General features: G+C 43.7%; 3 protein-coding genes across 3 annotated transcripts in view; all 3 read left to right on the forward strand.

Annotated features, from left to right (window-relative positions):
* The window catches only part of LOC140371618 (lecithin retinol acyltransferase-like), a 6,225-nt gene extending 352 nt beyond the window's left edge, over window positions 1-5,873 (forward strand). Inside the window, exons 1-2 of the mRNA XM_072458787.1 lie at window positions 1-246; window positions 5,720-5,873. The exon at window positions 1-246 is cut by the window's left edge and continues 352 nt beyond it. Of these exons, the coding sequence (XP_072314888.1) occupies window positions 1-246; window positions 5,720-5,872 (399 nt within the window). The 3' untranslated portion in view covers window position 5,873. The remainder of the gene's footprint in view (window positions 247-5,719) is intronic.
* A 15,904-nt stretch (window positions 5,874-21,777) lies between these two features.
* LOC140371683 (lecithin retinol acyltransferase-like) lies at window positions 21,778-28,948 on the forward strand. Its single transcript, XM_072458865.1, has 5 exons — window positions 21,778-21,963; window positions 22,623-22,728; window positions 23,205-23,279; window positions 23,880-24,035; window positions 28,724-28,948. Exons 1-5 carry the CDS (start codon window positions 21,782-21,784, stop codon window positions 28,880-28,882), a joined length of 678 nt encoding a protein of 225 aa, XP_072314966.1. The 5' UTR covers window positions 21,778-21,781; the 3' UTR covers window positions 28,883-28,948.
* Window positions 28,949-30,148: 1,200 nt separating this feature from the next.
* rbm46 (RNA binding motif protein 46) lies at window positions 30,149-60,181 on the forward strand. The gene is made up of 11 exons (XM_072458715.1): window positions 30,149-30,167; window positions 31,817-32,026; window positions 32,582-32,762; window positions 33,003-33,159; window positions 34,168-34,297; window positions 37,231-37,328; window positions 39,756-39,944; window positions 41,305-41,542; window positions 48,922-49,115; window positions 53,608-53,710; window positions 59,976-60,181. Exons 1-11 carry the CDS (start codon window positions 30,149-30,151, stop codon window positions 60,179-60,181), a joined length of 1,725 nt encoding a protein of 574 aa, XP_072314816.1.
* Window positions 60,182-72,089: the final 11,908 nt, after the last annotated feature.

A 72,089-nucleotide genomic window follows, 5' to 3' on the forward strand; every position in this document is an offset into this window, starting at 1 on the left:
CTGCTCCTGGGCGTGCTGTCCAAGAGCGCGAGCGTGCGCGTGGACTCGGTGGAGGACTTTGCGTACGGCGCGCACATCCTCCTGAACCGCGGGGACGCGCAGTGCGCGCCGCTGCGCGGCGAAGAGTCTGCGCTGCGCGCGGAGCGGCTCCTGGGGCCCGTGTCCTACAGCCTCCTGTGGAACAACTGTGAGCACTTTGTCACGCACTGCCGCTACGGGCACGCGCGCAGCCTGCAGACCGAACAGGTGAGCGCGCACGAGCACGCGCCTTTGATTGGCTTTTTCAATTACTTTAAGTTCACGCGCATCAGCACCTCTGCCGCGCGGGGTTCAGACCTGGACCTGGTTTAGACCTGGACCTGGTTTAGACCTGGACCTGGACCTGGTTTAGACCTGGACCTGGTTTAGACCTGGACCTGGTTTAGACCTGGACCTGGTTTAGACCTGGACCTGGACCTGGTTTAGACCTGGACCTGGTTTAGACCTGGACCTGGACCTGGTTTAGACCTGGACCTGGACCTGGTTTAGACCTGGACCTGGTTTAGACCTGGACCTAGTTTAGACCTGGACCTGGACCTGGTTTAGACCTGGACCTGGTTTAGACCTGGACCTGGACCTGGTTTAGACCTGGACCTGGTTTAGACCTGGACCTGGTTTAGACCTGGACCTGGACCTGGTTTAGACCTGGACCTGGTTTAGACCTGGACCTGGTTTAGACCTGGACCTGGTTTAGACCTGGACCTGGACCTGGTTTAGACCTGGACCTGGTTTAGACCTGGACCTGGTTTAGACCTGGACCTGGTTTAGACCTGGACCTGGTTTAGACCTGGACCTGGTTTAGACCTGGACCTGGACCTGGTTTAGACCTGGACCTGGTTTAGACCTGGACCTGGTTTAGACCTGGACCTGGTTTAGACCTGCAGGTTTGGGCTGTAGCACAACTTTGTCCAAGTCTTTGACCAAGTTCTCAGTCCTGGTTCAGACCTGGTTCAGTCCTGGTTCAGTCCCGGTTTAGTCCCGGTTTAGTCTTGGTTCAGTCCCGGTTCAGTCCCTGTTTAGTCCTGGTTTAGTCCTGGTTTAGTCCTGGTTCAGCTCTCTCTCTTTCGGAGCCGGTAAAACTCTTGGATTGAGCCAAAAGGAAAAAGTGTCACTCGGAAAAACTCAAACAAGAGACGCTTTGACTCCTCAGAGTTTGGCCCAGAAACTAGGCCAAGACCAGAACCAAAACCCAGCCCAAGGACTAAACCGGGTCTAAACCAGGTCCAAACCGGGTCTAAACCAGGTCCAAACCGGGTCTAAACCAGGTCTAACTGGGGGATGGAGAATCTCTCAGGTTTCAGTTACTTCCTGTAATCAGTGCGAACCTGGATCATTAGGGGCCCGACGGACAACAGGACTCTGTTTGCAGGACCAGGACTAAACCGGGACTAAACTGAGACTAAACTGAGACTAAACCAGGACTAAACCAGGACTAAACTGAGACTAAACCGGGACTAAACCGGGACTGAACCAGAACCAAACCGGGACTAAACCAGGACTAAACTAGGACCGAAACTAAACCCAGAAATTGTCTAAACAAAGAAAGAAACAACTTTAATCTGAGTTTAACGTGGAATTAACTTTTTGAGAAATTGGTGAACAAATTCTTTCACTTTTGAATAAAAAAACAGGTTTAGAATCTGGAAAAAGGGAAAATATTCATTACAAAGTGTCAGTTCTGTCATGTTTGTCGAGGTCCAAACTGCAAAATGCAAGTTTTATACAGATCTCGTCCTGGTTTAGGTTTCATAGGGTTAAAATGATGAATATATCGATATGTTTTGGGCGATATTCAAACGATATTATGTCAAAAACGTGTTATTCTGAGGTTTGATCATCAGACAAATGTGAAAAGTGCAGAAATAACACCTTTGAAACAGATTCATTTTTAGATTTTGTTTAAATTCAGCTGTTTTTTGTGGCATTTTTAAGTCAAAGCGCCAAACTCCACATTCAGATTCTGCACAACATCTTCAAAAACACTCACAATATGAAGTACATTTGGATATTTAAACAGATTCACTCTCAAACTTTTGTCCAGTTGAAATAATTCCATTTTCTTTTGCCAAAACGATCAGAAAATGCTCAGAATATTAATATCAAGACTTTTTTCATTCAAAACGTTTAATTTCATGAACCAGACGGAATAATAATGTTTCTCCTCAATAATCCGAACACAAACGTTTGATTTTCTCACAATTTAAGTCAAAGGAGTCTCTAGTTCTGATGGTTTCAGACCCTTTAAAATAAGATGAGAAGAAATGAATGCAATTTATCTTGTTTTGAGTCTATTTGGACTAAAGTGAGATCGTCACGGGAACAAGCATAAAATATCTTGTTTTACTGGAAAAATAAGAAAAAGACATTTCTAACTTGAAATGAGGAAAAAATGCTGCTGCTTTTGAAATGTTTACTTGTTGTCATGACAACGCTTATATCCACTCCACTTGGACTTGACTCGACTCGACCTGGACTCCACTTGGACTAGACTTGGACTCGACTTGGACTCGACTTGGACTCGACCTGGACTCGACTTGGACTGGACCAGTGTTTTTAGTGCAGTTTTCGCTTCACAGTCGACGCTTGGCTCAGACGAGCCCTGGACTTATGAACCGTTCACAAAATGTTTTGCAATTTGAATTGCAAAACATTGTGACACATTGTGTGTTTGGAGGACTTGGACTTGGACTTGACTCAGACTCACTCAGTGTGTGATTTTTGACACTTTTGACAATCCCAGATCGAACACAAGCCCAACGTCCGAGGATCGAGCACCGCGTCCCTGCAGCTGTTCACCTTTATTATTATCATTAATATTATCATTATTATTATTATATCATTATTATTATTATTATTATTCTCATTATTGGCTCGAGCCATTCTATGGAATGGAACGAGTCTTTGTTCTTGCCATGGTTTCTTATTATTAGGCTCGAGCGCCACAAGCTGGCGAGAGGCCTATTAGTTCCGCAGGCACGGCTGCGAAAGTGCGCACGTAGTGCGCACGAAATCGAAGCGCTCGCCCACTTCCAAACACTCACTAACGCACTCCTTCACTCACGCACGCCCCGTGCATACTAATTAGTAGTAGGAAAATGGAACATTACCGTTGTAAACGGGCGAAGCCCGTGCAAAAGTGCGCACTAAACAAGCGCTTTGCGGTCTTCATCCGAAAATGTATAGTTTATGATATTTGAAAAATGGGAAACATTGTTTTCACACCGGAATATTATTCTTTCTTCTTTCTTCTCGGGACAAACCCCCCTATTTTTCACCCAGTGAACATTGACAAAAAGTCACAAAAATTTGCACACCTCTAAAAATCGTGCCTCTCTACATTCTGGCTATCTCCCTTTTCTAAAATTTAAAAAAATGGCGCGTCAGCGCCCCCAAATGTACCAAAAATGCATTGAGAGATAGGAAATTACCCCCAAAAAATCTGATCGTAGAATCATGAAATTTGGCGCAGAGGTAGATGGTGACAAGAGAAGTAAAAAATATTATTACGGCAACGCCGTCCACCCAACCAAATGTCGGCCATATTGGTTCAAAAATGGCTAATTATGACTCTGGAGTTTTTCTCGGGAGTAATAAAAGGACAATTGGGGCGCGTTAGCGCCCCCTCCTCTTGCAGCGTGGCGGCGGCGCGGCTATATTTATTCTTATTATTGTTCTTGCATGGTAATTTTATCACAACATTTTTGACCCCCTGAACATTGATGAATGTCACACATGGGGTCATAGGTCACACATGGGGACATAGGTCACACATAGGGTCATAGGTCACACATGGGGTCATAGGTCACACATGGGGTCATAGGTCACATGTGGTCATAGACGCGATCGGCTCGGCCCAAACTCCAATAAAATGGAGGTTGTGAGAACGCCCGTCGCAACAGTGCCGACTAGTTTAAAAAAGAAAAAACATGAAACGCTTCATCTTTGGCCTAGGCACATGAAACTTGGAACAGTGATAGAGCGACCTTTGACCTCTGACCTTAGAGGAGTAAAACGTACCTGTCAGCATCGCTCTATGATAAACAGGAAGTCAGCCATGTCGAATCAAAGAGGCACCGCCACGCTTGATTTTTTTTTTCAAAATCGTACTTGTCCTAGGTTTTCTGTTCGATCGAGCTCAAAACAACACCTTTTGCATCTAAAGACATTGAAATTTAATACATATCCAAAAGAATATTGATATTCTCTACGGTCTCTGCGTAACACGCCCTCAAAAAATACTTAATTTCCTGTTTTTTCAAGGACAAGTCACGTCTATTGGAAATGATCTGCGGAGCTCATATTTCACTCATCATCCCCGCTCCGCGGCTCTAATTATTGTTATTATCATTATTATTCTCATTATTATTACTATTATTATTCTGGTTATTATTATCATTATTATTATTCTCATTATTATTAGTGTCATTATTATTATACTGGTTATTATTATCATTATTATTATTATTGCTGTTGTTATTATTATTGCTGTGATTATTATTATTATTATCATTATTATTACTATTCTCATTATTATTTTCATTATCATAATGATTATTCTCATTATTGTTACTATTATCATTATTATTGCTGTTATTATTATTATTCTCATTATTATTACTATTCTCATTATTATTATTGCAGTTATTATTATTCTCATTATTATTACTATTATCCATCCATCCATCCATCCATTTTCTACCGCTTGTTCCCTTTTTTGGGGTCGCGGGTGACTGGAGCCTATCCCAGTAACTTCGGGCCTTAGGCGGGGTACATCCTGGACAGTGGCCAACTTGTCGCAGGGCCTAACAGAGACATAGACATTACAGACAGTTCACTCTCACATTCATTCACTAGGGCCAATTTAGAGTCACCAATTTTTGCCTAACACATGCATGTCTTGGACGGTGGGAGGAGCCGGAGAACCCGGAGAGAACCCACGGTAACACGGGGAGAACATGCAGACTCCACCCAGAGAGATCATGTGATTAATCTGGTCCGGGAATCCATGATCTCCTTCTTGGGAGGCAAGAGCGCTAACCGCCTTTGCCACCGTGCACCCAATTATTATTACTATTACTATTACTATTATCATTATTATTATTGCTGCTGTTATTATTATTATTGTCATTATTATCATTATTATTATCATTATTATTACTGTCGGTGTAATCCCTCATTCGTCCAGGCGTGTTCCATAGTAGAAAAAGCTTCAGTTGTTTCATCTGGACTCAGTTAGAAAAAATAGACGTTTCGACTTCATCCAAGAGTCATTGTCAATAAAAGAATTTAGGTCGAGAACTCCGATATTAATACTGTTCTGTGGTAAGACCCGCCCATTGGGAGGAGCCTTCCTGAAGTAGCAAGAGTTGTTTGTTTCAACAGAAACTCCCCCCTTGTATACTATACTATTATCATCATTATTATTGCTGCTGTTATTGTTATTATTGTCATTATTATTCTCATTATTATTACTATTATCATCATTATTATTATTATTGCAGTTATTATTATTCTCATTATTATTACTATTATCATTATTATTATTGCTGCTGTTATTATTATTATTGTCATTATTATCATTATTATTACTATTATCATCATTATTATTATTATTGCTGTTATTATTATTCTCATTATTATCATCATTTTGGCCGTCTCCTATTGTTCGTGTGTCTTCCAGTTCTGTTCTTGGCTGAAGTCCGTGGTCCGGGACCCGAGGACTCTGCTGGCCTCGCTCCTGCTCGCGGTCCTGGTTCTGGTGGTCTCCGGGTCCTCGTGCTCCACGGTAACGCCCGCTCTGCTGCTTCCCTTCACGCTGTGGATGGCCAGCTGAAGAACCCGCTTCTGTTCAAGTCACGCCACAACCGCAAAAAAAACCCCAAAAAAGACAACGAGAAAAAGCACCAAACGGCACCGGTCGGACTTTAGTGTGTTTGCATCCGTCTAAACTCTTTATCACGTGTTTTTAATGTTCACACGCAGTAGTTTCAAGTGTTTGTCACGGTTTTTAAAAAGAGCTTTTGTCAAACGGTGAAACTGGGATGGACCACCCCAGCGTGGCCAATCAGAGCGCTGCTTTCGCTTTGACGCAAAAAAAACAAAAACAAAAAAACCTCGAAATTGCGTGGATTTTTCGGAGCGTGCACATATTTCAACACTTTTCTTTCATGTATATATTTGTGTTTTTTTTTTTTTAGTTTAAAAGAAAAATAATAGAAATGTAAAACAACAGAAAACAACGAGAGAAAAAAACATAAATAATGAATAGTAATAAAGGCACAATGACAAAACAAGTACAATTACGACATAAAAAGGCCAACATTTAAGTTGTATTTGGTCCAAAGTTATTCAAATCTGTCCATTTTCAATACTTTTCAAATACTTTATTAAAAAAAAAAAAATTAAAAAAAAAAGACAAAGTGAAGGAAAACTAAATTTTGCAGAATTTTCAAGAAAAAAAGTACTTTAATTTCATTTTAATTAGTCCAACCTCGGCACGTTTCCCAAAGATTCTGCTCAGACTGTCACAAAAAACTATTTATATTTTATACGCCTTATTACACCTCATTTAAACTGAAAAAATGCATTTGTTTTAGGCCAAAATAAGATCAATAATCTCACTTACTTAGTGTTTTTACTTTTTAACTTCACTGTCAAGATTCGAGCGCATAAATCTTGGTTGGATTAAGGAATTTGCATCGTCTCTTTTATGAATGAGAAACGCCGCGCAACATAAAATCTGCAGATTAATAATGGACATTTTAACCTTTTATCTTAGTTAAACTACAGCGACATGAGGATGGGAGGGCATCTGACGGACAGGGCCCGCGTGGGAGTGAGTTATGTACGGGTAGGAATAATAAAGATAAAAATGAGAGAAAATAAAATAAAATGAAAATAATTAAAGATTAAAAATTAAAGAAGAAAAATAATATTAATAAAAAGAAGAATACAAATAAAAAGAAGAAAATTAATAATAATAATAATAAAAAGAAGAAAAATAATAAAAAAAAATAGAAAGAAGAAAAATAATATCATTTTTTATGTTATTATTATTTTTCTTGTTATTATTATTTTTCTTTTTTTTCTTCTTCCTTTTTCTTTTTACTCTTTCTTTTTATTAATATTATTTTTCTACTTTTATTTTTATAAGGATAAAAATAAAAAAGGAAGAATAATTAAAAAGAAAAGAAAATACAAATAAAAAAATAGAATACAAATAAAAATAAGAAAAAGAATAATACCTGTTGTACATATAAATGATAGTTTAAGAAAAGCTGAAAATATGTTATAAAAGACACGATGACGTTAAACTAAAGGTGTTTGTATTCGTCAAATCATAATTTCTGCCAAAAAATGTCCACATCGGATTTGTTTCGGCCCAGCGTGTGCTTAACATTGTTGCTAGGTTACGGAATGTCCATTACTTAGTCATTTACGATCAGGAAGTGGAATTCTGAACCTAAAAACGTTGCCAAACTTTTACATAATGTTATTTACTGCGTTTTAGTCACATGGGTGGTCCAACTTGACCTGGTTCATGTTTGTTATCTCTGTGGCCCATTCACATGAAACAAAAACCGTCTCAAAGCTCAATTAGATGCGGGAGATGAATCAGAAAATTAATCATGTCGAGTTTATCGTCTGTAATTGAAACGATTAGGATGAAAAAAAGTGTTTAATCTCTGAAAACAAGAAGATACAGCGACATTTCTGCAGTTTTGTGGTTCATTTTACGGTTCATTCACGTTTTCTGCGACATTTGAACCTTGACCGAGACATTCACGGGCACGTTTTAGCGCTTTCCTGATGCGTCGTTGAAATATCGACTGAATATCGACTGAATATCGACTGAATATCGTCTGAATATCGACTGAATATTGTTACCGAGATTGAGCTCGGCGCCTTTCAAACGGCGTCGTTCGTTCGCCCGCCGCTCGGCCTCGGGTTTCCCACCGTTTGGCACTAAACCTTTCGATGTCTCCACGGCAACACCACCGGGCCGAGTTACAGGTCGGATCTGTGCAGGGCCGCCGCCGCTCACAGCAGGAATTCACGCTTCTCGCGCCGTTTTCGAGCAGCAAAAAACCCCTGTCGCGGATCAAATGCGGGAATGACGAGTTTAATGCCACACTGCGGGACATTACGACCCGACGCGCCACCGGGAAAGTGGCGTAGCGCGGCTTTAAGATGAGGTCAGCGCACGTTTATGCCGACAAAGTGATCACAGGTTCAACATTTCTGTAAATAAATGGTGCCTTTCCCCCCCGATTTGTGATTCCGCTGAACGACACTGCCACCTGCTGGTTATTTTTACGAAGAGTTGGATTATGAAGAAAATGAATTGTTTGTTTTTTATTGCTGGAGTATGTTAAAAGTATGGAATATACGTTTTTTATCTGGTAAATGATGGAATGAATGCTTTGATTGGATTGTGTTGTGTCCCGACTGCGGCTCAAAGACTTTTGTACGGCTTTGCAATTAAAATGTAAATAAATCTGTTTAAATATTGCGCCTCCTCTTTGTCCTGCATCTTTTCCAACATGGCCGCCGTGCAGTGGCGGCAGAAGTACTCATATTTGGAAAGTAACAAAGTACAAAAGTAATAAAATATTGTACTGAACGTAAAATATTTAGCTTTCTACTTGCTAAATCAAAGTACTTTTCTTGACTAAGAAAAGGCAGAGGGTTATTTTTTTACATATTTAAAAAAACAGCTTGAAAATTTGGAAATCTATTCATTAAAAATAAATTAAATTAAAAAAAATCCAGATCATTACTTTTCACGCATTTATATTGCTCGAAATCAGTTAGAGAGACTGACATTTTCACTCTAAAAGTACATTTTCAAACAGGTACAGTGCTCCCAAACCTTGACTTAAGTGTATTTTTCCATCTGATACACGTTACACAGTACAGATGCATGCGGAAAAACGAATAACTGTAGTAAAAGTAAGACATTAAAAAAAGCACAAAAAGTGTCATTTTAAACTGAATTGGTTTTGTAAAGTGTGACAAAGATAAAATATAAACTTCTCTCCACATTAAAACTCTCCGAGACTCCAGTTTGTACTCCACACAGGAGCGTGAATCAATCAAACCTAAAGTAAAACGGGCTCCGGAGTCACCGAATCTACAGAGTCTCGTCTCCACAAAGAGTCCGGCCGCTTGTTTGTGCTCCAAAGTGTTCAGGAACAGCTTCAGTTTTAGTCTGGAGCTTAAATCAAGTAGATTTGTCAGGGGTAATTAACAGCACTCTAATGCAGTCGTCCCACATTCCTCATTGCGCTCTCACATTGCGGCGCGGCACAGCGGCATTTCGCGTGTACTTTCAGCTGTTCAGATTCACTTGAGTTAAAACAAACGCATCATAATAAAGACATGTATGGAAAAAATTAGATGTAGAGATAAATAAAAGCACCATCAGACACAGAAATGACACGTTTCATTGGCTAAAGAGAGAGGGAGTGGCTGAAGTTTGTTGTTGTAGTTCGTCGCCCTCTTCTGGACACAAGCGAAAACTATAACTACAACAGTGATAGAAAGGTACAATTCCGGTGTCATCCAGTGGTAAGAAGTCCACATTTTGAAGAAGAAAAACAGCTACTTTCAACCTAAATCGGAGAGAGACTGTGTCCTTCCCAAAATTGTCTCGAGACCGGAAAGACCAGGCTGTATCTTGGAACAAACTCGGTGCAAAGCCTAAACGATACAAAGATAATGTAAAGTCACCTAAAATACAGCTTACAAACTGATTTTGACCACTTTCAGAGACCGAAGTGAATGAAAAAAGACATGATGTGGCCAAAAGGCAGCAGACAGAGAGAATCTGTGTCAAACGTCAAGGTCACCGATAGGGCTTGTCCTGATTGGTGACTCTGCAATACGTCATGTGACACACGTAAATATCAACACACTTTTGCCAGCTCCACTGTGTCTGAGATAACGTCACTCCTTCCTAATGTTTTGGCCAAACATCGAGGAGTTAAACAGCTGATTGTGCACGTGGGTGCCCCGCACAAGCCGACTCCTGATACACCAACAAAAGTCGCTCCACCCATCCCCCCTCGCCTTTCACCTGGTATCTCCCATAGATAGGATTAGTGATCAAAATAACACCAAACCGGGGGCCTGTGCGAAAATAGCCCCCCCTAGTGCTATTTCTGTTGTCACATCACACAGATGGGAAAACAAAATGCGAGACAGGCGGCCCAATCTGAGAAATGTGATTCATATTCTCTGTGAAAAGATAAGGCCCAGTCTCACTTAAACTAGTCTGAAACTTGCTGTGATAAATGTCAGATCCTTATATAACAAATCACTCTTAATTAATAATTTTCTTTCTTGTCCGTGTAATCCCTCATTTGTCCAGGAATGTTCCATTACAGAAAAAGGTTCAGTTGTAGTCATCTGGACTCGTTTCGACTCTCATCCAAGAGTTGCAGATTGAGATGACTCCTGGATGAGAGTCGAAACTTAACGTTTTTTCTAAAACCGAGTCCAGATGACGACAACTGAACCTTTTTCTAAAATGTTCTTTCTTCTTATGATCTTGATTTGATGTTTTTAACTGAAACATGGCTTGACAAAAACACAGGAAATGTAGTTCTAATAGAATCTGCTCCACCCAACTTTAAGTCTGAATCTGAAACACGAGAAAACAAAAAGGGGGTGGAGTTTGTCGGACCTTTAGTGATGAAATAATTACCCACAGGTTGTTCTTTTGGGGTGTTTTCATCATTTGAGTATGTATCCTTTAAAATGGAGCTAAAACATTCTCCATCCATTCTCTTCATTGTTTTATACAAGCCTCCCCAGCACTGCCAAAGTTTTATTGATGTATGCACAGACTTTGATGGTTTGGTCATTACAGGTGATTTCAATGTGCATGTTGATAATATTTGAGAAACACTGAAGAGCTTGATGCTGTCCTTGAAACCTTCAGTCTTACCCAGCACGTGATTTGCCCCACCCACAGCAGAGTGGCCCCACCCACAGCAGAGTGGCCCCACCCACAGCAGAGTGGCCCCACCCACAGCAGAGGACAGACTCTAGATCTCATAATTACAAAGGGGGTAAATATTTCAAATGTTAATGTGATCGATGTTGCTCTGTCTGATCATTTCTGTGTCTTCTTTGACCTGTCTGTTTCTCCCAAACCTCCGGTTGGTCCTGCAGCTGTTCAGAGGAGACACATAAGTGATGGCACAGGTGCACTGTTTATGGAAATGATAAACTTTGAAAATGTCTTGTGTTCTAATGTAAATGATTTGTTGAACTCTGTTACATCTAGTGTTTTGAATGTTCTGGACACCATCGCCCCTTTGAGAATTATTTTAAAATAAGCAGAAGTTGCCATGGAGAAATGATGATTCGGTCAGGGCACAGAAAAGGAACCGGGCCGAACGGAAATGGCGCAAGTCAAAGCTCCAGGTTCAAAAAGAGATTTACAAAGAAAAGCTGAACATGTACAACCTAATCTTATGTAGAACTAGGGAAAGTCCACTCCTGCTGGTGCCAGAGTCAGGACTAAACATGGACCGGCCTCCTGCTGGTGCCAGAGTCAGGACTAAACATGGACTGGCCTCCTGCTGGTGCCAGAGTCAGGACTAAACATGGACCGGCCTCCTGCTGGTGCCAGAGTCAGGACTAAACATGGACCGGCCTCCTGCTGGTGCCCAGAGTCAGGACTAAACATGGACCGGCCTCCTGCTGGTGCCAGAGTCAGGACTAAACATGGACCGGCCTCCTGCTGGTGCCCAGAGTCAGGACTAAACATGGACCGGCCTCCTGCTGGTGCCAGAGTCAGGACTAAACATGGACCGGCCTCCTGCTGGTGCCCAGAGTCAGGACTAAACATGGACCGGCCTCCTGCTGGTGCCAGAGTCAGGACTAAACATGGACCGGCCTCCTGCTGGTGCCAGAGTCAGGACTAAACATGGACCGGCCTCCTGCTGGTGCCAGAGTCAGGACTAAACATGGACCGGCCTCCTGCTGGTGCCAGAGTCAGGACTAAACATGGACCGGCCTCCTGCTGGTGCCACAGTCAGGACTAAACATGGACCGGCCTCCTGCTAGTGCCAGAGTCAGGACTAAACATGGACCGGCCTCCTGCTGGTGCCAGAGTCAGGACTAAACATGGACCGGCCTCCTGCTGGTGCCAGAGTCAGGACTGAACATGGACCGGCCTCCTGCTGGTGCCAGAGTCAGGACTAAACATGGACCGGCCTCCTGCTGGTGCCAGAGTCAGGACTAAACATGGACCGGCCTCCTGCTGGTGCCAGAGTCAGGACTAAACATGGACCAGCCTCCTGCTGGTGCCAGAGTCAGGACTAAACATGGACCGACCTCCTGCTGGTGCCCAGAGTCAGGACTAAACATGGACCGGCATCCTGCTGGTGCCAGAGTCAGGACTAAACATGGACCGGCCTCCTGCTGGTGCCAGAGTCAGGACTAAACATGGACCGGCCTCCTGCTGGTGCCAGAGTCAGGACTAAACATGGACCGGCCTCCTGCTGGTGCCAGAGTCAGGACTAAACATGGACCGGCCTCCTGCTGGTGCCACAGTCAGGACTAAACATGGACCGGCCTCCTGCTGGTGCCAGAGTCAGGACTAAACATGGACCGGCCTCCTGCTGGTGCCAGAGTCAGGTCTAAACATGGACCGGCCTCCTGCTGGTGCCAGAGTCAGGACTAAACATGGACCGGCCTCCTGCTGGTGCCAGAGTCAGGACTAAACATGGACCGGCCTCCTGCTGGTGCCAGAGTCAGGACTAAACATGGGCCGGCCTCCTGCTGGTGCCAGAGTCAGGACTAAACATGGACCGGCCTCCTGCTGGTGCCAGAGTCAGGACTAAACATGGACCGGCCTCCTGCTGGTGCCAGAGTCAGGACTGAACATGGACCGGCCTCCTGCTGGTGCCAGAGTCAGGACTAAACATGGACCGGCCTCCTGCTGGTGCCAGAGTCAGGACTAAACATGGACCGGCCTCCTGCTGGTGCCAGAGTCAGGACTAAACATGGACCAGCCTCCTGCTGGTGCCAGAGTCAGGACTAAACATGGACCGACCTCCTGCTGGTGCCCAGAGTCAGGACTAAACATGGACCGGCCTCCTGCTGGTGCCAGAGTCAGGACTAAACATGGACCGGCCTCCTGCTGGTGCCAGAGTCAGGACTAAACATGGACCGGCCTCCTGCTGGTGCCAGAGTCAGGACTAAACATGGACCGGCCTCCTGCTGGTGCCAGAGTCAGGACTAAACATGGACCGGCCTCCTGCTGGTGCCACAGTCAGGACTAAACATGGACCGGCCTCCTGCTGGTGCCAGAGTCAGGACTAAACATGGACCGGCCTCCTGCTGGTGCCAGAGTCAGGTCTAAACATGGACCGGCCTCCTGCTGGTGCCAGAGTCAGGACTAAACATGGACCGGCCTCCTGCTGGTGCCAGAGTCAGGACTAAACATGGACCGGCCTCCTGCTGGTGCCAGAGTCAGGACTAAACATGGGCCGGCCTCCTGCTGGTGCCAGAGTCAGGACTAAACATGGACCGGCCTCCTGCTGGTGCCAGAGTCAGGACTAAACATGGACCGGCCTCCTGCTGGTGCCAGAGTCAGGACTAAACATGGACCGGCCTCCTGCTGGTGCCAGATTCAGGACTAAACATGGAGCGGCCTCCTGCTGGTGCCAGAGTCAGGACTAAACATGGACCGGCCTCCTGCTGGTGCCAGAGTCAGGACTAAACATGGACCGGCCTCCTGCTGGTGCCAGAGTCAGGACATGTGACTGAAAGGATTTTCTTTGCACTTTTCTTTTTTATGTCTTAAACTGTTTTGTGATTTCTGTCATTTCTTTGTGATTTTGTTGCATTTTTTGCTGTTGTGAAACACTTTGAAACGTGCTCTACAAATAAACTTGCCTTTTCTAGTCATCAAAACAACTCATTAATGAATCAAAATGACACTTGTTTGAACAATCGTTAAATAATTGACTATAATAATCATTAAGTGCAGCTTTATGGGTTTATTTCATTAAACCTTAAGCCTGTCTTAAAACATGATCTTATTATTTATATTTTACCAAATAAAATGAGTGTTGGACAATTTAGTGTCCGGCTTAATACAAAGAATTTCACAATAATTACCAAGAATATGAAAAAATAGAAATTACAAGAAATGTTGCTCAATTGTGTCAGGAGCTGCTTTAAATAAGAATGATTTTGAGGAAGTGTTTGAAGGAAGAAGAGCAAGAAGAAGTGTTGCATGAAAACACATTATTTTATCTTGAGACGGAGCAGCAGCAGCAGCAGTGATGGTCTGGTCCAGGATGGTTCTGGTTCTCCTCATGGTTCTCCTCATGGTTCTCCTCCAGGTTCTCGCAGGTGAGTCTCGGCCCGTTTGGTAAATAATCGCTGGAACACCTTTATTTGGATTCAATTCAATTCAGGAGAAAATACTCTCTCTAAACTGGACAAAAGAGTTCAAAAGAGACTTTATGTTCATCTTTTAGTTGTACAATAAGATTTGAGTCGTATTAAAGTTGAATTAATCACTTTTGTGACTCATTGTCAGTGACATAAAGTTGTATTAAAATGATTGTCTATTGTAATATTTGTGTTGCAATACTGTAAATAAGACTTCAAATGTGTCTCTTAATAAGTCCAGGTGCTCTTTAAATGAGCTCAGCTCTGGTTTAAACTGGTTTATAAAACTGTTGCAGCTCAGTCTGGACCTGAAAGGTCAAAACAAGACAAAAATATCCACAAATGCCTGGGACGCGTACAATCAGACACAGATGCATTAATATGTCAGAGAAAAATATCTCTAGTTTCATAATAATGCAATAAACTTTGAACTGCATTTCAGAACGTGACAGAAGAAGGTTGAATGGGACAGTTCACACCTCATGGTTCAATGGTCGTGACTGTAAACTACTACTAACTACTCGTTAGTTCCTCCTGAGAGAGTTCCTTAAGGACAGAACACTTTGGGGCGCTTCTGTTAAAGGACATATTATGTTTTTAGAGCGTTTACACATGTTCTGACGTTGTTAAAACATTTCACTTCCTTCTCAGGAGTTTGAAAATCTTCTCTCCTCCGAGTGTCAAAAACACTACTTGAGCTAAGTACACACCGCGGCGTCAAATACGCCCCGGACTCACCTCCGTAAAATACACTCAGCAGCAGACGTGCGTCCGAGTCGTCCTGCACATGCTCAGTGGAGTCGAGTCGTCCTGCACATGCTCAGTGGAGTCGAGTCGTCCTGCACATGCTCAGTGGAGTCGAGTCGTCCTGCACATGCTCAGTGGAGTCGAGTCGTCCTGCACATGCTCAGTGGAGTCGAGTCGTCCTGCACATGCTCAGTGGAGTCGAGTCGTCCTGCACATGCTCAGTGGAGTCGAGTCGTCCTGCACATGCTCAGTGGAGTCGAGTCGTCCTGCACATGCTCAGTGGAGTCGAGTCGTCCTGCACATGCTCAGTGGAGTCGAGTCGTCCTGCACATGCTCAGTGGAGTCGAGTCGTCCTGCACATGCTCAGTGGAGTCGAGTCGTCCTGCACATGCTCAGTGGAGTCGAGTCGTCCTGCACATGCTCAGTGGAGGAGTTGTGCTGTGTTGCTTTTCTCGTGGTGTAAATGGAGTTTAATGTTGGACCATGTCTTTGGTTTATTAACTTTACAAAGTCCAAAAGTGGAGGCGATGGGCCCCGGGGCCCGTCTGGGACCCGCATATACTTCAGAGCTGAGCAGAGTTTAGTCAATATCATTATTTGCTCTTGCGGGTTTGTTTTGGGTCTTTTTCCGGGTGAAGAACTTTAACTTATGGTTTCACCTCCTTTTATTGAAGCAGGAGTAAGAAAAAAAGAAGCAAAAAAAGAACCCCGTGCACAAAAAAGAAACAAAGTAACAACAGAAAGATGGACGTGGTGGGCCAGCCAAACAGAACAAACAGGAGCCACACCGGCCACGTACAGGGCCGTAGGAGCCGTAAGAGCCGTAGGAGCCGGTGTCGACGCCTCTAGTTGAAAAAGTACAAAAAAAACAGCTAAAGCCCAAAGGAAAAGGAAAATAGGATCCCCGGTTCCACCAGGCTAAACAAAAGCTAAAGCTAACAAAAAGCTACCAAAGCATGCGAGCCAGCAGGGGGCGGCAGAACGGAGCGAGGAACGTGCTCGCTCTGACGCAAAACCAAACCAGGAATATAAAGACTAATGTCAGAAACAAAATATGAAAAAGTATAGGGGAAAAATATGCACAAACCTAACAGTCTTGAAACAAACAAACAAAACCTTCTCGTCTCCATGGAGATGTTATTGTTTTTCCTGGAATGATCCACAGTGTGGCATTAAATCTATCTGTATCCATGGAGACACACAGGCAGCGCCACATGGCCAAGTTTTTCTAGTGGTAAAAAATGTCAGTAATTGAATAAATGCAAGATGGTGTAAGTGTTTAATGCCATACTGCGGAACATTCTCTTATTACAGACAAAGGAGACGAGCAGGTGAGGGACCCTCCACCAGAAAACTAATAATGCACCTTTAATAATAAGGTTTATGTTTGTGTTTGACAACAGCGCCACCAACAGACAGAGACGGTCCATCAGAGGAGACGCCAACCACTGGAGCACCTGCAGGTACTCTCTACTGCCCCCCAATGAGCACCTGCAGGTACTCTCTACTGCCCCCCACTGAGTACCTGCAGGTACTCTCTATTGCCCCCCACTGAGTACCTGCAGGTACTCTCTACTGCCCCCCACTGAGAACCCGCAGGTACTCTCTACTGCCCCCCACTGAGTACCTGCAGGTACTCTCTACTGCCACCCACTGAACACCTGCAGGTACTCTCTACTGCCCCCCACTGTACATCTGCAGGTACTCTCTACTGCCCCCCACTGAGAACCTGCAGGTACTTTTTACTTCCCCCCACTGAGCACCTGCAGGTACTTTCTACTTCCCCCCACTGAACACCTGCAGGTACTCTCCACTATTTAAGTTGACTAAATCATTAATATGTTTTTGCTTTTTGATCCGCAGTGACATTTATATTTGTAAACTAAAACTAAAATGTATTTGACGTTTTCTGGTGAAGGGTCCAAAACCTCAATTTGGGAAATTCATCATGTCTTCTTTTTGGAGACGAGCAGGTGATGGACCCTCTAATAGTGCACCTTTAATGATAAAGTTTATGTTTAGGTTTGTCAACAGCGCCACCCAGAGACAGAGACGGTCCATCAGAGGAGACGCCAACCACTGGAGCACCTGCAGGTACTCTCTATTGCCCCCAACTAATCACCTGCAAGCACTTTCTACTGCCCCCCACTGACACCTGCAGGTACTCTCTACTGCCCCCCACTGAGCACCTGCAGCGTGAGAACAGTCGTCTTACCCGGAGATCGTCACGTTATCCCGTCGCAATACTGACCTAACCTAATACTGATGTGCAATTCTGTCGTATGTGCAATTACTGTGAAATTCATGTGCAATCTATGTGCTGTCGTGACACATATTCATGTGCAATTACTGTCGGGATCACATGCAATGGTATTTATTTATTTATTTGTCTATGGGAGTTTTTATTTATTTATAGGAGATCTTCTAGTGAAAGTGTTTTTCAGACTTCCTATAAGTGATCTGTTCTTCTGTATCTACCTCTGTATCTACCTGCGTTGCACCAATGAAATTTCCCCATGTGGGACAATAAAAGGAATATCTTACTACCCCCCACTGAGCACCCGCAGGTCCTTTCTACTTTCGCTCAATTAGCACCTGCAGGTACTTTCAACTGCCCCCAACTGAACACCCGCAGGTACTTTCTACTGCCCCTGCAGGTACTCTCTACTGCCCCCCACTTTTCACCTGCAGGTACTTTCTACTGCCCACCACTGGAACACCTGCAGGTACTTTCTGCTGCCCCTGCAGGTACTCTCTACTGCCCCCCATTGAGCACCTGCAGGTACTTTCTACTGCCCATACTGGAACACCTGCAGGTACTCTCTACTGCCCCCCACTGACCACCTGCAGGTACTCTACTGCCCCACTGAGTACCTGCAGGTACTCTCTACTGCCCTCCACTGAGCACCTGCAGGTACTCTCTACTGCCCTTCACTGTCTCCCTACAGGTACTCTCTACTGCCCTCCACTGAACACCTGCAGGTACTCTCTACTGCCCCTCAATGAGCACCTGCAGGTACTCTCTACTGCCCGCTACCGAGCACCTGCAAGCACTTTCTACTGCCCCCCACTGAGTACCTGCAGGTACTCTCTACTTCCCCCCACTTAGCACCTACAGGTACTCTCTACTGCCCCCCACTTATCACCTACAGGTACTCTCTACTGCCCTTCACTGTCTCCCTACAGGTACTCTCTACTGCCCCCCACTGAACACCTGCAGGTACTCTCTACTGCCCCTCAATGAGCACCTGCAGGTACTCTCTACTGCCCGCTACCGAGCACCTGCAAGCACTTTCTACTGCCCCCCACTGATCACCTGCAGGTGCTCTGTACTGCTCCCCTCCACTGAGAACCCGCAGGTACTCTCTACTGCCCCCAACTGTCCACCTGCAGGTACTCTCTACTGCCCCCCACTGTTCACCTGCAGGTACTTTCTACTGCCCACCACTGGTTCACCTGCAGGTACTCTCTACTGCCCCTGCAGGTACTCTCTACTGCCCCCTACTGAGCATCTGCAGGTATTTTCTACTGCCCCCCACTGAGAACCTGCAGGTACTTTCTATTGCCCCCACTGAACACCTGCAGGTACTCTCTACTGCCCCCTTCCAGCCGCACTGATACTTTAGTTGTAAAGTTTGTCTCCACAGTTTTAGCTCCTGCCGTTGTCGAGGATGAGATTCGTGTGTTTTACTTTGGGCAGTTCACGCTCTGCACTTTTGCTCTGGGACAATAACAAGTGTCTGATTTGATAAATATACATCACATCGTGGTGTTTCAGGCGTCTTTCTCCGAAACGTGCTTCTGTCCGTGGGTCTGTCGGTCCTGATCCTCTCTGTGGCTGCATTTGAGCTCTACACAAAGGTCAAAGGTCAGTCTGACTCTCGCAGGTTCTGCACTTCATAAATTGATTCCTAAAACACATTTATTTCAGTGTTTGTGTTTTTGCTGTTTGACGTCACAACTTTACTTCATTTAATACAGATGTGGGAAGTTCAAATTCATGTTATTCAAATGGAGTGGGTGTAGTTCCTCATTCGTCCAGGAGGGTTCCATCGTGGAAAAAGATTCAGTTGTTTTCATCTGGACACTTATCCAAGAGTCATTCTCAATCTGTGGCTCTGATCTGAGAACTCAGATATAGAGAAGAAAATAATAGACAAGAAAAAAAACATATAAGTCGCACTGGAGTTGAAGTCGTATTTTTTAGGGAAACAACAAATCTTCTTTGTTACCCCCAACAGCCTAGGGATGGGCCATATAAATCCTGCACCTGAAAGGCTTCTTTTTAACTCTCATCTTGCCCGGTCTTTTCCAGGGCGTGGCCGGTCCGAGAGGAGCCGCTACAACATCAACCAGAACATGAGACTCTCTGGGGCCTTTTCATCCCATTAGTGTAAATATGACAAACACCAAGTCCAAGCCACAATGAAAGCAGGTCTAAAGCATGAGAGAAAAGCAGGTCTGACCCAGGACTTAGACGTGACACTTTATCTCTTGTGTTTTGTCCACAGAGGAACAGATGGAGCTCAGTCGTCTATGAAAACACGGAGGAGCCTTCAGTCTCCATCAGATCCAGCCCACAATATGAAAACTAACACCACAAGAAACAGTTGCACTCAATATTACTCATGTGTTTGATTCAGGCAGAATCACATGTGGATCTTTGACCTGATGTTATGAAAAAACAAGATGCATTTTTCAATAGAAATTTTCAACATCTGTCCATAGTTTTTTATTGTTGCTGTGTTTTTGTTTTTTTTACAGATTTGCTCCAAATAAGACATAAAACAGGCACGTTTCAGACTTTGTGTGGCCTGACTTTCTGTGAGGCTTTGAAATGTCTCCACTTTGACCTTTAGGGGCTCGTTCTGACCAATCAGAGGAGAGCATTAGGAGCGGAGCGAACCAGAGCCAGCCACAGTTATGATTTAATTAGAAATATTAATAATAGTAATAATATTTTTTGAAAGTAAATATATGACCTACTAAAACACACTGAAAGTTTGTTTTTTTCTCTTTGGACCGTTTTTTTCCTTCTTCTGATGCATCAATGTTGTTTAGTTTCAGTTTTTGATTGAGTTGTTGTGTGTCAACTTTGTTAGTTTGTGACTTTATTGTTGTGTTCATTTTTGTAATATTTTTTATTGTCATGAAAAAAAAAACACATAAAGAAATAGAAAGACAAAAAAAAATGTTCTGTTTTTGAACCGTAAAGTCACAGTGAATGTCCCAAATAGACAAAAAACAACACAAAAAACACGACCTTTGTGAACGGCGTAGGGCCCTGTCTGTTTTTTACAGTGCGCTCTGGTCCTGGGCTGTGCAGGTTTGGCTGCAGTACCAATGGACTGGCCACCGGGGTGACTCGCGAGCCACGCCCTCTCCAGACCTTTAAATCGATCCAGAGAGACGAGCATTTTGATATTTCATTCAATTGTTTTACTATTTTTTGTACTTTGTTCATTCTCTGTTTAAATTTGCATTAAAAGTGATAAATGTTTGATGCGTGTTTGACAAATGTAAATCGTCTCGTGTGTGAGGGACAGGTTCGACTGACTCTTGACGAAGCAAAACCTTAAAGGCAAAAGAGAGAAAGTATAATTACATTTAAACAAAAGGTCCAAATCACCACTGCTATTTAAAAACACAATAGAATGAAACATCATACATAAAAAAAACAGTTTCTGAATGACTCAATGGCCCGTTTTTCTGTTTCCACGGTGAAGGGAAGTCGCGGAAAACTGTGGATTTAACGTGGGAGCAGAGGATTAGGGAGAGAAATTGAGAACGCATTATATCCAAACCGAGGCATTAAACGACGCAAGAGATCAAGAGTCTAAAGTGCAAAGTTGTTAGAGAGGCAGGAGAGAGGATAACCACTCTGCCACAGCCACACGGGGAGAACACGGAGCGTCAGGATCAGAAACAGGAACGCTTTATTGCCAGTGAACTTGCTTTGGTGATTCGGTGCAACATAAAACAATGAACAATAATGAAAACAAGAAATATAGAATGAAAAAGGGCATTGCATTGAAGAAAAAATATTTTAATTTACTATAAGATGGAATTAAAGAAAAATAGGCTTTCTAAGTACGCCTAACCTTAGGCCTGCTGTGTACATAGACCTTGCAGCTGTACAGACTCATGTCGTTTTTGAACATTTTAAAGTCAAAACTGATTGTTTCGTCCAGTTTATCATTTCAAGATCATGTATTTCACCCTGAAGGTCGGGTCAGGAATCACAACATTTGGAAAAAGTATTTAGGGTTGTGTGAAATTTAAAAAAAGTGGGTGAACATGGGAGCGAAGGATTGTATTGTATTGTATTTTTTATTTCATATTTATTTACTTTCTAACCCTAACCCTGCGTTTTAGAGTCTGTAAAGTCTAAATAATCATTACTATTATCAAAAGTACAAGTGTGAATACTTCTTACAGTCGACTAGTCACGATTAGTTGATGAATCGTTGAAGCAGCTGAAATCCTTTAATGCTCCTGAACTCCTCCCTCCGTCGCTGGTCATTCAAAACCTTTCAGCCGCTCAGTCACAGCGCAAACCTTTCGGGCGCTCGGCACCATGTTGACCCTGTGTCTCCTGCCGTTGTTCTGCGCCGCTTTGACCCCGACACAGAAGAAGAAGAGCGAACAGGAAGAGGAAGAGCCTGGGAGTGAACACGAGCTGCGGTTCAGGCGAGGGGATCTGCTGGAGGTGCCACGCACCCTCTTCACTCACTTTGGGATCTATCTGGGAGGAGGCAGGTGAGACGGGCTAAACCAGAGCTAAATCAGGGCTAAAATGGGACTAAAACAGGACTAAAGCAGGGCTAAAACAAGGCTAAAATGGGACTAAAACAGGACTAAACCAGGGCTAAAGCAGGACTAAAACAAGGCTAAAATGGGACTAAAACAGGGCTAAAACAGGACTAAACCAGGGCTAGACCAGGCCTAAAACAGGGGTAAACCAGGACTAAACCAGGGCTAAACCAGGGGTAAAACAGGACTAAACCAGGGCTAAAACAGGGCCAAAACAGGAATAAACCAGGGATACAACAGGGCTAAACCAAGACTAAACTAGGGCTAAAACAGGACCAAAACAGGACTAAACCAGGGCTAAATCAGGGCTAAACCGGGACTTAACCAGGGCTAAACCTCCTGTAGGTAGAGATGAGCCCGATGAAGGTGGTGTCGTCCGCAAACTTGATCAGTTTTACAGTCGTGGCTGGAGGTGCAGCAGTTTGTGTACAGGGAGAAGAGCAGCGGGGAAAGTACACACCCTGTGGTACTCCTGTGCTGATAGTCCGAGTGTCTGAGACATTCTTCCCCAGCCGCACGCACTGCCTCCGATCCGTCAGTCCTGGTTCAGTCCTGGTTCAATCCTGGTTCAGTCCTGGTTCAGTCCTGGTTCCTGTCTGTTTCAGAGTGGCTCACTTCATCCCTGACGTCATGCCGGTCATCAGCAGTGACCCGAGGCAGATCCAGAAGATGGTCACAAACACCAGGCTCCTCTTCGGAGTCATCCTCAAGGTTCCGTTTTATTTACTTTCATACGTTTAGAACCCAGAGAGCCCAGAGAGCCCAAAGAACCCAGAGAGCCCAGAGAACCCAGAGAAACCAGAGAAACCAGAGAGCCCAGAGAACCCAGAGAGCCCAAAGAACCCAAAGAACCGAGAGAACCCAGAGAGCCCAGAGAACCCAGCAGAGAACCTAGAGAACCCAGAGAACCCAAAGAGCCCAAAGAACCCAGAGAGCCCAAAGAACCCAGAAAACCCAGAGAGCCCAAAGAACCCAGAGAGCCCAAAGAACCCAGAGAGCCCAAAGAACCCAGAGAGCCCAAAGAACCCAGAGAGCCCAGAGAACCCAGATAAACCAGAGAACCCAGAGAACCCAGAGAGCCCAGAGAACCCAGATAAACCAGAGAACCCAGAGAACCCAGAGAACCCAGAGAGCCCAGAGAACCCAGAGAACCCCGCGGTCACTCTCTGTTGTCTGTCGTGTTTCAGCGCGGCAGTGTCAGGGTGGACTCTGTGGAGGACTTCGCCTACGGATCTGAAATCCTCATCAACCCCATGGACAAGGTACCAACACACTGAACCAGGACTGAACCAGGACTGAACCAGGACTGAACCAGGTCTGAACCAGGACTGAACCAGGACTGAACCAGGACTGAACCTGGGTCTAAACCAGGACTGAACCAGGACTGAACCAGGACTGAACCAGGTCTGAACCAGGACTGAACCAGGACTGAACCAGGACTGAACCTGGGTCTAAACCAGGACTGAACCAGGACTGAACCAGGACTAAAACAGGACTGAACCAGAACTGAACCTGGGTCTAAACCAGGACTGAACCAGAACTGAACCAGGACTGAACCAGGACTGAACCAGGACTGAACCAGGTCTGAACCAGGACTGAACCAGGACTGAACCAGGACTGAACCTGGGTCTAAACCAGGACTGAACCAGGACTGAACCAGGACTAAAACAGGACTGAACCAGAACTGAACCAGGACTGAACCTGGGTCTAAACCAGGACTGAACCAGAACTGAACCAGGACTGAACCAGGACTGAACCAGGACTGAACCAGGACTAAACCAGGACTAAATCAGGACTAAAAAAGGACTGAACCGGGACTGAACCGGGACTAAAACAGAACGTGTGTTTGGATGCTCCTCCAGGTCTGCAGCAGTCGTCCTCCTCTGGACCCAGAGACCGTGGCCCTCAGAGCGGAGAGACTCAGAGGACAAGTCCCTTACAGCCTGCTCTGGTTCAACTGTGAGCACTACGTCATGTACTGTCGCTACGGAACCAGCATGAGCTTCCAGACCTTCCAGGTACTAGACCGGGACGAGACCGGGACCAGACCAGGACCAGACCAGAACGAGACCAGGACTAAACCAGGACGAAACCAGGTACTAGACCAGGACTAGACCAGGACGAGACCGGGACGAGACCGGGACGAGACCAGGACGAGACCAGGACGAGACCAAGACCAGACCAGGACCAGACATGGAAGAGACCAGGTACTAGACCAGGTACTAGACCGGTACTAGACCGGTACTAGACCGGGACGAGACCGGGACCAGAACAGAACGAGACCAGGACCAAACCAGGACCAGACCAGGACGAGATAAGGACTAGACCAGGACCAGACCAGGTCTGATCCAGGTCTGATCCAGGACTTAAACTGGAGCACACTCAGAGCTGTGAGTGAAAGTGTGTCGGTTGTGAAAGCGTCACATTCCTCGTTTCACTGGAGCAGATTAAACTGTGGTTCAAATGTGCTGCACTCATCTGACCAGGGCAGTCGGTTCTGCTCTGGCTCTTTTATTTAGTCTTATTATTTTGACTAAAATGTTGTCCAAGCTCCTACAAAGTCAACTAAAACTACAATATATTTAGTCAAACGCATCAGTAACAACCAAAATGTAATTCACTTTTGCTTAAGTAAAAAAGACCGGCCATTTTCAGGTCAAATGCGCCCTCTAGTGGTCAAAGCGCCGACGTGGCTTTAAACACGAAACAAAACGTTTTTATTCTGTCAAATATAAGTATGTGTAGTATTTGTAGTAAGTATGTGCAGTATTTGTAGTAAGTATGTGCAGTATTTGTAGCAAGTATGTGTAGTATTTGTAGTAAGTATGTGCAGTATTTGTAGTAAGTATGTGCAGTATTTGTAGTAAGTATGTGTAGTATTTGTAGTAAGTATGTGAAGTATTTGTAGTATGTATGTGAAGTATTTGTAGTAAGTATGTGTAGTATTTGTACAGTATTTGTAGTAAGTATGTGTAGTATTTGTAGTAAGTATGTGCAGTATTTGTAGTAAGTATGTGCAGTATTTGTAGTAAGTATGTGTAGTAATTGTAGTAAGTATGTGTAGTATTTGTAGCAAGTATGTGTAGTATTTGTAATAAGTATGTGTAGTATTTGTAGCAAGTATGTGTAGTATTTGTAATAAGTATGTGTAGTATTTGTAGCAAGTATGTGTAGTATTTGTAGTAAGTATGTGCAGTATTTGTAGTAAGTATGTGAAGTATTTGTAGTAAGTATGTGAAGTATTTGTAGTAAGTATGTGTAGTATTTGTACAGTATTTGTAGTAAGTATGTGTAGTATTTGTAGTAAGTATGTGCAGTATTTGTAGTAAGTGCAGTATTTGTAGTAAGTATGTGAAGTATTTGTAGTAAGTATGTGTAGTATTTGTAGTAAGTATGAGCAGTATTTGTAGTAAGTATGTGCAGTATTTGTAGCAAGTATGTGTAGTATTTGTAGTAAGTATGTGTAGTATTTGTAGCAAGTATGTGTAGTATTTGTAGTAAGTATGTGCAGTATTTGTAGTAAGTATGTGCAGTATTTGTAGTAAGTATGTGAAGTATTTGTAGTAAGTATGTGTAGTATTTGTACAGTATTTGTAGTAAGTATGTGTAGTATTTGTAGTAAGTATGTGCAGTATTTGTAGTAAGTATGTGTAGTATTTGTAGTAAGTATGTGTAGCATTTGTAGTAAGTATGTGTAGTATTTGTAGCAAGTATGTGTAGTATTTGTAGTAAGTATGTGCAGTATTTGTAGTAAGTATGTGTAGTATTTGTAGTAATTATGTTTAGTATTTGTAGCAAGTATGTGTAGTATTTGTAATAAGTATGTGTAGTATTTGTAGCAAGTATGTGTAGTATTTGTAATAAGTATGTGTAGTATTTGTAGCAAGTATGTGTAGTATCTGTAGTAAGTATGTGTAGTATTTGTAGTAAGTATGTGCAGTATTTGTAGTAAGTATGTACAGTATTTGTAGTAAGTATGTGTAGTATTTGTAGTAAGTATGTGCAGTATTTGTAGTAAGTATGTGTAGTATTTGTAGTAAGTATGTGCAGTATCTGTAGCAGTATTTGTAGTAAGTATGTGTAGTATTTGTAGTAAGTATGTGCAGTATTTGTAGTAAGTATGTGTAGTATTTGTAGTAAGTATGTGAAGTATTTGTAGTAAGTATGTGTAGTATTTGTACTAAGTATGTGTAGTATTTGTAGTAAGTATGTGCAGTATCTGTAGCAGTATTTGTAGTAAGTATGTGCAGTATTTGTACTAAGTATGTGTAGTATTTGTAGTAAGTATGTGCAGTATTTGTAGTAAGTATGTGCAGTATTTGTAGTAAGTATGTGCAGTATTTGTAGTAAGTATGTGTAGTATTTGTAGTAAGCATGTGTAGTATTTGTAGTAAGCATGTGTAGTATTTGTAGTAAGTATGTGTAGTATTTCTAGTAAGTATGTGCAGTATTTGTAGTAAGTATGTGCAGTATTTGTAGTAAGTATGTGAAGTATTTGTAGTAAGTATGTGTAGTATTTGTAGTAAGCATGTGTAGTATTTGTAGTAAGTATGTGTAGTATTTGTAGTAAGTATTTGCAGTATTTGTAGTAAGTATGTGCAGTATTTGTAGTAAGTATGTGTAGTATTTGTAGTAAGTATGTGCAGTATTTGTTTTAAGTATTTGCAGTATTTGTAGTAAGTATGTGAAGTATTTGTAGTAAGTATGTGTAGTATTTGTAGTAAGTATGTGTAGTATTTGTTTTAAGTATTTGCAGTATTTGTAGTATGTGAAGTATTTGTAGTAAGTATGTGTAGTATTTGTAGTAAGTATGTGCAGTATTTGTTTTAAGTATTTGCAGTATTTGTAGTAAGTATGTGAAGTATTTGTAGTAAGTATGTGTAGTATTTGTAGTAAGTATGTGTAGTATTTGTTTTAAGTATGTGCAGTATTTGTAGTAAGTATGTGCAGTATTTGTAGTAAGTATGTGCAGTATTTGTAGTAAGTATGTGTAGCATTTGTAGTAAGTATGTGTAGTATTTGTAGCAAGTATGTGTAGTATTTGTAGTAAGTATGTGCAGTATTTGTAGTAAGTATGTGTAGTATTTGTAGTAATTATGTGTAGTATTTGTAGCAAGTATGTGTAGTATTTGTAATAAGTATGTGTAGTATTTGTAGCAAGTATGTGTAGTATTTGTAATAAGTATGTGTAGTATTTGTAGCAAGTATGTGTAGTATTTGTAGTAAGTATGTGTAGTATTTGTAGTAAGTATGTGCAGTATTTGTAGTAAGTATGTACAGTATTTGTAGTAAGTATGTGTAGTATTTGTAGTAAGTATGTGCAGTATTTGTAGTAAGTATGTGTAGTATTTGTAGTAAGTATGTGCAGTATCTGTAGCAGTATTTGTAGTAAGTATGTGTAGTATTTGTAGTAAGTATGTGCAGTATTTGTAGTAAGTATGTGTAGTATTTGTAGTAAGTATGTGTAGTATTTGTAGTAAGTATGTGCAGTATCTGTAGCAGTATTTGTAGTAAGTATGTGCAGTATTTGTACTAAGTATGTGTAGTATTTGTAGTAAGTATTTGCAGTATTTGTAGTAAGTATGTGCAGTATTTGTAGTAAGTATGTGTAGTATTTGTAGTAAGTATGTGCAGTATTTGTTTTAAGTATTTGCAGTATTTGTAGTAAGTATGTGAAGTATTTGTAGTAAGTATGTGTAGTATTTGTAGTAAGTATGTGTAGTATTTGTTTTAAGTATTTGCAGTATTTGTAGTAAGTATGTGAAGTATTTGTAGTAAGTATGTGTAGTATTTGTAGTAAGTATGTGCAGTATTTGTTTTAAGTATTTGCAGTATTTGTAGTAAGTATGTGAAGTATTTGTAGTAAGTATGTGTAGTATTTGTAGTAAGTATGTGTAGTATTTGTTTTAAGTATGTGCAGTAAAGAACTGTGACTCATTATTTTGGCAATGAACTGGACATTTTTCTGGATTATTTGACAAACTATTCATTTTATTTTGCTTTAGAGAATGTATTGCATTTAATTGTTTCAGTCCAATGCTAAACTAGATCTAAACTAATTCCAAACCAGGACTAAATTATTTTCCTCATGGCTTAAACTGGACTAAACCAGATCCAAACCAGGTCTAATCTGTTTACCTTTTCCACCACAGTTCCTTCTCTAAACTAGGCCCAAACCAGGACTAAACCAGGACTAAACCAGGACTAAACCATGTCTAAACCAGGACTAAAACAGGACTAAACTAGAAATAAACCAAAACTAAACCAGGCCCAAACCAGGACTAAACCAGGACTAAACTTGGACTAAACCAGGACTAAACCGGGACTAAACCATGTCTAAACCGGGACTAGAACAGGACTAAACTAGAAATAAACCAAAACTAAACTAGGCCCAAACCAGGACTAAACCAGGACTAAACCATGTCTAAACCAGGACTAAAACAGGACTAAACTAGAAATAAACCAAAACTAAACTAGGCCCAAACCAGGACTAAACTAGGACTAAACCAAGACAAAACAAGGCCCAAACCAGGACTAAACCAGTATTAATACATGTCTAAACTAGGTCTAATGTTTTACCTTTTCCAGCCTCAGTTCCAACTCTAAACTAGAGCTAAATCAGGTCAAAACCAGGAATAAACGAGGACTAAATCAGGACTAAATCAGGTCTAAACCAGGACTAATCTTTTACCTTTTCCATCCTCAGTTCTGTAAGACGGTCCGGAGGCTGGTCCTGAGTCGGGCCGTTGCCAAGGCGATGTGGCTGCTGGGGGCGGGTCTCGTGCTGTACGTGCACGCTGCTCTGAGCACGTGCACGCTCCTGCTTTCACTCCTGATGCCCTTCCTCGTCTGGATGGCCTCGTGACGCTTCCCCTGCAACACGGACACAAACGTCAAGAAGAATCAAATAAAAGTGATACTTTTGAACATCTTTGGAAGTCTGTTGTCAATCCAGATCTAATACAGGGCAAAACAGGTCTAAACTAGGTCCAAAACAGGTCTAAACTAGGTCTAAACTAGGTGTAAACAGGTCTAAACTAGGTCTAAACTAGGTCTAAACTAGGTGTAAACAGGTCTAAACTAGGTCTAAACTAGGTGTAAACAGGTCTAAACTAGGTCTAAACTAGGTCTAAACTAGGTGTAAACAGGTCTAAACTAGGTGTAAACAGGTCTAAACTAGGTCTAAACAAGGTCTAAACTAGGTGTAAACCAGGTCTAAACTAGGTCTAAATTAGGTGTAAACAGGTCTAAACTAGGTCAAAACTAGGTCTAAACTAGGTGTAAACAGGTCTAAACTAGGTCTAAAACAGGTCTAAACTAGGTCTAAAACAGGTCTAAACTAGGTCTAAACTAGGTGTAAACCAGGTCTAAACCAGGACTAAAACAGGTCTAAACTAGGTGTAAACAGGTCTAAACTAGGTCTAAACTATGTGTAAACCAGGTCTAAAACAGGTCTAAACTAGGTCTGAACCAGGATTAAACCAGGGCTAAACCAGGACTAAACCAGTACTAAACCAGGTCTAAATCAGGTCTAAACCAGATCTAAACCAGGTCAAAACCAGATCTAAACCAGGGCTAAACCAGGACTAAACCAGTACTAAACCAGGTCTAAATCAGGTCTAAACCAGATCTAAACCAGGTCAAAACCAGATCTAAACCAGGACTAAAGCAGGTCTAAACCAGGACTAAGCCAGGTGAAAACTAGTTCTAAACCAGGGCTAAACATGACCAAAACTAAGAAGACTAAACTAAGACTTCTAGACCACTAAACCAGGTGAAAACTAGTAATAAACCAGTACTAAACATTGTCCATTTCAAGTACAAACCAAGGCAAGAACGGAAATAAGACAAAAACAACTAACAAACAACTATAATGTACTCAAAGCAATTAAAAATAAATCCACCGACCTCACATCCCGTTGACCACCTTCCTCTCTGACTTCTGATTGGCCGAGCGGCACATCGCGCGCTCTCTGATTGGCTGTTCCGCTTCCTCACTTCCGTGACTCACGCGCTCATTGGCCATGACCGTCGGCTGGCTCCGTCCGTCTCTCAGTCAAGCGCAGCTCATGCCAATATCCCGCATACATTTAACTTTTTTCCCGATTCAAACTTCATCTCGCGCGGCATGATGATCGAAGATAAATCTGGTAAGACTTTAAACAGTTTTTTATACTTTTGTGCGTGAAAACAGTTACAAAACCGCTCACATTAGTTGTAGCTAACTGTTGGTAGCTGTTAGCTTAGTTCTCGGCGCGCGCGTTAGCTTCAATCTTGTCAAAATTAGTTTGTACTTTCTGACATTTTATCAGCAATATTTCACAGATTCGCCACTTTTTATTTTAATTTTCTTCAGTAAGATGATGTAAAAACATGTTGTTGGTGTTTGATCAATAGCTCACAGTTTGAAAAGTAAGCATTAATTGTTTTGTCGAGTCGTAAATAAATGCTAATGTCGTCATCTGTTTGTCATGACTGATCGTGTTTGTGTTTGGTGCATTTTGTATGATTGTTTTTGTTGTTTTGTTGTGATTCTGCAGTTTCACTGGTGTTTTTACATTTGCTGGTCTTCAGTTGAGACGTGTCCCGACGTGTTATTTCTGAATTTGCTTTTACTACTTCTGGAATAGCAGCGACGTAATGTGACTTTAGGCTGAAAATGTCACAAAAATGAAACGTCAACGTGTTTTTTGTCAAATGAAAAAACACTCAGACTCACGCGAGCGATATCACACGTTCACTATTGTATTTGACATGATTTGTAGATTTAACAAGAAATTATATTCGACAATTAGCATTTTTGATGAAGGCCAAATCCTGGTTGTGACATAATTAACCACAAATTATACTTTCTGTGAAGCTCGATTACAGTTTGGAGGCTGTCAGGACGTATGTGTTTGTAACAGTTTCTTCATAAAGACTTAAATTGATCAGCATTTAGGTCTGATGTCGATTTAGTTGTTAAAATTGGTTATATTTTATCTCCTTTGTATAATTTAGGCAGTAAATTGTAAATAAATGACAGTCGGAGCACTGGAGATGAGAATTATGAGCTCATAGTTTTGTGCCGTTTGTGAAAATGTATGAAAACATGGTTGTTATCTAAAAGACATGTATAACTTTATTTTAATCAATAATTGGTTTTGTGTTTATGTGTTATATGTGTGTTATTTCTTCAGCCCACGCAGGAATGTTTGGATTTAAACTGAATCAAGGTTAAAAAAAAGATCTCACCAGGGCTAAATTCAATTACATCTATACTAGGGCTAAATTAAATCAAGTTATGATTATTTATTAATGATGTATTACTAAATTGGACACAATAAAATTAATATGGTATTTTACGGATTATGAGTCGCTCCAGCCAAAAAATGCACAACAGAGAAGAAAAAAAACATATATAAGTCGCACTAGAGTATACGTTTGATAAAATCCAAGACCAAGAACAGACATTTCATCTTGAAATGCAATTCTAAAATAATAACAGATGAGAGAACATGGTGAATAGATGTACGTATGCTAACGTCGGTTTTCAGTGTGAAAATAACAAAAAATATCACATAAGTCGCTCCGGAGCATAGGTTGCACCCCGGCTAAACTATGGAAAAAGGTGCGACTTATAGTCTGGAAAATACGGTATTAACTGTTGCTTTGCACTTGTTTTTATCTTTTTTATCGTTGGTCTGTTCCACGATCATTTGCTCTCGATATGTCGCAGTTTACGTGACACGGTAAAGAAAGTGGTTATAATTAATTCATGCAAAAGTGATTTAAACAGTATTGTGTGCGTTGTTGTCAGATGGAGACGCAGACTTGGACCAGTCCTTGGACCAGAACCTGAATGGGGTCCTGGATCAGGTCCTGAGGCCAGCAGCCAGTCCTCTGTCCGGGGAGGACGAGGTGAGAGCGGCCTGTCTCAGGGAGATGGCTCTGGTCGCTCTGATGGAGAAAACTGGCTACAACATGATCCAAATAAACGGCCAGAGGATGTACGGAGGCCCCCCGCCAGGTAACACCGGGTTCGGACTGGGTTTGGACCGGGTTTGGACAGAGTTTGTACCGAGTTTGTACCGAGTTTGTACCGAGTTTGTACCGAGTTTAGACCGAGTTTGGACCGGGTTTGGACCGGGTTTGGACCGGGTTCGGACCGGGTTCGGACCGAGTTGGAGTTCGGACCGAGTTCGGACCTGGTTTAGGGTCAGGATAGTGAGTTTGTTCATTTGTTCATTCCTGGTTTAGAGCTGACTAATCCAGGACTGGTCTGTGGTAGAAACAGTTCCAAAGACAGTAATCTTTTCAAAAAACGGTGTCCAGATGTCCCAATGTTCCACTCCAGAGTGGAAAAGGTTTCAAAAGCTTCACCTTTTCCACTCTGGCGTGGAACATTGGGACGGCCATTGTCTATAAATGAAGATAAATGTAAGAATAAGGCCTTTTTAGTCTAGTCACATTTTAGAGTGCGTTCACATTTGCACAAACGCCACTCTAAAATTGGGACTAAACCTGGAACAAAACAAATTCTACTGGGTATGGTTTGGTCATAATGTGTGTGTGTGTGTTGCAGATTGGGAGGGGCCGGCCCCGCCCCGAGGCTGTGAGGTGTTTGTGGGGAAGATTCCCAGAGACATTTACGAGGACGAGCTGGTGCCGCTGTTCGAGCGAGCCGGACGCCTCTACGAGCTCAGACTCATGATGGAGTTTAGCGGAGACAACCGCGGCTACGCCTTCGTCAAGTACACAAACCGGTAACTGTTCAGCTGCAGGAACCAGCAAGTGTAATAATGATAAATCCAGATGAGAGGGTCGTTAAGTTGGATTAAAGGACGATTTAAACAAACATTTTGGAGAAGGGATTTTTAATATACAAATGGTATCTTAAAACTTATACACCTGAACACCTGCAGGTACCAACTGGTCAAATGCATTCACCTGAACACCTGCGGGTAACACTGATCTGATCACACCTGATTTGCCTTCTGTCTCAGAGAAGCGGCGCAGCGGGCGATTCAGATGTTTGATAACCACGAGATCAGACCGAGGAAGCACATCGGCGTCTGTGCGAGTCTGGACAACTGCAGGCTCTTCCTCGGCTCCATCCCCAAAGACAAGACCAAGGACGAGATCATGGACGAGATGAAGACGGTAACTTCAAACATCAAACTGGAGACACTTTGGGCGCGTTCACAATGACTCTTGTCGAGTCTCGGTTTGAGCCCAGTTTAGTCCAGATGTACACATAGTTTAGTCCTGGTCTAGTCTTGGTTTAGTCCAGATGTACACATGGTTTAGTCCTGGTCTAGTCTTGGTTTAGTCCAGATGTACACATGGTTTAGTCCTGGTCTAGTCTTGGTTTAGTCCAGATGTACACATGGTTTAGTCCTGGTCTAGTCTTGGTTTAGTCCAGATGTACACATGGTTTAGTCCTGGTCTAGTCTTGGTTTAGTCCAGATGTACACATGGTTTAGTCCTGGTCTAGTCTTGGTTTAGTCCAGATGTACACATGGTTTAGTCCTGGTCTAGTCTTGGTTTAGTCCAGATGTACACATGGTTTAGTCCTGGTCTAGTCTTGGTTTAGTCCAGATGTACACATGGTTTAGTCCTGGTCTAGTCTTGGTTTAGTCCAGATGTACACATGGTTTAGTCCTGTTCTAGTCTTGGTTTAGTCCAGATGTACACATGGTTTAGTCCTGGTCTAGTCTTGGTTTAGTCCAGATGTACACATGGTTTAGTCCTGGTCTAGTCTTGGTTTAGTCCAGATGTACACATGGTTTAGTCCTGGTCTAGTCTTGGTTTAGTCCAGATGTACACATGGTTTAGTCCTGGTCTAGTCTTGGTTTAGTCCAGATGTACACATGGTTTAGTCCTGGTCTAGTCTTGGTTTGGTCCTGTTCTAGTCTTGGTTTAGTCCTGTTCTAGTCTTGGTTTAGTCCTGTTCTAGTCTTGGTTTAGTCCTGTTCTAGTCTTGGTTTAGTCCTTTTCTAGTCCTGGTTTAGTCCTGATGCAGACTTGGTTTAGTCCTGTTCTAGACTTGGTTTAGTCCTGTTCTAGTCTTGGTTTGGTCCTGTTCTAGTCTTTGTTTAATCCTGATGCAGACTTGGTTTAGTGCTGTTCCAGTCCTGTTCTAGTCCTGATGCAGACTTAGCCCTGCAGGTCACAGACGGCGTGCTGGATGTCATCGTTTACCCGAGCACCTTTGACAAGACCAAAAACCGAGGCTTTGCGTTTGTGGAGTACGAGTCGCACAAAGCAGCTGCCATGGCCCGGAGGCAACTGGCCCCAGGTAACGACATATTAACTCGTACTTTACTTCACCCTCACATTTCTGTCAGACGATGTGCAAAGAAAAGACTCCGCTTTGGCTAAACTCTAATGCATTTATGATAGAAGTAGAAATCCAGCAGAGGGCGCTGTTGCACAGTGAAAACACTCTCAATGTCAGTGTTGTGTCCTTCTGGAGCTGCTCCAGGGACGGAAACATACACTTTTTGGTTTAGTCCTGGTTCAGTCACGGTTTTATTCTGGTTCATTCTGGTTCTGGCTCATTACATGTTCTGCTCTGGTTTAAGCTGGATCTTGCCCTGGTTAGGCCTTGGTTTAGTCCTGGTTTGGTCATAATTTGGGTTCAGTCAGGTATAGTTCCGGTTCAGTCCTAGTTCGCGCCCCGTTCAATTCCGGTTCAGTCCAGGTTCAGTACATATTTATTCCTGTCTTAGTCCCGTACTAGACATAGTTCAGTCCCGGCTCGGTCATAGTTCAGTTCCGGTTCAGACCTGGCTCGGCCCCGGCTCGGTCCCGGCTCAGACCCGGCTCAGACCCGGCTCGTCCCCGGCTCGTCCCCGGCTCGGGCCCGGCGGCTCAGTCCCGGTCCAGTCTGTTTGTGGGATGAGACCTTGTTCCAGTAAATTCCCTCTTGTTGGAGCTAATGGGCTCTCCATGTCGGACAGATCCGCTCGTGTTGTTCTCCAGCTCTGGGCCCTGCGGCCCCTGAGCTGTGGGAGGGCGGCTCCGCTCCGGCTTTGATGCCAGCTCCAAACTCGTGAAACGTAACGTGCGCACGGACAGCAGGGGGCAGGCTCCGGGCTGTGGACACCATGGAGACATCTAACAGCATCGGGTCAGTGCAATTCTGCGGGTTCAGTCCACGCTTCACGCAGAGAGAGCGAGTCAAGCATCGACGCAGGAAACATTTCTGAACCGCGAGGGAAATTACATGAACATATACGATGGGTCAAAAGAGCTGGACACACGTATACATCTGTGTGAGAGAGCGGTGCCATAATTCTAATATTCGATTCATTTGGATCTTTAATAATTGACAATGTGAAAAATGGCTGAATGGTTAAAGGAGATCACCTGCGTCTGGTGGTGGTTTGGACATGACCTGTGCTGAGTCCAGCCGCGCACAGGGAGGAACAAACATCAACGCTCTTCACACCTCTCCCTCATGACCGCTTACAAAGAAGGGAAAAACCAAAGCCCAGCAGATATTTAGCCAGTCTTTATGGCTTAATTGGAGCTGAAAGTTGCATCTTTGAGGGGCATTAAGTAGTTTATTTGTTCTTTGGAGGGCCCAGAGTGCGGGACATTGCAGTCGCTTTCAGCTCTACTCACAATTATTTCCAGGAAGAGTCCAGTTGTTCACTGCTCCAGCGTTTTTGAAGAGCGTTACTGCGTTTCAAGAGCTGCAGTATGTGCTTTATGTGTGAACAGTGAGGTTTTTCTCCTCTAAAGTCCCGGTTTGCATCTTGTCTTCACTGAGAAATGAAAAAGCAGCAGGTCCACTCCGGCTCCTCCCCTTTTCCTCTGGGTGTGAGTATCCACTGACGGTCAGAGCTCAGAGCCTGAGCTGGACAGAGACCAGAGTGAGGCCAATAAAGGAGGAAAAACATCTTGAATCCAGAGAAGTGCAAAGAGACTGAAGAAGCGCCCTGGCCTCTGGTAGAGCCCCCGAGCTTAGAGAAGGGGACGAGACCACCCGCGCCGGTAGTATTTATATATTTAGATGTAGTTGTGTGTGTGTCGTAGTCGATTACAGCCCTAAATCGTTTTTACGCTGCAGAGAAGCAGTTCATTTATCTTCTGAAATGCACTAGAATGCAGGAGAGTGCATTGATTTTCCCTCAAATGTTCCGGGGGTTGAATACTCCCCAGATCGCCCTTTGCCCCATATTATTATAATTTATACTGTATGAACTGTAACACGCTCTCGGGCAAGTGTTAGAAGAAATGTAAATCTATTGCAGTAAAGTGTAATAAATCAATAAAACCGGTACAATTTTGAACGTTTGATTTGGTGCCGTGGGTGGGCGGAGTTTGCAGGTCTGGTTTTAATCCGAGGTTAATGTTCAAAGTTACAAAAAATATTTAAATGTTACAAACTAATAACAGAATCACAGGTCTTTAAGAACATATTCATACAGATCCAAACTACTAAACTGAACAGCGAATATTAGAAAAAAAGAATCGAGTGAATCCACTAATTCGATTACTAAAAAGCTTTAACCTGTCGTTGCCTCGAGGATTTGTTGAATTTACACATTTAGTTAAAACCTCCATGAAAAGGGTTGTGTGAAAGAGCACAGAGGATGTCAAAGTCCACAAGGCCAAGACACAGAGCTAATACAGCAAAATGAAGAATCGTCTGCCGCGCTGCAGATCGAAACAGAACGAGGTAAACCATCACTGGCCCCACGCAACATCACGCTTTACAAACATGTCCATTCTTCTTATTGTAAGTACCGTGATGTAAAACGCACATGAAGTCATAGCTACTGTGACGGTTCACGATACAGTCCGATCCACACGTTCATTAGTCCTTTTATATAAATTCTAACATAACAACTAAATCAATGTTTGTCATGTTCTTTTCGAGCTGTGACGTTTCTGTGGCGGACGCACATGGAGCTCTTCTTCTGTGGCTCCAACATTCAATATCAGACGGACTGAAACGTGTTCTAATGTTTTGGAGACAAACGTGTGTGAAATTATGAATAAAACGTGTTATTTTAAGCAGAAAATCCTTGTTATCTGTTTATTACTATATTTATAATGTTTATTTCAAAACGATCCTGTTAAAGATAATCGACGGCTGCAGCCCTAGTTACCACGGTGACCTAAAACGACACATTCTACATTCGCCCGTTTGACCCGGTTTAAACGTTTGACCCGGTGGTTTGGTCAAATGTTGTGCATGTGCTGTGTCGTCTCTCGCAGGCACGTTCCAGCCGTGGGGCCACTCCATCCACGTGGACTGGGCCGAACCCGAGAAGGACGTGGACGGCGAGGTCATGCAGCAGGTCCGAGTGCTCTACGTACGTGCAGCACTTCGCCACTCGACAGGTTCTTTTGGAAAGCGGCAAAAACGGTCAAAATGCCGATGTTTTTACCCGCTTTTCCTGCTTTCTCTGCCTATTTCTGGGCCTATTGGCATGAAACGAACACTGCCATGAACTAAAAACGTCTTTTCCGGCAGAGAAAATCAACCACTGTGGATTTTTAAAACATTTTACTTTACACGTTAGTACCGTATTTTCCGGAGTATAAGTCGCACCAGCCAAAAAATGCATAATGGAGAAGAAAAAAAAGTATATAAGTCGCACTGGAGTATAAGTCGCACCAGCCAAAGAATGCATAATAGAGAAGAAAAAAACATGTATAAGTCGCACTGGAGTATGAAATGCGGTTGCAAGTGTGAAAATAACTAATAATATCACATAAGTCTCTCCGGAGTACAAGTATATAAGTATAAGTATAAGTCGCAACCCGGCCAAAACTATGAAACAAGGTGCGACTTTTAGTATGAAAAATACGGTATTCAAGCGATGATCTGATTTGGCTGTATCTTCTAATGTGCGTATGTTAATGTTTGTGGAGATATTTTCCTCCCCGCCTCCAAATCCGCCAATTTTCCCGTATGTTTGCTTCCCCTCTCTCTCTCCTAATGAGCTCCAGCACAAATAATGTGACGCTGAACAATTTTGCGCTTTTAACGGGGCCCCGATGTCCTCGCCGCAGCCATAACCGCGCCCATAAACCATGCATAAAGGCAAAATTGCGAGCGACAAAAATGAGCAGAAATTCCAAAGTCTCGGAGCATTAGGAGAAGTGAGAGGCGAGCGGGTGTTTCGTGAGCTTGTTGCTGTTGACGTGATGTTTGTTAAGAGAGAGTTTATTCTTCAAATACAAAGATAAGCTCGCAATTCAATGAAAAATCAAAGTCATTCTAAAGTTTATTTTAGCATATGATAAATACACTTGAAGCTGTTGTGCTGTAATTTACTCCTACAACTAAAAAAAATCTATTTTTTTTTAAATAAATATATATTTAAAAAAAAAAAGAGACCAGAAGGAAACAAATTAGGTACAATTTTAAATGGGAATTTATGAAGGTGAAGCATCCAAAGAAAAAAAAAAAAAGTTAAGGCACAAAGTCCAAACAAAAAGTCCCATTTACTTCAGATTTTGTCAATTTTGTCCATTTTTAGATTGAGTTAGTTTGTATTTTTTCTTTTTTTTTCTTTCCCTCCTTTTTTCTCTTTCCCCCTCTTTTTTCCTTCTCTTTCCCCCCTCTTTTTCCTCTTTTTTTCTTCTCTTTCCCCCCTCTTTTTCCTCTCTTTTTTTTTTCAATCCTTAATCGTCGGCGCAGTTTGTGTCATCCATTCTTATGTCATGGCTTTTTCCCAGCAGCTAGAGGTTTGTTCCAAATGTATCAATATATTGGGTTTGAGGCTCTGAGTCAAATATACAATGACATAGATTCAACAATAAGAAAGTATGTTAATGCAACCCGACAGTAGAGCTCTAATTGAACCAAACTGTGTTGCTTGCTAATTAGCACATGGCTGTACAGAGCTTACGATTTGTCAATTAAAAAGAAACAAATTGTCCCGAGGGCTGTTGTCAATCACGATTTTGATTCAATTTGATTTTGTCGTTATGGAATCAAATAAAAACAGCTTTTCATATATTGTATTTTCCGGAGTAGAAGTCGCACCAGCCAAAAAATGCATAATAGAGAAGAAGAAAAAAAAACGGTCGCTCTGGAGTATAAGTCGCACTTGAGTATAAGTCGCACTGGAGTATAAGTCGCACTGGAGTATGGAGTATAAGTCGCACCGGAGTATAAGTCGCACCGGAGTATAAGATAAGATAAGATAATCCTTTATTGTCCACACATGGGGAAATTTCATTGTTGCAACGCAGGTAGATACAGAGGTAGATACAGAGGAAAAGAACAGATAACTTATAGGAAGTTTGAAAAACACTCTCAATAGAAGATCTCTTATAAACAAACCTCCTATAGACAAAACCTCCCATTTCTCAACAAGGGATGGAGGGGAAAATTAATGTATGGAGTATAAGTCGCACTGGAGTATAAGTCGCACCAGCCAAAAAATGCATAATAGAGGAGAAAAAAACATATAAGTCGCACTGGAGTATGAAATGCGGTTGAAATGTGTGTGAAAATTACAAATAATATCACATAAGTCGCTCCAGAGTATAAGTATATAAGTATAAATATAAGTATAAGTCGCCCCCCGGCCAAAACTATGAAAAAAGGTGAGACTTATTGTGCGTAAAATACGGTAAATTTTCCTTAACATAAATAATTCAGTGACATTTAGCACAAAAAATAGTCTAAATTTCATCATCCAAGTTATTTCGTTGAGTTCTGGATGATGTAAAATAAAGTTCTTCTTCTGTTCTCTTGGCGCTCTGCCTCGTCCGGTGTTTTGCAGGTGCGTAACCTGCTGCTGAGCACGACGGAGCAGACGCTGCAGCAGGAGTTCTCTCGCTTCAAACCCGGCAGCGTCGAGCGCGTCAAGAAGCTCACCGACTACGCCTTTGTGCACTACCGTCACCGCGACGACGCCCTGACCGCCCTGGAGCTCATGAACGGGGAGCTCATCGACGGCTTCGCAGTCGAGGTGAGACTCCGGAGCAGACGCGACGGGCACGACCGTGACGCCGCCATCTCGTGTCATGTTGTGAACTGCGTGTGTGTCGATGTCTGATTCCTCGGCTAACTTTTATTCACTATTTTCACTGTTTACAGTCTCTGAAGGTCGTGCCGCTCACATGTTCAAGGAGCAGCCACAGTCGGTGCTGCAGGGGTCCACACCGTTCCCCCAAATAAACCTGTAGAATCATAACATAACAACGAATAAACATACAATAAGGAAATGACGACATGAACGTACTTTAACATGTGGCAGGCTAAATGAATGCAGGTCCAGCGTACAGTATATGAAACGTTACTCTACCTGATGGGCCATCGATATGAGATATTATTTATATTAAAAGGCAGGCATATATTGCAAAGTCATAATTTGTTTTTTATGGTATAATCTGGGCTCATTTAGACCTATAAACACAATGATAATACAATAAAAACTTTTACTCTCAAATTGAGGTTAATTTAACGTGTTGAGTTTCCTTTATCGGCAGCGAACGCGTATCAATTACAGGTCATCGATGTCGGTTCAAGATTCCATTATTGTGTATCCCTACTTTTGTTTTTGCAATAAGTTATTTTCTGTTTTGTGTACCGTATTTTCCGGACTATAAATCGCACCAGCCAAAAAATGCATAATAGAGACGAAAAAAACATAAATAAGTCGCACTGGAGTATGAAATGCGGTTGCAAGTGTGAAAATAACAAGTCGCTCCGGAGTATAAGTACATAAGTATAGATATAAGTCGCACCCCGGCCAAAACTATGAAAAAAGGTGCAACTTATAGTCCGGAAAATACGGTAATTGAACGTCAAAACTTTAAAAGCATTTGACATAGCATAGTGTCTAAGCTTTGATATTTAGAGCATATTTGAGCACAATTCTGATGGCGTGCAAAGAGTCTTGGTGAAAACTGTAAAAATCATACATTGTCATCGGCAGTGGAGCTAGTCAGGGGGCGTGTCACTCAATGTGCGGAAGAGCAGAGCTAGTCCGGGGTCATCAGGGGGCGTGTCACTCCATGTGCGGAAGAGCAGAGCTAGTCCGGGGTCGTCAGGGGGCGTGTCACTCCATGTGCGGAAGAGCAGAGCTAGTCCGGGGTCGTCAGGGGGCGTGTCACTCCATGTCCAGAAGAGCAGAGCTAGTCCGGGGTCGTCAGGGGGCGTGTCACTCCATGTGCAGAAGAGCAGAGCTAGTCCGGGGTCGTCAGGGGGCGTGTCACTCCATGTGCCGAAGAGCAGAGCTAGTCCGGGGTCGTCAGGGGGCGTGTCACTCCATGTGCCAAATATTCTATACAAACGACATCAAATCCACACGTGTGTTTGTATTGCAGGTGTCGCTCGCCAGACCTGCCAACCTGAACCGAGAGGGGGGGCCAACTCTGCGGGGGGCAGTTGGCAGGAAGTACCACGGCAGGGGCTACCTGGGCAATGGTAACCACGGTAACGTTACGAGCGGCGCCATGATGAATGCGGCAGAGTTTTTGATGTGCAGTGATGACGAGGCTGGACGTGATCCAATGAAAGACGTGTCCTTAAGGCTGACAGAGCTGCTCTACGCTGACTGCACGGGTGAGAGGACGGGAAGGGTCCTGGTTTTGACCTTGTTTAGACCTGGTTTAGACCTGGTTTAGACCTTGTTTAGACCTGGTTTAGACCTGGTTTAGACCTGGTTTAGACCTGGTTTAGTCCTGGTTTTATACCTGGTTTTATACCTGGTTTAGTTCCGGTTTAGTCCTGGTTTAGACCTTGTTTTTTATCTGATTTAATCCTGGTTGTGCCCTCTCTCTCTCGCTCTCGCTCTGTGTATTCAAAAGTCATTTAAAATCCACTTCAGTTTCTTTAATTTGCTGTTGCCACATTTACTTAACCGTCTTAATGAGTGCGGCTTTTTAATATTCATGACTTCGCTCCCTCTGATTCTCATCTCTCGACCGCCTTTCACTAATTTAAACAACAGCAGAATTGACCGTGCTCATCGATTTCCCATCCGCTGCAGCAGGTGTAACGAGGCGGCCTGTGCGCATGACTTAACACTAAATTAGAAAGTGAGTGTATGCGAATAACAACTCTGGACGCTCGGATTACAGCGGGTCAGGAATATTGAGGTCAGAACTGTGACTATACAGGTCTACTCGTTACCTGTTCTCCACGTGCCCCCTTGGCTCCACGGAGTTATTGCCCAGAATGTTCGTCGGGATGGCATTTAACGTATTTATTCCTGTGTTTATCCATTCACAGGTGTTTTTATTGCTCTTAAGTACAGTGCAAAACATGTAATTGGGCTTGGCTCTCCACAGATCTGACCTACAGTTTAACTTGGCCCCGTGGAGTCACCTGCTTGTCTCTGTGGAGATTGTATGTTAAGGCAGAATAAAAAAATATGTCTGCCGTAACCCGACCGCCCCGGTAAAAAACTATCACCGTTTTGTCTAAATTATGCCAAATATATTCTTTTGTCTTATATCTCGCCGACTCACCGACCGTTTGAAAAAAAAAGCGCCCTGTTGAATAATTTTGCATCACTGGAACTTGCTAGAAATATTTTAAAGCCGAAAATGTCGCGAAAACAAGTCCAGAAATGAAACTTAACACGAAGGAGAACGTCTCATTGACTGTTGAAGCCCGACCCCTGGCGGTAACTGCGGGTCACTGCGGGTCACTGGCAGAATCAAAAGTGATATTTAAGGATAGATATTTTTTTTTGCCTTCGAAGTAAAAAAAAAAAAAAAGAATTTACCTACCTACCGACCCACTTGAAAAATGTTGGGTCGGGTTACAGCAAACATGCAATTTATTTGGGGCAGCCTTATGGCCCGTTCAGACCGGTGCGGCAAAAGCGTTCAGTTTACATTCAAAGTCTATGTAAACGCGCGTCGAGCACCTCCTGCGTTTTTGCGGCGCGGCTTCCGCTTATTTGCGGCGCGATTCGCCGAGGAGCGCGGCGCGGCGGGCGTGCTTTTGCGTTTTCCGCTCGAGACGCTTTGACTTTGGTTCGCCGCAAATAAGTTCAGAATTTTGAGCTTTTCTGCGGCGCGGCGGTGCAGCAGCCAATCAGAGATGACTCTCAGGTGACGTACGTACACATTTCCCCCCCGAGAAGAACCGGCACCACAACAATGGCAGACGATTATTTATTTATTTATATATATATATATATATATATATATATATATATATATATATATATATATATATATATATATATATATATATATATATATATATATATATATATATATTAGATAGAGTTTAGTTATTTACTGTTCTAGTTTGTGGTAAATTCAGTGGCTATTTAAAGATGTACTTATTTAATTTACCACAATTTAAGATCATAAACAAAAACAAACAAGGACAAGATGAGATAATCCTTTATTAGTCCACACAGTGGGGAAATTTCAGTGTTACAACGCACAAGTAGGTGCAGAAGTAAAGAGAACAGAGAACTTAAGAGCTGAGAAGCTTCTCACTGTTTTATTCATTTAACTTTATCTCATTCTGTGTAAACAACCAGACATTTGGGCTCAATCTTGAGTGAGTATGTGGTCTTTGCTATAAATATGAAAATCCCTTTGTCAAAAACACTTCTGTGTTGTGGACCTCCAGTCCTCTGTTGTGGACATCCAGTCCTCTGTTGTGGACGTCCAGTCCTCTGTTGTGGACGTCCGTGTGGGCACAGTACATACACAGCACATACACAGCACATACACAGCACATACACAGCAGATACACAGCACACACACAGCACACACACAGCACATACACAGCACATACACAGCACATACACAGCACACACACAGCAGATACACAGCACATACACAGCACATACACAGCACATACACAGCAGATACACAGCACATACACAGCACATACACAGCACATACACAGCACATACACAGCACACACACAGCAGATACACAGCACATACACAGCACATACACAGCACATACACAGCAGATACACAGCACATACACAGCACATACACAGCAGATACACAGCACATACACAGCACATACACAGCAGATACACAGCACATACACAGCACATACACAGCACATACACAGCACATACACAGCACACACACAGCACACACACAGCACACACACAGCACATACACAGCACATACACAGCAGATACACAGCACACACACAGCACATACACAGCACATACACAGCAGATACACAGCACATACACAGCAGATACACAGCAGATACACAGCAGATAGTTTGACAAATCACGGTTAGAAAGTCCTCTCCCCTCCGTGCGTAAAAAACCCTCCGTTCTGAATCTCCTCGATATCTGTCGTTTTCTCCATCCTCTGAGAATCTTCTCTGCTGTTTTTCCAAGTCCATAAACCTTCTCCAGACTGTGAATCCCTCCCGTTTCACCATGCTGTGTGTGGTTCCCTCTGCAGCCAGTAGGTGGTGTCAAAACTCAGTTAGTCCCGTGGAAACAGCAGGGATCCAAATACCGCAATGTTTAATTTTTTTTCTAAATCGTGAGACGCCAGACTAAAGGTACTCAAGAGCATGTTTAAAGTCTAATAACAATAAGCGTAATATAAACTAATAGGTAATATTTGTCCTCCTTTAAAACTATGACGTCTTAATTTCTCCTTGTTTTATCATTACAATGACCTCAGACACAGGGAGAACATGCACAAATCAAACTTCCCTGCCAACACTAGTGCTTCCACTGCAGTTTTACCACCTCATTTGCGTGCCATTTTTTAAAAATCAGATCACGCGGTACTCTTTTAGCAGTGTTTTCTAAAGCCAAATGTGTTTGATTTCCTTGAGCAAAACCACTCCACTTTTATTTCATCGATAATAATTGCGATGTTGAAAACATGTTGACACATTTTCAATATCTCGTTTTTGCAAATATAGTCATGTGTATTGGTAATATTTTGTGATTTTTAATTTTTATTATTTTAATATATTTTTTTGGCTTAAGCGTCAGGATATTGACCAATAAAAACATGAGTAAATCTGCCCTTTAACAGCGTTTAATAGTACAATTTGTTGTTTTTGTGACATCAAAAGTGGAATTGAATTATTTTGAAAAAAATCTTACTATTTTTTATATCTGTAAATTCGTAGTTCTTGTGATGACTTATGTGAGCTTTTATTGTGCATTTTTCAACTCTTTCCCACAATGACTTCATGAGCGCAGCATTATCCACCTGCTGTCCCAGAGTGGTGCATCGTGGGTAATGTAGTGTGACTTACGAGCGCTTGTTGACACAGTTTTTATGATGATGGTTATGGGGGGCCGTAAATCTGTCCCGCGCCATAAAACACCAGCTGTGGCGCGTCCCCAACGCGCGACCAGTAGCGACATCCGAGTCAGCAGAACGTATAGAACTATAAGGATAAACTCTGATTAAACCTGGTCTGAACAAGGACTAAACCAGGTCTAAAGCAGGTCTAAAGTAGGTCTAAAGCAGCTCTAAAGCAGTTCTAAAGCAGGACTAAAGCAGCTCTAAACCAGGACTAAAGCAGGACTAAAGCAGGTCTAAACCAGGACTAAAGCAGGACTAAAGCAGGTCTAAAGCAGGACTAAAGCAGGTCTAAAGCAGGACTAAACCAGCTCTAAAGCAGGACTAAACCAGGACTAAAGCAGCTCTAAAACAGGACTAAACCAGCTCTAAAGCAGGACTAAACCAGGACTAAAGCAGCTCTAAAACAGGACTAAACCAGCTCTAAAGCAGGACTAAACCAGCTCTAAAGCAGGACTAAACCAGCTCTAAAGCAGGACTAAACAAGATCTAAAGCAGGACTAAACAAGGACTAATCTAGATCTAAAGCAGGACTAAACCAGATCTAAATCAGGACTAAACCAAATCTAAACAAGGACTAAAACAGATCCAAACAAGGACTAAACCAGATTTAAAGCAGGCCTGCCGAGACTGAAAATATAATCCAAACTAGGACTAAACCAGGTTAACCAGGGCTGAACCTTGTCCCAGAGTTTATGTTGGGGTTTTAGTGTGGAAAAAGTGTAAAAAGTAGGATTATGTGAGAAATGCTCTCTGTAATTCACATTTGAAAGAAGACCGATATATTAGCTGTTAAACTAATACAAGAAGAGTTTGAGACGATCTAAACTACTTGTACAACGAGAACTTTCCATTAAAAGACAGGGTTATCTTCTAAATAATTACAGTTTTTTGTGATAATTGCAACCGTTCGTTCGTTCCCTTCGGCAGCCTCGGGGCGTTCTGCTCGGTTTTGGTCCATAAAACACTGGCGAGCCGGCTCCGGGCACTGTAATGAGAACAGCTGTAGCGGACCCAAACCATAAATAACTACATTACGCAGAATGGCGCTCTCTGATTTACAGAGCGCTGCGTCTGCTGCGCACAGATTAAAAGCATTCAATCTGAGCGCCACCGACGTTTATCACTGAAGGACTGGAAATGCTACACGTGCTTCACTCTGCTCCTCTTCCACAACTGAAACCTTTGACTTCAGAGTCTCGAGTTGCGTTGAGTTGTAGTCGACGAAAGACATTCATGCTCGACTAAAAGAGAACCGTATTTTCCGGAGTATAAGTTGCACTGGAGTATAAGTCGCTTTTTTGGGAAGGACATTTCATCTTGAAATGCAGTTTAAAATAATAACAGATGAGAGAACATGGTGAATAGGTGTACGTATGCTAACGCTAACACCTTCAGCTACATGACGTATGCTAACGCTTACACCTTCAGCTACATGACGTATGCTAACGCTAACACCTTCAGCTACATGAGGCACAGACAGAACTGTGGTAAGTGTCTGGTATGTTAACGTAACATATGAACAGTTATTCAGATAACTATAGCATAAAGAACATGCTAACAAGTTTAGCAAAGCATCAGTTTTACCCCAAATCACTAAATCCATTGAATTCTTCTTCCTCTGTGTCACTTCTAAACAACTCCACAAACTCCAGAGGAAGAGGAAGTGCAGATTCTTCTTCTGCATCGCTTAGAGCCTAGAGCGCCCTCTTGTGGTTGCCTGTGTGAAAATAACAAATTATATCACATATAAGTCGCACCCCGGCCAAAACTATGAAAAAAGGTGCCGACTTATAGTCCGGAAAATACGGTTAAAGGAGGCGAATCATTGCCGTCAAACTGTTAATATCTGCGGTAGACTAGGATTTGAGGAGAGGAATAACTTGCATCTTACACCGATGTGTGTCTGAATCCTGGCCGCCTCCTTTAAATGGCCATTAAAAAACTATAACCGGCCTCATACATTTAAATGACACTTTGATAGTGTTTTGCCAACAAACCGACATGGGGAAATTGGACTGTTTTTGTCATTTAAAGTTTTGAAACTGCTGTATATCAGTCGAGTGGCTTTGTTCCAGGCTTTTAGACGCAGACGAGCAACAAATTCAAAAACAAACAGAATGAAAATGTTATACCAGGCGACGCTGTGTCTGATTGTAGAAGAACTAACTGTAATCAGCGTGATGAATTGCACAGCCCAGGACTGACTTGCATTTCAGCTTGAGATTAAACAAAAAAGGATTAATTTTTTTGGCCTGAAGATGAATTTTACCTTTAATACCCCACTGCGATACTATTATCTATCACAGATAAGCTCCGTGAATCCACATCTCTGCCTCCGTTTACAGAGCGCTGAGTGATGAGATTTTGGCGATAGGGCTGAAATATGAACATGGACCAGGAAAAGTTTGACATTTTCCACTCAAACTGAAGGTAAATTATTCATGACGAGATGGCCATCAAACATTTATTAACACGGTGGAGAGAGACGGGCTCAGATTCAAAAGAGAAATGGAGAGAATGGGCCGGGAAATGGATTTGGAAAGGATTTTTGGACAGATATTTTGGGCTTCGAGTACAGTTTGTTGCGGAGAGAGCTCTGCCTCGGTTCTCCCCTGAACCGGAAGAAGCGAATCATGTTTTCCCAACTTTATTTTGTATCTTTTTACTGTGCTTTGAACAATGATCGAGGAACGACTCTCAAACAGTTCCTTCCGGTGCCTTGAACATGGTTTTCATCCAACGAAATTCATAAGATACATAATTAGTGACTCAAGAGATGAAGGGCTAATGCCAGTCTATAATTAAAGACAATTTAGTCATCTTTACAGACAAACTTATTAGGTGGAAAGCATGAATAGTTTGGGCCCTCGTATTCATTTCAGCATTAAATGTTGAAACATAATACTGTATTTTCCGGACTATAAGTTGCACCTTCTTCTATAGTTTTGGCTGATGGTGCAACTTATGCTCCAGAGCGACTTATATATGATATTAGTTATTTTCACACTGGCAACCGCATTTCGCAAGAGGGCGCTCTAGGCTCTTAGGGACACAGAAGAAGAATCTGCACTTCCTCTTCCTCTGGAGTTTGTGGAGTTGTTTAGAAGTGACACAGAGGAAGAAGAATTCAATGGATTTAGTGATTTGGGGTAAAACTGATGCTTTGGTAAACTTGTTAGCATGTTCTTTATGCTATAGTTATCTGAATAACTGTTCATATGTTACGTTAACATACCAGACACTTACCACAGTTCTGTCTGTGCCTCATGTAGCTGAAGGTGTTAGCGTTAGCATACGTCATGTAGCTGAAGGTGTTAGCGTTAGCATACGTCATGTAGCTGAAGGTGTTAGCGTTAGCATACGTACACCTATTCACCATGTTCTCTCATCTGTTATTATTTTAAACTGCATTTATAGATGAAATGTCTGTTCTTGTCTTGGATTTTATCAAATAAATTTCCCCCAAAAATGCAACTTATACTCCAGTGCGACTTATATGTTTTTTTTTCTTCTCTATTATGCTTTTTTTTTTTTGCTGGTGCGACATAGATTTAGCGGTGGGCAATATGATAATTATATAAAACATGTCTTTAAATGAATTAGTTGTTGTTTAATATCAGTCTAATGTGTCTTAATGTTCCTTTCATTTGTTGTTGTTGTTGGTTAGACGAGCGGAGCATGTACCCCCGGTACCCCGGGGCCACCATGACCCCCACCAGCCTCCTGGCACTCAAACAGAGCCAGATCTGCTCAGCTCAGAGTCTCCTCGAGTACTTCTGCAGAAAGAACAACTGGTCCCTGCCCGAGTACCACCTCTTCTCCACACCCGGGCACGACGGCAAACTGCTGCTGCTGTACAAGGTAACGGAGCAGGCCGGAACCAGGACCCAAGCAGGCCGGAACCAGGACCCAAGCAGGCCAGAACCAGTACTAAAGCAGGCCAGAACCAGTACTAAAGCAGACCAGAACCAGGAATAAAGCAGGCCAGAACCAGGGAAGAACCAGGACTGAAACAGGCCAGAACCAGCACCAAACCAGGCGAGAACCAGCACCAAACCAGGCGAGAACCAGGACTAAACCAGGGAAGAACCAGGACTAAAACAGGCCAGAACCAGTACTAAAGCAGGCCAGAACCAGTACTAAAGCAGGCCAGAACCAGGACTAAAGCAGGCCAGAACCAGGAATAAAGCAGTCCAGAACCAGGAATAAAGCAGGCCAGAACCAGCACCAAACCAGGCCAGACACAGGCCAGGACCAGGCCAGGAACAGGACAGGACCAGGACAGGACCAGGACAGGACAGGAACAGGACAGGACCAGGACAGGACCAGGGCAGGACCAGAAACCAACCACAAACCAACCAAACCAAAAAAATATATATTCAACAATAACTAGCCGTGTTCACACTGATCCACAAGCTGCATGAAAAGTGAGTTTCATTTTCAAACTAAATCCAAACTAGACTAAGACCAAATCAGGACTAGAACAGGACCAGACCTCCTGATGTAAGCTCTTATCATTGAGTTCTGCTACTGTGACTTACATGTTTTCTTAATTATTAACATCTAAATTGTACCTGAATTATACTTTTGAAGGTTATATATATATATATATATATATATATATTTATATATATATATATAAAGGCTGTTCTGAGCGATTCACAAAAGGATGTTTTCAATTCCAATTTTGTGTGGCTGTGAGACGTGGCTGAAGCCAACTAAACACATTTCCTGTTTATCCTCACTTCTCTTCTGTGGAGGCTTTTACCAACCAAAATTAAATGATTAAATACACAATTATTAATCAAATATATGTAATTTATTTATTAAAATGGTACAATTAATTTATTGTACATATACATTATTGAATGTACAATGATTTAATTGAATGGTCAATGGATTAAGTAAATGTATCAACAAATAATTTAAAGCTTAACATTAAAAATATAGTGTATAGTCTGTGCTCTAGTGCGTCATCTTGTGTGTTGGTGTCTGGTGGGCCCCTCCTTTTTAGATAAAACCTTAGATAAAGCCTTAGATAAAGCGAGCCAGACCGCTTTGGCGGCAAGTACCTGTCAGGGGTCCGCTTTGGGTCGCTTAAATGAGCCAAAGACGGTGGGGACACAAAGCCTTATGTCATTAAGTCTTTTATCAAACTGTGTCAAAACTGAATCACAAAAAACAAGTCCTGCGATTGAAAGGTCTCAGTTTACAGATGAGGTCAAACGTGTGAAAACTCCACAGTGGCACAGTTTGTTGCCAGTTGTTTGGCATCGTTACTGCAGAGGCCCAGGATTCAGGCTGACGAAACGCAGGAAAAAGCATGTCGAGTCAACGCCCCCTGCTGTTCGTCCGTTCCGACACGAGCGGGCCGCGCCCATCTCTGATTGGTCGACCACTGCCATAGAAACCCCGTCCCAGACTCTTAGCGTAGTAACTGCGTGTACTCGGCAGGCCAAAAGCTCCCAAACTCTCGGATCAAAATGTTAATATTGTTGTAATTCCCTGTCCAAAGCTCGATAGTCGCCAAGGCAGGTAGATGTGACGCGTGTTTGCTCGGCGATGGCGCATATCCGTGACTCAATTTCAATATTTAATGCGAGCCCATCTGTCGGCAGAGGCAGGAGACGGCAGGAGGCTAAACCACTGCTAATTATAGAATATAAACCTGCCGTAGTTTTCAGCCAGGCTTTACTTCTTTTCAACTGGACTTTTTCCACCCCCTCTTCGTTATGACTTTGTTCCATGCACAGGAGCAGGGACAAATGTAGGCTACGCTAGCAGATAATGAGCTCTGATGCACATTAACCATCATCAAAACACATTACATACTATGAATAACATATCAGATATTTGACAGTTTATATTGTTCATTGGCAGAGCGTCTCGAGCCTTTATTTCTCTTGTTGTGTTGTTGTTGTGTTCGAGGCGGCTAGAGCAAACTGACCGTGAGCTGCGTGTTTATGATGAACAATATGCAAGAGATAAAGATGTCTATACAAAACCATGAGTCACCTTGAGAAAAGCAAACGAGGTACATTTTCCCTTGTGTGTATTTGCACTCTGCACGCTGTGAGTGTTTAAAGCTGTTCAGAGACGGGCGCTGCTGCTGCTGCTGCTGCCGCCTTGTTTTACACAAAGTCAAACAGTTAAACATCTTCCCATAAGTTCTTTCTGTTTTATTGCCTCTACTTGAACCATTGTTGCTTTGTAGTTTTGGATATGTTTAGAATAGACTAGAGTAGCCTTTATTGTTCCTGTTGGGACATTTGTCTCTACATTTGACCCATCCTCAGGCTTTTAGATAGAAACCTGTCTTCCCGTATTTCGGACGGGGTATTTTAAAATGTGGACGGGTATTTTCGAGTGCCACCTTATTAATAAATCTTAGAAAAAAAAGGAATATTATCATTAAATCGGGCCGGGAAGCATTTGACAATAGTCCGCCATTACAGTTTACTGTTTACAAGTGAAAATTTGCATGCTGCGCGCTGATTGGTCGACGAAATTTGTGTGCTTGGCTCTGATTGGCTGCCGAGCCGTGGTCCGGAGAATGCAGAAGCTAGTTGTTTTTTCGCCTAGTCGGCCCTCGTACCCCCGGACAAAATGATTAAATGTTGTATTATGTTTGCAATTTGAGCTCGGTTTGATATTTATTTAGTTTTTCACCTATTTAAGCCCAAGATAACTGTATTAGTAATAAGATATATGTGTATTTATTCCAGTATTTGCAGTAAACTGGGCTTTGTGACTGCCTTGGTCTGAGCACAACTTGAGTTCTGCTTTACATAACGATTGCCAGCAGCGCCGCCTCCTCCTCCTCCTCCTCTCTGTGCGCTGTGGGAACTGTACAACTTTTCATTTGGCCAGCGCATCGTGGTGCATCACCAGGGCAACCAGTGTGATCACATATCCCATTAATACGCATGAAATAAGGAAGTGAGAAATGCACAGGCAGCAGTTATAGAGGCCTGAGGCGCCCAAGCAGGGAAGGTTTGCACCGAAAGTTTAACTCGTTAGACTTGAACCTTAAGGGAGGCGCACAAGAGCGCAGGGAGGAGCGTAAGAGCTCAGGGAGGAGCTAAAGAGCGCAGGGAGGAGCTAAAGAGCTCAGGGAGGAGCTAAAGAGCGCAGGGAGGAGCTAAAGAGCGCAGGGAGGATCAAAAGAGCGCAGGGAGGATCAAAAGAGCGCAGGGAGGATCAAAAGAGCGCAGGGAGGAGCGTAAGAGCTCAGGGAGGAGCTAAAGAGCTCAGGGAGGAGCTAAAGAGCGCAGGGAGGATCAAAAGAGCGCAGGGAGGATCAAAAGAGCGCAGGAGGAGCTAAAGAGCGCAGGAGGAGCTAAAGAGCTCAGGGAGGAGCTAAAGAGCGCAGGGAGGATCAAAAGAGCGCAGGGAGGAGCGTAAGAGCTCAGGGAGGAGCTAAAGAGCTCAGGGAGGAGCTAAAGAGCGCAGGGAGGATCAAAAGAGCGCAGGAGGAGCTAAAGAGCGCAGGAGGAGCTAAAGAGCTCAGGGAGGAGCTAAAGAGCGCAGGGAGGATCAAAAGAGCGCAGGGAGGAGCGTAAGAGCTCAGGGAGGAGCTAAAGAGCTCAGGGAGGAGCTAAAGAGCGCAAGGAGGAGCTAAAGAGCGCAAGGAGGAGCTAACAAGCGCAGGGAGGGGCTAAAGAGCTCAGGGAGGAGCTAAAGAGCGCAGGGAGGAGCTAAAGAGCGCAGGGAGGAGCTAAAGAGCGCAGGGAGGATCAAAAGAGCGCAGGAGGAGCTAAAGAGCGCAGGAAGGAGCTAAAGAGCGCCGGGAGGATCAAAAGAGCGCAGGGAGGATCAAAAGAGCGCAGGGAGGATCAAAAGAGCGCAGGAGGAGCTAAAGAGCGCAGGGAGGAGCTAAAGAGCGCAGGGAGGAGCTAAAAAGCGCCGGGAGGAGCTAAAGAGCGCCGGGAGGAGCTAAAGAGCGCCGGGAGGAGCTAAAGAGCGCCGGGAGGAGCTAAAGAGAGCGGGGATGAGTTAAAGAGCGTGGGGAGGAGCTAAAGAGCACTGGGAGGAGCTGAGGAGCAAGCGAGCGTAGGGAGGAGCTAAAGAGTGCGGGGAGGAGCTAAAGAGCGCAGGAGGAGCTAAAGAGCGCAGGGAGGAGCTAAAGAGAGCGGGGATGAGTTAAAGAGCGTGGGGAGGAGCTAAAGAGCACTGGGAGGAGCTGAGGAGCAAGCGAGCGCAGGGAGGAGCAAGGGAGCGCGGAGAGGAGCAGGGAGGAGCAAGAGAGCGCGGGGAGGAACAGGGAGGAGTTAAAAGAGCGCAGGGAGGAGTTAAAAGAGTCTTCTGGACGTCATTGTGGTGCAGTACCCCGTCTCTCCTGTGTGTGTTGCAGGTGGTCCTGTCGTCCACCCGCAGCACGTTCGTCCCGGACCAGCTGTGCGCTCTCGTGGACGATGCCAAAGAGCTGGCGGCTCAAACCACGCTCTGGAACCTCGGTAACTCGCGCCGTTCATCAGCCGCCGCCCACTTTTACACACCACAACACCACACATTCCACCGTTTGGCTTTGAACTTGCCCCTTTACAGGTCTGATCCGTGGAGTGTTAACCCCTCTCACAGTCAGAATGCATATTTTAGATTGTTGAATAAACCATGATTAATAGAATCGCGTGTAGTTGAACGTAAGATAACATCTCCGTGGAGACGGGCAGCTGGCGGTCGGTCCCCTGATCAGAAAAGTTACGATATTTAGATTAGTAGTCTGAGTCACGATACTGGTATTGCGATATTTTGATGTCGTACACAATAAAGAAGCCAGGATTTGAGCTGATTTGTGGCCCCAGTAGAGGGCAGCACTGAGCCTCAAAGCAAATAACCACTTTAAATGATTGTGTTTATGAGAAGTGACAAGTGGAGTACTTTTGACTGTGCCCTGTGTAAAGTATCAATACTTCATTCGGTATCAATACTTCCACTGAGAGACGTTCTGTGTCGATGTTTTATACAGAAAAATAGAAACAGATTCATCTTATTTGACTTAATCTTAACAAAACATTAGGTATCTCGAGTAAATCCGTTAAAAAAAAGCCTTTATCTGACCCAGTTAAATGGCACAGTTAGAGATGGTTCTAGTTCTCCTCCCGGTTCTTGCAGCTGGTCCAGATTTTAACTCGAACGGGCAGTATCTCTATCTAAATCTGCCAGTTTTTCCATGATGAGCCCAGCCGAAGCCCATATGTGGAGCCAGTTTGGATCGTTTCCCCAGATTCATGTCACATGCACGTTCTAGAAATGATGAAAAGTGCAATATTAAACCTGATGAATTGGTCTTTTTCTCTTTGACAGATACATTTTTAGTAAGAATGATAAATCTCTCTTTCCCAGTTCAGTATTTAACCATAAATGTGGTGATTCATGAGCGTGTGTCCTGTTCTTTAATCCAGCCACTTTAAAACTAGTTATAATTACAACTGAATACAATTACTTTATTTGTGTAGAACATTTGACTTACACAAAGTCTCCAAAATGCAGCGCACAACTTCAATAAATATAAACACACTGTTCACTATAAACAATATACGTTTTTGGAAGAATAAGTTGGAAATATAGCCGCAAGCGGCAATGATCGGCCCTCGCCACGCCGCCGCCACGCCGCAAGAGGAGGGGGCGCTAACGCGCCCCAATGGTCCTTTTATTACATCTACTGCTGAATCTGTGACGCTGTCACATCTTCTCCCCTTTGTTTTACCATCAAAAAGCAATTTTATTTTGAATTCTTGGCAAAATGTGCGGCTTTGCCGCACAGACACCGTGACTCTTTGAATAAAAATGTGGATAACTTTTGATGGTCCACCCCTGAAGATGAGTCTCACCAAATTTCAGGTTAATAGGGCTGACGCCCTAAGAGGAGTTTGTGAAAGTCTAAAGTGTAAACATGTTCTGGCGATTTCCCCATTGAAATAACATGGAAGGTTTCGGTCATCGTTACGGCAAAGCCATAACAATTATGACATGGGTCTCATTGACTTTTTTGATGGGGATGCCAAAATTGAGTTGTGTGTCAAATTTCATATAATTTTGCAAAACTAAATATTTAACCTCCATATAAAATCTGTAGGGGGCGCTGTGGCTCCAAATTAATTTATTTCACTTCAAGTAGGTTTAGGGCAAAGAGTTTAACAACTGATTCTAATTTGACACAATTCGGACTTTATCTGCGCAAACGGCAGAAATGTTAAATTTGGGAGATTTCTGAAATTCTTGCTACAGTTTGCGGCTTCGCCGCACAGAGACCGTGACAGGTATCAATGTAATTTGGATAACTTTTGATGTCCCACTCCTCAGTAGCATTTTCACCAAATTTCAGCTTTTTAGGGCCAACGCCCTGGGAGGAGTTCGTAAAAGTACGACGTTTGGAAAAACTCCGAAGTCATGTTTAGCCATTTTTGAAGCAATATGGCCGACATTTGGTTGGGCGGACGGCGTTGCCGTGATAATATTTTTTACTTCTCTTGTCACCATCTACCTCTGCGCCAAATTTCATGATTCTACGATCAGATTTTTTTTGGGTCATTTCCCATCTCTCAATGCATTTTTGGTACATTTGGGGGCGCTGACGCGCCAATTTTTTTTATTTTAGAAAAGGGAAATAGCCAGAATGTAGAGAGGCACGATTTTTAGAGGTGTGCAAATTTTTGTGACTTTTCGTCAATGTTCACTGGGTGAAAAATAGGGGGGTTGGTCCCGAGAAGAAGAAAGAAGAAAGAATTAAAGCCGCAAGCGACATCCAACGGCCCTCGCGGGCCGCCGGCCTTCCGACTCTGTGCTTTCGACTTGATAAAGATGGCGCCCTTATTGTGTGTGAATTAGAAAAGAACTTGACAGACGGGGACACATTGGACATGGCCAATCCAGTGCAAATCAACACAAGTGTCAGTCAAATTTGCTGCGCCGCCGCACAGAGACCGCAGCACTCTGAATATAAATATGGATAACTTTTGATGCCCCTCTTGTGTAGATGATATTTCCCAAAGTAAAGCTTGATCGGACTATTGCCCACGGAGGAGTTTGTTAAAGTGTGAAGCGTAAATGTGAACATTTCAAAGATTTGGCGTTTTTCCCATTTGTGACAGTATATTTGCAGCTGCACGGCACAGAGACCGTACCACTTAAAATCAAAATATGACTAATTTTTGATGCCCCGCTTGTGTAGATGATATTCCCCAAATATGAGTTTGATCGGACAATCGCCCTAGGAGGAGTTTGTTAAAGTGTGAAGCGTAAAAATGTGGTGATTTGAGCGATTTAGCGATTTTCCCATAAGGATAACATGGGATGTTTCTGTCATCGCTACGGTGATGACTTTGGCTCTCATACTTTTATGATCAGGATGGCAAATTAGAATTTTGTTCAAAATATCATGTCATTTGGAAAAACTCTATTGTTTATAGGCCACTCTGAAGGCCAAATAGTCAGAATTCTGGGAAACGTTTGCGGCTCCGTCGCACAGAGACCGTAAAAGCTATCCTTAAAATTTGGATAACTTTAGATGCCCCACTTGTCTAGAGGACGTACACCGATTTTGAGGTCGGTGGGCAAAACGCACTAGGAGGACTTCGTTAAAGTGTAAAACATAAAAATGTGGTAATTTGAGAGATTTTGTGGTTTTCCCATAGGGATAACATGGGAGGTTTCTGTCATCGCTACGACTACGCCGTAAAAATTAAGGCATTTTTGTGATTGGCTTTTGTGATCGGGACGGCAAAATAGAATTTTGGGTAAAGTTTAGACAATTTTGGTAAAACTAATTTTTGACCTTCAATGTTAATTTAAAGGTCACTCTGTAGGGGGCGCTATCGCGCCCATTTCAATTTTGTCATCATAAACTGGTCCAAACAAGAAAGTTTAACAACTGATTCAAATTTGGTCCTAATCGGACTGGTTTTGATCAAATGGGAGCAATTTTTAGATCGGCAATATTCCAAAATAAGTTGTCCAACTTTGCGGCTGCGCCGCACACAGACCGGTAAAGGTATCTCAAAAAATTGGATAACTTTAGATGCCCCACTTGTCCAGAGGACGTCCGCCGATTTTGAAGTCGGTGGGCAAAACGCCCTAGGAAGAGTTCGTCAAAGTTTGACGTGAACAAAATGGCTAACACAGCGTGTTTTCATTTTCAAAGGAAGATGGCGGCCATAGGGTAAGTCTGGGGGCGTGGCCACAATAATATTTTTTTTTGTCCTCACGAGAGGAATGCGTGTCCCGAATTTCGGAGCTTTACGACAAAGTTGACCTCGGGGCGTCTCCCATAGGCGCAAAGTATTTTGACTTTTGTCGGTGGCGCTGTCGCGCCATTTTTTAACGAAAAAAAAAATGGCCCAGAAAAAACAAAATTTTTCGCCGATTCTGAATTTTGGGCAAAGTTTGGTGAGTTTTTGAGCATGTTCAGGGGGTCAAATTAGAGCTCAAAAAGCAGAAGAAGAACAAGAAAAATAATAAAAATAATAATATTTTTAGCAAAAACAATATAGCCGTTTCCACTATAACAACAAATTATACATCGTTTGAAAGCTCTAAGCCTTCCCGATGCCGCCATGGGGTGGAATCATCATTACGAGCGCTTACGCGCTCGTCACTCCCTATTCCGTCGGGATGCCCCGCCCACTCCCCATAGACTTCCATTGATTTGAGCAGATACAAGCATGGGCCATGCCTGCGGCATGGATTCTCGCGTACAGGACGATGCCAGGAGGGTTTTTGGAGGAATGCAGCGCTTTGCGCTGCTGTTGTCAACAATGAGTGAATGGGCTACGCCCATTCACTCATTGTTGACTTTTTCTGTCATAGCAGGAGTAAGTATGCATGATCCATGCCTTCGGCATGGGCTAGTTCACTGTACTTGCCAGGGGCGACGGGGTACCAAACATGCGGGCTGCGCCCGCATGTTTGGTCAGACAGTTGCAACGCTCCCGGCGCAAATGAGTGCTTTATATGGGACTTCGCGGTCGTTATCTCAATGTAAAATGCTCGTTTAGTGCGCACTTTTGCACGGGCTTCGCCCGTTTACAACGGTAATGTTCCATTTTCCTACTACTAAGTATGCACGGGGCGTGCATGAGTGAAGGAGTGCGTTAGTGAGTGTTTGAAAGTGGGCGAGCGCTTCGCGCTCGATTTCGTGCGCACTACGTGCGCACTTTCGCAGCCGTGCTTCGCACGGCCTTACGAGATTAATAGGCCTCTCGCCAGCTTGTGGCGCTCGGGCCTAACTAGATAAATGTCAGCGAGTGCACTAAGTGGCAGAAGAATAGTTGAAGAGTGGCAGAAGAATAGTTGAAGAGTGGCAGGAGTGTGGCAGGAGAGTGGCAGGAGAGTAGTTGAAGAGTGGCAGGAGAGTGGCAGGAGAGTGGCTGGAGAGTAGTTGAAGAGTGGCAGGAGAGTGGCTGGAGAGTGGCAGGAGAGTAGTTGAAGAGTGGCAGGAGAGTGGCTGAAGAGTGGCAGGAGAGTGGCTGGAGAGTGGCAGGAGAGTAGTTGAAGAGTGGCAGGAGAGTGGCTGAAGAGTGGCAGGAGAGTGGCAGGAGAGTGGCTGGAGAGTGGCTGGAGAGTGGCAGGAGAGTGGCTGGAGAGTGGCAGGAGAGTGGCTGGAGAGTGGCAGGAGAGTGGCTGAAGAGTGGCAGGAGAGTGGCTGGAGAGTGGCAGGAGAGTAGTTGAAGAGTGGCAGGAGAGTGGCTGAAGAGTGGCAGGAGAGTGGCAGGAGAGTGGCTGGAGAGTGGCTGAAGAGTGGCAGGAGAGTGGCAGGAGAGTGGCTGGAGAGTGGCAGGAGAGTAGTTGAAGAGTGGCAGGAGAGTGGCTGAAGAGTGGCTGAAGAGTGGCAGGAGAGTGGCTGGAGAGTGGCTGGAGAGTAGTTGAAGAGTGGCAGGAGAGTGGCTGAAGAGTGGCAGGAGAGTAGTTGAAGAGTGGCAGGAGAGTGGCTGAAGAGTGGCAGGAGAGTAGTTGAAGAGTGGCAGGAGAGTGGCAGGAGAGTGGCAGGAGAGTAGTTGAAGAGTGGCAGGAGAGTGGCAGGAGAGTGGCTGGAGAGTGGCAGGAGAGTAGTTGAAGAGTGGCAGGAGAGTGGCTGAAGAGTGGCAGGAGAGTAGTTGAAGAGTGGCAGGAGAGTGGCTGAAGAGTGGCAGGAGAGTGGCTGGAGAGTGGCAGGAGAGTGGCTGGAGAGTGGCAGGAGAGTAGTTGAAGAGTGGCAGGAGAGTGGCTGAAGAGTGGCAGGAGAGTGGCTGGAGAGTGGCTGAAGAGTGGCAGGAGAGTGGCTGGAGAGTGGCTGGAGAGTAGTTGAAGAGTGGCAGGAGAGTGGCTGAAGAGTGGCAGGAGAGTGGCAGGAGAGTGGCTGGAGAGTGGCTGAAGAGTGGCAGGAGAGTGGCTGGAGAGTGGCTGAAGAGTGGCAGGAGAGTGGCAGGAGAGTGGCTGGAGAGTGGCTGGAGAGTGGCTGAAGAGTGGCAGGAGAGTGGCTGGAGAGTGGCTGAAGAGTGGCTGGAGAGTGGCTGGAGAGTGGCAGGAGAGTGGCTGGAGAGTGGCAGGAGAGTGGCTGGAGAGTGGCTGGAGAGTGGCAGGAGAGTAGTTGAAGAGTGGCAGGAGAGTGGCAGGAGAGTGGCAGGAGAGTGGCTTGCACGTGGCTGATGAGCGGCTCATTTGTCAGTTTTATCCAATCACTCCAGCAAAACAGTCTCTGATCTCATAGATTCCTGTGGTTGATCCTTTTTGTCTCCGCCTCAGAGTCGGTGCTGCAAGGAGGCGGGTCCCCCTGCGACTCCAGCCCCTCCCCCCCTCTGCAGACCCCGCCCCCCACGTCGCGCCGTGGACGACGTCCGAAGACCTTCCTGCCGCTGCCTCCGCCCTTTCCCCCGGCTCCAGGAGGCCTGTGCTGCTCCAGCCAATCACAGCGCCTCCTGCTCAGCCCGCCGCCGCCGCCATTTTACTGAACCACTGTGAGTTTAATTGTTGCAGTTTTAACAATGCAGACTCTGAAACACACACATATGTTTTTGTAGCGAACACTCAGCCGATCTGTACGACACGCAAACGTATTTGTTTGACACGGATCTCACGATAAACATCTAAACGTAATGCGTTTGCCACTATTAAAGTAATAAAGACACGACTGAGAAAAAACATCAGGATTCAATGATTATTCACGACTGTTGAGACCGAACGGCAGTGAAATCGTTCGTTTTCTTTCACTCTCGTGGTCAAACGTGTGACTCTTACGAAATCAAAGCTTTCTGAAAGACAAAATAAAGTTAAATGTGACCAAAAACAACCAGATAAATAATCAGGTTCTTTGCATTTAACTCTATTTTAAGCCGTCTATTGAAAAAAAGAAAACTGCATCATTTTGCTTTCTAAATTAAACGATAAAAACACAATTCAGCTCCTCGTCACTCATTGTGTGTTTTGTTCCGCCGTTGCAGAAAACGAGGGTTCTAGACCTGGACCCGGGTTCTAGACCTGGACCAGGTCCGGTCTCCAGGCGACAGGAGGTTTGTTGTGTTTAGAACTGTTCCTTCCTTCACGTCCTGTTCAGATGTTTTAACTGTCCACTCTTCTGGCGTCACGCTGCTCCTTTTTTATCTTTCCCCTTGAGCGACAGCGATGCAAATGTTTTGGAGTGCGTTTAAACACGGGCTTTTCAGAAGACAAACATTTTACTGTCGGAGTTTGAGGCGACAGAACGTTTCACTTCAATTGAAACGTTTTGAACCCATGTCTCAGGTTCTGACATCAGAGCAGCAAACAGGACCAGACCAGGACTAGACCGGGACTAGACCTGGACTAGACCTGGACCAGACCTGGACTAGACCTGGACCAGACCTGGACCAGACCTGGACCAGACCTGGACTAGACCTGGACCAGACCTGGACCAGACCTGGACTAGACCTGGACCAGACCTGAACCAGACCTGGACCAGACCTGGACTAGACCTGGACCAGACCTGGACCAGACCTGGACTAGACCTGGACCAGACCTGGACCAGACCTGGACCAGACCTGGACCAGACCTGGACTAGACCTGGACTAGACCGGGACTAGACCGGGACTAGACCTGGACTAGACCTGGACGAGACCTGGACGAGACCTGGACCAGACGTGGACCAGACCTGGACGAGACCTGGACGAGACCTGGACTAGACCGGGACTAGACCTGGACGAGACCTGGACTAGACCGGGACCAGACCTGGACTAGACCGGGACTAGACCTGGACTAGACCTGGACGAGACCTGGACTAGACCGGGACTAGACCGGGACTAGACCGGGACTAGACCTGGACTAGACCTGGACTAGACCTGGACGAGACCTGGACGAGACCTGGACCAGACCTGGACCAGACGTGGACCAGACCTGGACCAGACCTGGACCAGACCTGGACCAGACCTGGACGAGACCTGGACTAGACCTGGACGAGACCTGGACTAGACCTGGACTGAACCTGGACTGAACCTGGACTGAACCTGGACTGAACCTGGACTAGACCTGGACCAGACCTGGACCAGACCTGGACCAGACCTGGACCAGACCTGGACCAGACCGGGACCAGACCTGGACCAGACCTGGACCAGACCTGGACTAGACCTGGACCAGACCGGGACTAGACCGGGACTAGACCTGGACTAGACCTGGACTAGACCGGGACTAGACCGGGACTAGACCTGGACTAGACCTGGACTAGACCTGGACTAGACCTGGACCAGACCTGGACCAGACCTGGACCAGACCTGGACCAGACGTGGACCAGACGTGGACCAGACCTGGACGAGACCTGGACGAGACCTGGACGAGACCTGGACGAGACCTGGACTAGACCTGGACTAGACCTGGACTGAACCTGGACTGAACCTGGACTGAACCTGGACTGAACCTGGACTGAACCTGGACCAGACCTGGACCAGACCTGGACCAGACCTGGACCAGACCGGGACAAGACCTGGACCAGACCTGGACCAGACCGGGACGAGACCGGGACTAGACCGGGACCAGACCGGGACCAGACCTGGACTAGACCTGGACTAAAACGACTAGACCAGGACTGGACTGGACCTGGACTCGACCTGGACCAGACCTGGACTAGACCAGGACTCGCCCGGGACTCGACCGGGACTCAACCTGGACCAGACCTGGACTGGACCTGGACTAAAACGACTAGACCAGGACTGGACTGGACCTGGACTGGACCTGGACTGGACCTGGACTAGACCGGGACTCGACCTGGACCAGACCTGGACTGGACCTGGACTAGACCAGGACTCGCCCGGGACTCGACCGGGACTCGACCTGGACTAGACCAGGACTCGCCCGGGACTCGACCGGGACTCGACCTGGACCAGACCTGGACTGGACCTGGACTAGACCAGGACTCGCCCGGGACTCGACCGGGACTGAACCTGAAGCTGTTCTTGGTTTGACTTTTTGCTCCCGTCTGTTGCTCTGAACCACGTTACTCTTTATAATCTCTTTATTCAAACTCTTAAAATGCTGTTGTTTTTTCAGTGTTCACTGTTAATATTCCCTGATTGTTTAATATTATATTTATAATTTTTTTTTAATTTTTTTTTTTGAGAAATGTTCATTTAATAAAAAACAAAATTTAATAAATAAATTATTTCTCTGATCAAATGTTTAATTTGTTTAGTTTGAGGTTGAGATTTGTAAAGTTTTTTCCCTCCCAAATGTGTGCTTGAAATACTTCATTTGATTTCTGTTTTTATTTATTTTAAAAGTCCTGTGATTTATTTATTTATTTTGGAAAATATCAAAATTCAACTTCAATAAAAATGTTCTCTAATTCTGATGATTAAATCTAGATGAATAATATGCCATAAATATTGTAGTAGATAAAATTTATAATATTTCAAGATTTGTAAGAAAAGAATGATCAATCAGTGCAAAAATGTAAGTTTTTACAAAGATATTTATAAAGATTGTTGTGATTTTAAAGTAAATGTCTTATATTGAAACATGCAATATTACTCTTCACTGACGTCCATTTTATCCATTTAAATTGAGATTAAACTGTTACCACCCACCTGTCCGCCGGCGAGCATTTTCTATATCTCAAATATTCTCTTACATCATCACTTTTATTTCCGTGGTCAATACCAGCAAGTTATACATCATTTTAAAGCTTATTTTCTCAACAAAACGAATATGTCATTGATTTACATTGAATAATTTGCCCCAAGAAGCAATTGCCATTAGTTTGTGAGAAAGTCTCAACTTTTACAAACTCATGTCCTGTTTGCTGTTTATGACGGACGAAACGGCTTTAATTCTGTACATCCTTGTACTCAGTCTGTCCGTAAGGAACCATTGAAAAACAACATCCACTTGTATTTTTCCTGAAGTTATCCGATTTCGAGATATTGTCAAGTAAACAGAGTTTTCTTCTCTGACGATATTCAGGATTAAGGCTCGTCCGGCGCATTTCTCCGTCCATAACAAATGACCTGTTTGACTTATAAGATAATGTTGATGATGTAATGACATCGATCTCTTCCTTAGACTGTTTCCTACAGAATGAGACCATCCACCATTTTTTCTGTACACGGGTTTGTTTGCTACAGCCTCCGGAGGAAAAAAATGCGGCGCTTCCGAAGCGGGCGTCCATCTTTGTTTTTAGCCCTTAGCTTCTGCTAACAGGCACGCAGGAGACTTTGAGTGACGTATTATTCTAGCCAATAAGGAGACCTTTCGAAAGGTAGGCGGGACAAAGGGTTTATTTACACAGAATTCTCCCTGTTCTCGTGCTTAAGGCTGTCAGAGCCTAGATTTTTCTGCATTTTGCAACTAGATTTTACGCATAACGTTTTCTGATTTTATTAGCCTTTGGGACGCGTATTTTGTTAGATATATGTATTATTATATCAATACAAAAATAAAATAAAAATATTATTATTCATTTTTTTATTTTTTTTCATCTTTATATGGGAAATTCATGGGTAAACTCATAAATACACATTTTCACATTCATTGTTTTTAGCAGTTATAATTGCTATTAGTGGCCTACAAAACATCAAAATGTATGTTTTATGATCATAGAGGAGCTAAAATTGTAATAAAACAGTTTGGCACAGTTGGCACATATTTGGATCACTTGTTCCGAATATACTTTTTGATACAAAAAGTCAACAGCACCAAAATGCCTGTTCCTAGAGATCTGAAACTTTACACAGTTGTTGTCAACAAGATAAACATCATGTACAGTGAACAGCATATGCACACAATGAAGTATGTCATGCTCAGAACCATTACAAATTGACAATATTCAGGCGAGACTAAAAAAAAAGGATGTTTTGTTTATGTTTGGGCCTCTGTAGTGTAAGTTCTGAAGCCCTGAAAGTGTTCATGTGCACATCTGCAGAAACTAGAAGGCCTAAGCTTTCTAATGATGCATCACACTTGCATGTGGAACATAAGATCCTCTTTTAATAAGCAATGCCATTTGGGTATGTCCAACCATTGAACACAGGGCGAAAATAGGTGGGTGGTAACAGGTTAATATATATTTATATTCATATCTACATATAAATATAAAATGAACAGGAAACACAAAAAACCTGAACCGATGTGCAAAATTGAAACCATTTTTATTTAAGTAAGTAAATTTTATTTATATAGCACCTTTCACAGACAGAAGTCACAAAGTGCTTATATACATACATATACAACAATATACAGTAAAATCAGTCCGTAAAACAAGTGCATTTAAAAGGCTTGACTAAATAAAAAGGTTTTAAGCTGACCCTTAAAAGCAGTAACTGAGTCCAGTGACCGTAGGGAGAACGGAAGATCGTTCCAGAGTTTGGGGGCAACTGCCTGGAAGGATCTGTCTCCTCTGGTCCCAAAACGGGTGCGAGGAACCAACAGTTTCTGGTCCAAGGACCTTAGTGAGCGAGAGGGAGCGTACGCTTTGATCAGATCGATAATGTACGATGGGACCTGACCATTTAAAGCTCTAAAAGTTAAAACAAGAATTTTAAACTGTATCCGGTAGGATACAGTTTAGTACAGGTCCAGTGAAGGGCTTCAAGAATGGGTGAAATGTGGGCCCTTCTATTTGTGCGGGTCAAGATCCTCGCTGCAGAGTTCTGGACCAGCTGCAGACGAGAGAGTTCCTTCTTGTTTAGACAGGAAAACAAGCTATTACAATAGTCTAAACGTGAAGACACAAATGCATGAATTATAAGTTCCAGGTCATTTTGAGACACCATTTTCCTGAGCTTAGAGATTTTCCTCAACTGAAAGAAACAGTTCCTCGTCAACAGCTTGGAGTGGTGCTCTAAAGACATGTCTTTGTCAAAGACAACACCCAAGTTTCTAAGACTTGGTTTTGCAGTCTGGCCTAAGACACCCAAGTACTGGTTTATCCCTGGAATGGCATCATCAGGGGCAATAATCAGAGTTTCTGTTTTGTCAGCATTTAGCTGCAAGGAGTTTTTACCCAGCCATTGTTTTATTTGCACTAAACAACTGACCAAGGAGTTCAGCTTCTGGATCTCAGAAGGTTTAAAAGAGCAATAGAGCTGAATATCGTCAGCAAACAGGTGATAGGACACATCACTAAACTCTTTAATGATCATTCCCAGGGGAATTATATAAAGCAGAAATAGGACGGGACCCGAAACCAAGCCCTGAGGAACTCCACACAACAGATCAGCTGAATCAGACATTATTTGGTTTGCAGCAACACTAAAGCTCCGACCGGATAAATATGAGGAAAACCAATGAAGAACTGACCCCGACAGTCCAATCAGGTGCCTCAGTCTGTTCAACAGGATATGATGGTCGACAGTGTCAAAGGCTGCAGATCGATCCAACAGAACTAAAACCGTGCATTTCCCAGAATCAGCAGACATCATAATGTCACTGGACACTTTGAGCAATGCGGTTTCCGTAGAATGATGTTTGCGGAAACCAGATTGAAAAGAGTCGTGAATGTTTGACTGATCAAGGAAATCTGACAAATGTTCAGCGACCATCTTCTCAATGGCATGTTTAAATGGACCAGGAAACACACCGATAGAAAAAGAGAGATTTACCATTTTGGTCCCCCAGGGGCCAATAACATCAAACACTTTGAGGAAGAGCCTGCAGGGAAGGGCATCTGATGTACAAGAGGAGGGGTTCATCTTGGTCACCAGAGCTGAGATGTCTTCTAGAGTGACAGGCTTAAAAGAAGACCAGTTTTGGGAAACAGGCTCCACAGAAACAGGTTTATCAGACAAAAGGAGTGGGATTTGGTCTTTGATCATCTTGATCTTATCGATAAAGAACCTGAGGAATTCATTGCTGTCGGCTTTGCAGGAAACAGGAGTCACTGCAGCTGAAGGACAAACAATAGAATTTATAGTGTCAAACAACACTTCTTGTTTGATGTTATTAGCTGGCGGAAGTAATCTGATCTGGAACTTTCCATCATTTCATTGTAAGATGACACAAGCTCTCTGAGGTGTGACCTATGGACCTCAAGACTAGAGGTTTTCCACAGACGCTCAGTTTTCCGGCATAGTCTCTTTAGGTTTAGGATATCTTCATTTATCCAAGGACAAGCTTTTTTCTGTGATGGCAAAGTGGATTTTACAGGTGCCACCTGATCTAAAATAGATACACAGTGACTGCTAAAGAAATTAAACTGTCCACATCAAGACAATTCATAAACAAATGAGGATCAAACATAGCAGAACATGGGACGGTTGTATTTGCAGTGATAATGCGCCTCTGAGACCTGATGTTTGAGGGCACAGGCTCAGGAGAAAAGTTCAATTCAAATAAAACACAGCTATGATCACTCATATGGACATCCTCCACACAGAGGTTAGCAACACTCAGGCCAAGTGAAAACACCAGGTCTAAAGTGTGTCCCTTTTAGTGAGACATGCTGCTCAAAGTTAAATGTTTCGGTCAAGGTTAAAAGATCCTTTGCAGGGCATGATGAGCCATCGACCCAAATGTTAAAATCCCCAAGAATTAAAACATTTTCCAGCTTTATAATAGAAGATAAAAAGTCACTAAAGTCCTTTAAAAAGACAGCAGCAGGACCAGGGGGCCGGTAGACTAAAACACAGTAAAAAGGACTTGAAGAACCAACCTTAATCATCTGTGATTCAAAGGAAGTGAAAGTGTGTGAGTCGATGACTTTACACATGTAACGGTCCTGGGACACAACTGCCAGACCTCCTCCACGTCGACCAGGGCGAGGCATCGCAGAAACGGAGCAGCCAGGTGGGCAGAGTTCATTTAGATGAATAAACTCACCCTCTCTCTGCCATGTCTCCGTAAGACACATGAAATCAAGGTTTTGTCTTGTAAAAAGTTCATTCAAGGAAAACGCTTTGTTGGCAATTGAACGGGCATTCAACAAGCCGAGCCGGACCGTGGATGACGTCACGTCCATCGGTTCAGCTGAGCGCAGCGGGACCTGTCGAAGGCGCGCCTTACGGTCACGTGATTCCCATCTGTTTCGCCGGTAAGCCGACGAAAACAAGGAAGCGGACGGTGGACCCCAGCGCTCATAATTCCAGCGGCGCGCGGGCTCCAGGAAAACAGCCGCGACGACCCGGGCAGGCTCCAGGACCGGTGCAGCCGCGATGACACGGGCAGGCTCCAGGACCGGTGCAGCCGCGATGACACGGGCAGGCTCCAGGACCGGTGCAGCCGCGATGACACGGGCAGGCGGCAAAGACGGCGACGGCGAACAGCCGCAAACATCGAGGAGCGGAACCAGGCGTAGGCACCGAGCACGTCTCCCAAAGCCCAGGCTCGTGTGCTCCGAACACAAGGCTCGTCTGCGCTTGACCTGCACACCAGACCTTGTGCCTCGTCTCCTCTGCTTCCTCCTCTTCCCCGGGCCTCGGGACAGCAGCAAAACGACAGGTGAGTTGGGTGGACAAACAAGCGGTGGCGGAAAGGCTTGTTTGTACCTGTCCCATGTGTCGAAAAGCGACTCCATCGTCGCTTTGTGCGCCACGGTCATAAACCCGCACAGCAGACACACAACAGACTAATGTCTGGGCTGATAAAACTGCATACGATGTAACGATCGTCACAAATAAGCGGCATAACAGGAGTCGAGCAGTGGCGTGGCCGAACACAGGCGCCATTTAAAATTGTATAAATCCCACATGAACCGAATTATCAATGTTTTAGTCCCAAACATAAAATATACAGTTGTCCAACACTTTTTTTGTTGTTGTCTTTACTTTGTTTATTTTTAAATGTGTTTGTTTGTTACTGTTCCAACATTTTTGAATACAATTTTGAGTTGATGTTTTTTTTTTTCTGTAAATATTATTTATCTAGACGCCATCAGTCCCCATATTTCAACCTTTTTTTAACTTTTTTTACAAAATAAGATAAGATAATCCTTTATTGTCCACACATGGGCAAATTTCATTGTTGCAACGCAGGTAGATAGAGAGGAAAAGAACAGATCACTAATAGGAAGTTTGAAAAACACTCTCAGTAGAAGATCTCCTATAAATAAAAACTCCCATAGACAAAACCTCCTATTTCCCAACAAGGGATGGAGGGGAAAAATAATAAAGATACAAATAAATAAATAAATACCATTGCATGTGATCATGACAGTAATTGCACATGAATTGCACATGAATATGACATATCTCACTGCACAATAGAAATAATTGATCGACTAGTCAACTACCGTATTTTCCAGACTGCAAATCGCACCGGAGTATAAATCGCACCAGCCAAAAAATGCATAATAGAGAAGAAAAAACATATAAGTCGCACTGGAGTATAAGTCGCATTTTTGGTGAAATGTATTTGATAAACTGCATTTCAAGATGAAATGTCTGTTCTTGGTCTTGGATTTTAAAACAATAACAGATGAGAGAACATGGTGAATAGGTGTACGTATGCTAACGCTAACACCTTCAGCTACATGACGTATGCTAACGCTAACACCTTCAGCTACATGACGCACATATGAACAGTTATTCAGATAACTATAGCATAAAGAACATGCTAACAAGTTTACCAAAGCATCAGTTTTACCCCAAATCACTAAATCCATTGAATTCTTCTTCCTCTGTGTCACTTCTAAACAACTCCACAAACTCCAGAGGAAGAGGAAGTGCAGATTCTTCTTCTGTGTCCCTAAGAGCCTAGAGCGCCCTCTTGTGGTTTTCAGTGTGAAAATAACAAATAATATCACATATAAGTCGCTCTGGAGTATAAGTCGCACCCCGGCCAAAACTATGAAAAAAGGTGCAACTTATAGTCCGGAAAATACGGTAATCAAAAACGTACGCGCTGACTTGTCGACCACTAAAATAATCTTCAATATTTGCAGCCCTAATGGTTTGGTCTCATTTTAATCCAGGTTTAGTCCCAGTTTAGTCCCTCCAGAAACAGCACAAACCCTGTGAATCCAAGACATTGAATAAACAAGCTGCTGGTCGTGTGGGACGTGGCTCTTCTCTCTGATGTTCCTCGAGTGTCTTTCAGAATCAGACGCGGACTCTGTTTTGTTTTGGCTGGTGTTAAATCTACGCCTCGCTTCACTGAGCTCTGTTTGATCCGCTCCAGTTCCTCCCTGAAAAGAAACAAGTCGCCAAACAGGTTAGAGCGCCGCGGCGATCGACGGCAGGGACGAGCCGCTGCCACGTTCATGAGCACATGTACTTTAAAGGCCATTTATTTCACGTGGGTTCTCAAACAAACGGTTGTATCATCCATGAGTTTAAGAATGATAAAGAATGGAGATCGTAGCCATGGCGACAATAACTATTTGTATTTATCTTTTTTAGTGACATCAGAGAAAAAAAAAGGAACTTGAGAAACTGGAGGAATACCACGTGTTCAGAGGAGCTGGAGAAGGCGTGGAAGGAGAAGGTCAAAGTGGTGACCTTGACGTTCTCTGACCTCCGACCTGCCCTGCCAGGGTCCATTAAAAAGAAGAGAAAAAGAAGAAGCCAGACGTGGAGCAGGACGGACACAGGTAAGCCAGCTCACAGAGAAATCGAAGGCAGAGCTCGGGCGTTCTCCGTATGTTAAGCTTCAAAATTATGCGTGTTTTATTACAATCACGAGTCATATTCGTGGAAAAAAATGTGTCTAATGAGGAACTGAATTCAAACGCAGCTAAAGCAACGATACACAAAGTGGCTACAGCAGATCTCTGGAATAACATCAGACATTTAAAGGAATAATAGAGGATTTTTGGCGCTCAATCTGAGTCTCATTTCCTCGTGGCGTGGACAGCAGAGTAGTTCTCCCACATGTCAATCATTCCCTGCGTCCTACTGCACACCTGCAGGCTCGTTCCCAGGACAGCAGCACGTTTCCATGGCTGCACATGTGTGGATGATATGACAGTGTGTGTTTAGCAAAACTGACAGCGAGCTCCTTCAGTGAAGCTCCACACTTCAGACCGCCAAGTACAAAAATGGCCATGGGACGACAGAGAAAAACAGTTCGAGCTCAGAAGAGACGGAAATCTACGGAGACGAGATGAAGCGATCCATCGCACTAATGAACAAACGCAGGTGTAGCAGCGAGGCTGTTGTGTGCTTCTGCACGGGGGAGGCGTCCTCTTGGAGACAACAGGAGAGGGGTGAGTGTGCACATGCACATTTAAAAAAAAGGGACAAACAGACGCTTGAGTTCTCAACTCGCTGAAACATCCTCTATTATTCCTTTAAAGGCGGTATGGACGATTTTTCGGCGATTTGGGAACACAGGTGGAAGTGCACATGTCACTCTCCTGCGGACTGATACAACACACACGTGCGTTTGTTTATTAGCGCAACGGAGCGCATCGCATCTCTCGTCTCCCGTAGATTTCTGTCCACTTCTGCGTCAGCTCGAACTGTCTTTCTCCGTCTTCATTTTGCCCCGTACACTGAGGGAACTATATTATGATAGATCCATGCGCTTAGGCACGCGGAAACGTGGGGACGAACATGACGCGGCTGCAGGTGAGCGATAGGTGCGTTTTATGATTGATACGTGGCAGGACTAATGATTCATCCACGCCACGAGGAAATATGATACAAAATTTGCTGAAAAAAAATCATCATCCATACCACCTTTAAGTCCAGAAAAGTGCAGTGCTAGAACAGCAAAGATACTGAAGAACCCTTAGGGTCCCTGGCCTCTGGTAGAGGACCCGAGCTCAGAGAAAGGGACCAGACCACCCACGGAGGGGGAGAAGGGGAATTGTTATTTAAAAAAAAATATATATATAATAATTATATATATAATTATATATGAACCCAAAACATGCTTTTTGGAGGCATGTTTTAAAGTTCTTTTACTCCTCATTCTTCTCATTTTTTCCTCATCCTTTTCATTTAATTTCTGACCAACTCCAGGGGAGTTCACGGTTCGGTTAGCACTTTAACCCCGTCTCAATCTACAGAGAAATGGTTTCCCGAAATGCTGTATCAGTCCTCTAGGGAGCGCTGGTACTGGGGTGAGGAGTTTACAGGGAGGAGAAATGATCAACAGAGTATGTCAGACTGTCTGTAATTCATTCATCCCTTAGGTCCCTGAAGTAAAATATCAAAGACGCAAGAAAGAGAAGAGTTTAAACTATGCTCACATTTTACCAGAAGAGAAAGTGCTACGATCACAAACGCGTATTACTACATGTCATAAAAGTTCAAATTTCAAAGCTACATTGATATTAGCATTTTAGTCGGAGGAATAATGTTCTTTTATGTCAATACACTAAGACACCTTTGCCCCCTAACTCCCACGCTGTCCAGTTCATGTTTAAAAGTAAAGAATCTGTACATTTGATCTCCGCGTTTCAACATACATTTGCTCCTCTGATGTCTAACGGAGACCATGGTAACACCATCATGAAGA

Source organism: Eucyclogobius newberryi, unplaced genomic scaffold, assembly GCF_026437365.1.
Source record: "Eucyclogobius newberryi isolate DKJ021-1_F unplaced genomic scaffold, fEucNew1.0.hap1 SCAF_22, whole genome shotgun sequence".
Classification (NCBI taxonomy): Eukaryota; Metazoa; Chordata; class Actinopteri; order Gobiiformes; family Gobiidae; genus Eucyclogobius; species Eucyclogobius newberryi.

Bases quoted from the DNA above. Each gene is read 5' to 3' on its own strand.
- LOC140371683 (XM_072458865.1), top strand. From the start codon at position 21,782: ATGTTGACCCTGTGTCTCCTGCCGTTGTTCTGCGCCGCTTTGACCCCG. The intron at 22,729-23,204 runs GTTCCGTTTTAT...GTCGTGTTTCAG, and splicing joins TCTTCGGAGTCATCCTCAAG to CGCGGCAGTGTCAGGGTGGA. The intron at 23,280-23,879 runs GTACCAACACAC...ATGCTCCTCCAG, and splicing joins TCATCAACCCCATGGACAAG to GTCTGCAGCAGTCGTCCTCC.
- rbm46 (XM_072458715.1), top strand. The intron at 37,329-39,755 runs GTACGTGCAGCA...GGTGTTTTGCAG, and splicing joins AGCAGGTCCGAGTGCTCTAC to GTGCGTAACCTGCTGCTGAG. The intron at 49,116-53,607 runs GTAACGGAGCAG...TGTGTGTTGCAG, and splicing joins AACTGCTGCTGCTGTACAAG to GTGGTCCTGTCGTCCACCCG.